Source organism: Pelecanus crispus, chromosome 25, assembly GCF_030463565.1.
Source record: "Pelecanus crispus isolate bPelCri1 chromosome 25, bPelCri1.pri, whole genome shotgun sequence".
Lineage (NCBI taxonomy): Eukaryota > Metazoa > Chordata > Aves > Pelecaniformes > Pelecanidae > Pelecanus > Pelecanus crispus.
Window position 1 is genome coordinate 1,778,120 of NC_134667.1, and position 70,086 is coordinate 1,848,205.

A 70,086-nucleotide genomic window follows, 5' to 3' on the forward strand; every position below is an offset into this window, starting at 1 on the left:
TTGCTGAGGGCAGCTGTGGAAAGCGGAGGCACAGTGCTGCCTGGGCTGCCGCGGGACGTGGGGAGAGTCCCGCTGAGGGGGGCAGGCGTCTGCCATCCTCCCTGCCACCGTCTCCCCTGAGGGGGACTGCTTCCCTTCCCGCACCCCTTCCCACTGCTGCTTTCTCTGCGCTACCCGAAGGGAAAGGAAAGCCCTTGCAAAGGTGGGGCAGCTGCCTCGGCCAGCAGAGCAAAGCCCCATTTGCCCTCCTCTTGCCGCCTTCCCCGCAGGGGCATGGAGCGTGGGAGAGCAGAGGCTGGCTGGGGTGATCCTCTGCACTCTTTCCTCCAAGGACTTGCAGACAAGCCTGCCTTCTTCCCGGGCATCCTGCCCACAGCTCTTGCGGTACCTGCACATGGAATGTCTGAGCGATCTCCTTGTGCACGTTGTAGGTGAATGTCCCCAGGAGAGTTTCTGCCGTTGCCTCATCCACTCCCTCAAAGACGAGAGAGAAAGGGAGCCGGTCAGGCCGAAGCAGGGTGTCAGAAAATGGGCACGGCGAGGCCAAACGCGGGAACCCTTGCCCACCTCCCTTGGCTCCCTTGGTGACTCAGCTTAGGGTGAGTGTGGGTCGGGATGCTTTCAGCATGTGCTCCAGGATCGTTGGCCATGAAGCAGAGAAGAAGCCCCCAAAGGCACAGAACCTGCACGTGCCCCCAGTGGCGCCCCAGGGGATGCGGTGCGCTGCAGCACCCAGCCCCAGACAGAGCTCTGAGAGAAGCCACCACGAGAAGCACGTCTCTGGTACAGCTTTTCCCTGGGGCCGCCCCCCACCCCCAACCCTCCCCGAGAAGTGCAAGGCCAGGACTTACGGAGACAGCAAAGTCTTTGGGGGCACTGCTGACTTCCCCGGAAGGAGAGACTGCCTCGGAGATATGCCAGATGGTGAAAGCCTTTGGCCAGATTTGCTCAGGCAGCCGGATGACCACGTGGCCCCGAGATCCTTGGAAAGCCCAGCAGTTGCCAGGGGCAATACGGGGCTGAAACCAGAAAGCCATGACCATCAGTTGCTACTGGCAGCCAAAGAGCCACCACAGCTGCCTGTTTGGCCAGAAGCAGAGACCTTGCCTTGCCTGTGGGCTGCAATCCTGTTTGTAAATGAGTACAAGTGCATGGGCAGCAGGGCAATATGGAAGTGTTTCTACAAACCCTCTGGGCTCCACCGCCTTTCCCAAGGCAGCTCTGCTTTCTCAGAGCCTGCAGAGAAAGGGCAGGTCTCCCTAGTGTACCTCACCCCATCGTCCTTCAAAGATTCCGCTGCAGCTACAAGGTCCAATGCAGACATGGACCCTGCTTCAGACGTGGTAGATCAGATCATGGCTGGGGGCCCAGAGGAGCACCTCTCGCTGCTGGCATGGCTCAGCAGCCCCCACCACTCCCACCCACTCTGGAAAGGGACCCTCAGAGATGCCGTATGGCAGTGGGACTCCCAAGGACAAAGTTCCTTGGCAAACTGCAGCCAAGGGTGGTGGGCAGGTCACAGCAGCTGGGTTCATCTCGGTCCCCTTCCTGATGGGACGCAGTGCTGCCAGGGATCGCAGGGGTCAGGAATGCAATGCAGGCTGCAGCAAAGTGCTGTGCACTTGGTCTGCCAATGGAAAGCAAGGAGGTGAAGCACACTGAAGCCAGGAGTTCCTTTGTGACACCTGCCTGCAAGATTGTCTCTGGAGGGTTTCCAGAAGAGAAGGCAAATGGAGAAAGCCACCAGGTCTTCTTGCCTTGCTCACCATAACTCTTGGATGTCCTCTCCTCATCAATGGTGGCACCTTACATGATGGTGGAGAGAGATTAGGAGTTGAAGCAGTGCATTAGGATGCATTTCTCAGGCTGGAAAGCAGAGCTTGGCAGAGTTTGGGGGAGTGCCATAGACAACGTGAGGGCAGTGAGACTTCCTGTCTTCCTACCTATGGCTTCCAGAGCCCAGTCAGGCATCTGGAGGTAGTTTACAAGCACCTTCTTAATTGCCGCCTGTGTCAACTGCAGAATTTCCTGGGGAAAAATTGGGAATGGAGAGATGGCAGTGAACACACACACATGTGCACAGGCCATTCTGCATGAACCCCGAGCCCTAGCACAGAGCCAAGGAGCGCCTGTGTGTCAGAAAACCCAAGGCAAGACCTGTCGGAAGAGGTGCCGACTCTGAGAGTGCCAAGAGGAAGCAGCAGGAGGGAGCCCGGATAGGTAGCGGGGTCTCTGATCTACCGCCAGCACCCTTACCTCTCTCTTCTCTGCTTGGACACCATGGTCTACGAGGACCTCTCTCACTGCCTGAAGTATGTTCCCCCTCGCAGCAGACACCTGAGCCACCGTCTCCTCGAGCTCCCGCATCTTCTGCTCCAGACAAGCCTGTGCGTTCCTGCAAGGCAGAGGGAAAGCAGGTCTTGTCCAGCAGCTGCCAAGCCTCTGCAGGCAGGCTCCAAACGCCGTGCAGAGAAGGGTCAGGTGAGCTTGGGTCAAGCCCCGTCCCCCAGCCCCTTTCCTTCCTCTGGTTTACAAATGGCTCCCTTCCAGCACCGTGGGTAGTAGATGGAAAGGCCGGGAGCCCTGGGTGCGAAGCAAGTGAGTGCAGGCAGCATGAAGCCAGCTGAGACGGCTCCACAGCATGTGTTGCTTGGCAAGAAAGCGCTCTTACCCCAGAGACTGCAGCTCCGCTTCAGGAAGGCCCGACACCTCCTGCAAGATAAAGAGGGTGTGGGATGGACTCCTTAAGTAGCTTGTTTACTGCCAAAATTGACTCTTTGGAGAGACACTCTATTGGAGCGAGCATGAGGAGCACTGCCAGGGCTTCCCAAAGGAGACTCCCCTACGGAGAGGTGGCAGAATTTCCTGCTGCTTTCAGTCACTTTGGAGAGACCCTGACCCAAACCTGGCCTCTTTAACCATCCACGTTCAGCAGAGCATCTTTCGGGTCTCCATCTGACCCCCCCCCGCCCCAGACTCTCCGATGGGTATGCAGGCAGCAAAGGCACCTTCTGCCAAAGTGCTCCCCACTTCAGCCTGCCACCCTCTGGAAGTCACTCGGGAAGATCCGTCTCCGTGTTAAACCCCAAGCAGGCGCTAAGGAGACTGAAGGATGACCAGAAGTGCTCCTCCCTCGCCTCTGCCTCAGCGGTGATGGGGAGTTTCGAGCAGGCACTGCGTGTTCCCAGGGGAGGCAGGACGGCAGAGCGACGGCTTTTGCAGGCATTGGCTTTCCCACAGCAAGGGACACTTACCTGCAACGCTCCCGTTCCCCACACCGTTGGGTGTCTCCAGCAGTAGACAAGAGCTGTGGGTCACATTGTCAAGAGATGGTTATTTTCCTCAGGAGCTGCTCCCTCTCCCCAGGACTGAGAGGCCCATTTTTGGTGAGGGGTACTCACCCGACAGGACGGGAAGCAGCAGGAGAAGGAGCCTCAGGACACTCCTGCCCTTCTGGTGGGTGTGGCGTTGTCTAAAAGAGCAGGACCACTGCTGTTAGCAAAGCACAAAATCTGGGACATGTATTTGCCAGGGATCTGCTTAGGAGCTCGCTTGCCACCAGGTTCCTGTGCTCAGCACAGCTGCAAGTCTGAAAGCCCAAGGGCCTTTGGGAAGGTCTGGCCCGTTGCACCCCTCCCCTGTGTCACAAATAGCTCTGGCCTGAGACAGGGGCAGCAGCCTGGCCCTGCTCGGCTCTCCCCGCAGAAGGGGCAGGGCCGTGCCCCCAGAATGGGGTTGCTGGGCTGCCCGGCTGGAGGGCAGTAGTGCAGACAGCCCCCATGCTGTGGGGCTGCCTGCTCCTGCCGGGAAGCCAGGCAGCACACAAGGCTTCTGGCCTGACCACCCTCTGCTTTCTGGGCCCCCTTGCACCCACCTGCCCAAAGTGGCTGGCATCTCCACAAGCCCAGCACACCGACCAGGCACAGGGCAAAGCCTGCTCTCCTCCCGAGACCCAAGCACCTCTTCTCTAGGCATGCGCTAGCTGCTGCCAGTGCTCTGCTTCGCACTGCTGCCCACCTCTGCAGCGCGGGGTTTTATGGAGGGCAGCAGGTTATGACATCACAAGAGCCGCCTGGTGATGCCCGTGATGAGCTGAGAGGGGCTACCAAGAAAGGGTTGCTATGCTGCCTGGAGGGAGCAACCCTGTGGGTGAGCCTCCGCCCGCAGCTGCAGCTCCCAGAGACAAGGGGCCCAGAAGCACCCGGGAGCACAGAGAGCAGCAGCTCCTTTGGCTCCTGGCATCAAGCAGCGTGGTGTGCAGGTCCCCTCAGGCTGGAGGGCCACCCAATGCAGACTGGCTCCTCTGCATACACGCAGGGCTGCTCAGATGCACGCATTTTCACACGGTGTTAACGGAGATGACGCTGTGCATGGTGGAAATGATCAGCAGCATGGCTGTCTCTCTCTCTCTCTCTCTCGAGTGGTGCTGCTGTCCTGGCCTCCCTCCCTGCCTCCCTCCTGCCAGTGCTGGGCCAGCTGCTGTCCCCAGACCAGGAAGAGCTGCTGCAGGCACCCAGGGTGCTCCCCGGAGAGCCCTGTGCCACCTCCTCTGCCTTCCTGGCTGCCCAGGGATGTTCCTGGGCCACAAAGAAGGCCACAAATGTGCCTTAATCCTGACATCACTAATAGTACTGCTGCTTACAATCAACCTACTAGGCCTATTACCATATACATTTACCCCAACCACCCAACTATCAATGAACATCGCACTAGCCTTCCCACTATGACTAGCCACCCTACTCACAGGCCTATGAAATCAACCCTCAGCCTCCCGAGGACACCTACTACCCAAAGGAACCCCAACACTACTAATTCCTGCCCTAATCATAATCGAAACCACCAGCCTCCTTGTCCGACCACTAGCGCTAGGAGTCTGCCTCACAGCAAACCTTACAGCAGGACATCTCCTTATTCAACTCATCTCCACAGCCACAACCGCCTTACTCCCCATCATCCCAGCAGTGTCAATCCTAACTGCATCAATCCGATTCCTCCTAACAATCCTAGAAGTAGCAGTAGCCATAATCCAAGCCTACGTCTTTGTTCTCCTACTAAGCCTATACTTACCAGAAAACATCTAATGGCTCACCAAGCACACTCCTACCACATAGTAGACCCAAGCCCCTGGCCCATCTTGGGAGCAGCTGCCGCCATACTTACTATGTCACGTTTAATCATGATTCCACCACAAGTCATCACAACTCCTGGCCCTAGCTCTGCTCTCCATAGTCCTAGTTGTAATCCAATGATGACAAGACGTTGTACAAGGAAGCACATTCCAAGGCCACCACACCCCTACTGTCCAAAAACGCCTGTGACACGGAATAATCCTCTTCATCATATCCGAAGCCGCCTTCTTCCTGGGTTTCTCCTGGGCATTCTTCCACTCCACAGCTGTCTGGGCACCAAGGGCATGTGCTGCTGCACCCAGCGAGCAGCTGGGTGGGGGCTGATCCAGGGCATAGAATCATAGAACGGGTTGGGTTGGAAGGGATCATCTAGTCCAACCCCCCTGCCATGGACAGGGACATCTTTCATTAGATCAGGTAGCTCAAAGCCCCACCCAACCTGACCTTGAACACTTCCAGTGATGGGGCAGCCACACTTCTCTGGGCGACCAGAGTCTCACAACTCTTACTGGAAAACATTTCTTCCTTACGCCCAAGCTAAACCAACCCTCTTTCAGTTTAAAATCATTGCCCCTTGTCCTGTCACTACAAGCCTTGATAAAAAGTCTGCCTCTGTCCTTCTTGCAAGCGCCCTTTATATATTGAAAGGCCGCAGGAAGCTCTGCCCACAGCCTGCACTTCTGCACTCTGAACAACCCCAACTCTCTCAGCCTTTCTTCATAGCAGACGTGTTCCAGCCCTCGGATCATTTTTGCGGCCCTCCTCTGGACCCGCTCCAACAGATCCATGTCTGCAGTGCAAGCTGTTGGAAGCCCCCTGGAAGAACGTTTGCGAGGAACAAGTCGAGCTGCCACACACCTTCTTTGTTTTATTATTCTTCCTAAAGGAGGTCTTGAGCCTGCGGGTGGTCATTGTGGCTCGCCACCTTCTCGTGAACCTGTACTCGGTACATAGCGGTGTACAGTCAGAGCCGTCGTAGGGAGCACAGCAGCCACCTCCCTCCGACCGGTCACCTGGCATTCACTGTTGTCAGTAAAAAAGGATTTGCTCGCATTTTGTTTTTTTCTCGTTCGTGCGCAGGTACTGGAAAGAAGGCAGCAGAAGTACACCCTAGCTAAAACCCCTTGTATTGCTGGCAGTAACGGTGCCTCTTGGCTGGGAGCATGAGAAGTACCCCTTTTCACGCTCTTGACCCTTTATATACAGTTTTGAGACTACTCACATACTCATTTTTGCAATGTACATAACCTATATGCTTTGGCCATGACATCCCTTGTTACCATACGCTTTTGAGGATTTGTTCACATCAACCCCCATGCAAGCATGCTTAATGCATATTTATAAGCTGAGTTTGCACTACTTTGTTGCAACTTTGGCGCTCTCAGCTGGTTTGGCCTGGTTTCTACTAACAACAAACCCTCTTATGCAAGTGCGGTCATTGTTGGTCAAGTTCCATTGCGCCTGTGTGAAAACAGGCAACCGTTTACACAGGACAGTGCACACACCCTCCTGCCTGCAAATCGGGCAAGAACCAGGTCTGAGGCAGAGCCATCGTGGGGCACGCACACGCAGAAGGGAAAGCAGCAGCCACCTCCCTCCGGCCCGTCAGCTGACATTCACTATTGGCACGGTCACGCACTTGTCCTACAATCACAGATGTCTGTCTTCTCTTTCTGGTTTTATTTCAAAAGAACCGGGACGTCACTGGGCGGCTCCCAAAGGCAGCCGCCAGCTTCGGTGGCAGGGCCCAGTTAAGGATGTCCCTGTTCAGCAGGACCAGGATGAGGACGACAATCTGCAGGAAGGCGAGGAACAGAAGAAATCTCCTGTGGGACAGGAGAGGGGTCAGGCAGAACAGGGGGCAAATGTGTCTCAGCTCTTTCCAACCACCCTCTTCGCACAGCACCGTGGCACCTTGAACCGTGCTGGGCACAACACTCCCCGCTCAGGACTGGGGTGAGGGGCCCGGCTACCTCTCTCGGCTCTACTGTACATCTCCCCGGTGGGCCCCAAAATCCCCCCCTACACGCCCCCCAAGCTACGAAGAAAAGAAATACTGAACCATTTCATCCCAGAGAAGTCCAAAGCTGCCTAGTGCCCTTGGACCACTGGCATGGACATGCCAGTGCCTATGGAAGAGCCCCAGCACCCTGACTGCCCCGGGCCACTCACCTCAGCCAAGAAGTGATGTTATGCCTCCTTGACGCCAGCTGCTCCTCCTAGAGGCCAAGGCACAGCAGGGACATGTGTTGGGGTGTGCGAGGCGGCAAGGTTTGGGGGCTCAGCCCCCCTCCCTCGTTCGCGCTGAGATCAGTGCCCCCATGTTCCCCGGGCACAGTGCAGACCCTTCCCTCCCCAAGGCCCACAGCGGGGTTGTCGGTCCTACCAGCCGCACAGCCACCATCTCCTGCAGCAGCGACTCGCCTGTCTTGTCCGCCTGCACCGCCTTCCCCCTGCTACGGACACCATGGGGTTCTGGGCTGTGAGAAGAGACCTCGGCCGGCATGGTGGCCCCCTGGGTGGCCAACAGGGAGCCAGGGTGCTGCCCAGGCTCTGCCGGGGCTGGCACCAGGCACCGCGGCATCCCAGCACTGCACAGACCCACCCCCTGCCCCTGTCCCGCCCCAGGCCTGGGGGGCATGGAGGAGAGCCTGGGAGCTGCTCAGAGTGGTGCAGAGCTGCTTGCAGGAGTCCTGAGTAGCACAGAGAGGTTTTGAGCTGCTTAGGAGAAGACAAAGGGCTCTCCAGAGCAGGCTGGAGCAGCGGACAGGAGCCACAAAGATGTCTGCAAGTGGCAGAGCTCTGCCCAAAGCTGCTGAGCATCCCCCACCACGCTGCATCAGGTTTCAGTCAGGGCCCCATCGCCACTCACAAAGTTGTTGGCTCTCGGAGGCATTCCTGTCTCTCCAGGAGGTGCTGGAGCTTGTTCCTGAGCAGCTGGAGAAGCAAAGGGCCCGGTCAGGAGTCCATGCCATGTCTGCTCTGAGGGGGCTTCCCCCCACAAACCTGTGGAGCCCCCGTCCCTCCAGTCCCCAGTACCTTCTTGACCTCAGCCTGCTCCTGAACAGCTTGTGCCAGCTCTGACCACTGCTCCCCCTGCAAAGCAAGCGGGACACATTGCAGGGAGCCATGGTGGGAAAGGGCATCCCCACTCAGTCCCCAGGGCACTGGGAGGTCAGGCCAGGGCCAGGGCGGCAGGCACACGGGTGTCCTGGGGCCAGCACCATTGCTCAGCAGCTCTGGCCACTCCTCGAGGCACTTCTGGGTGCGGGTCACAGACCTTGATCAGCTCCCGCACTTTTGTGCCTCCCTCTGCCTTTCCCTGACAGAGGTGTGCCTGAGAGAGAAGGGGGAATGGGAACGGCTCCAGGAGGGGCAGGGGTTGGAGGAGGACCCCCATGACGCTGGCCAGGGCACAACGCCAGACTCCCCATCACCTCCCCTCCAGCCCATGCCTGGGTTCCTGTCACACCCGGCGTCCCCGTACACCCAAGTGAGGGTCGCTCATCGCACCCCCTTCCCCAAAGCCATAGTGCTGTGCCTGCTGTGCCTGCTGTGCCTGCAGACCCATCAGGGTCCCCTCTGCAGCACAGCCACAGCCAAGAGCCTGGGGGATCTCCGGTGGCCCAATCCCTCCATCATGGATGCCATATCCCGGAGTAAATATCCTCCGCAGCCACACCACTGCCCGTGGCTGCTGGGCTGCACGGACCCAGCACTGGCACCCCCCTCCTGGACCCTGTCAGAACGGGCCTCCTTTTCCCCTGTACCTTCAGCACCTCTTCCAGGCTTGCAGCTGCCTCCTCCTTTGCCAGCTGAACGTGCTCCTGTGGGAGAGGAGGGGAAGAGAAGCAGCCATCAGGGCACCGGGACGCTCGCATGAGTGCACTCATGGCTCCCTTCAGGCACTGCCTTTGCCCTCACGTCCCCTCTCCTTCCCAGCCCTGCAGGCACTGCAGGCAGCCAGAGCGACCCCCAGGCCCAACTCTGGACACGGTCCACAGCTGGACATGGGGCTGAGCAAGTGGCTCTAGGTGACCCTGCTTGAGCAGGGGCATTGCACAAGACCAGATGATCTCCAGAGGTCCCTTCCAGCCTCAACCAGTCTGTGATTCTGTGAACTCACCTTTGCCTGGGCCACCAGCCCCTCCAGCTGCTGGAGCTCCCGGTGGTTGTTCTCAAAACACCGCGCCACAAGACGGTTCTGGGAAGAGGAGCCGGACACAGGCACTGAGCCCCTGACACAGCCCCAGGTGCCGCAGCTGGGGGACGTGGGCAGAGGAGGGGACACTGACCTCCATGCTGAGCTCCTCCATGGTTTGCCGCAGCTCCTGCTGCTGCTTGCCCTGCAGGGGGAAAGGAGGGCTCAGGGGCTCAGGTCTCGCAGCCCCAGCCCCCGGGCACAACGGGAACACTCCACACCTACCAGACACTGCAGCAGCTCCTTGTGCCTTTGTGAGTCGCCAGAACACTGCAGCAGGTGCTCCCGGAGCATGCGGAGGTCTTGCTTCAGCACCTCTGCCTGCATGGCTGCACCTGCGCGTCGGGAGCCAGCAGGGTGTGAGGGGCACGTCCGTAGGAACCATCAGGGATGGCCAGGGCTGGCACGGGAGCCTCCCCCAGAGAGGGGCTCCGTCAGCCGCCTGCACTCACGCACCTGCGTCCCACTCTGCCAGCGGTCCTGTGCTCGTGCATGCACTGGTTCCATGCGCGGCTTGGCCTGCACCAGCTGGGTGCTGAGCTTCTGGCCAGGTGTGGTGCGGGGCTGAGGAGAGAAGGAGTTTCTCCTGCCCTGCTTTGCCGGGCACCCGCGCGGCCCCTCTGCACAGTGGACGCCGGAGAGGTCGTTGGCGAGTACTCTCCATACTCCTGCCCCGCAGCACCCAGGTTCTCCTCCAGATGCTCCCCCGCCTCTGGGAGCAGCACCCTTTGTACCCACCAGGGCACCCGTGTCACAAGCCCACAGTGACATCACGGTGACACGGCCACCACTGCCCACTGTGACACGACAATCACCTCCCCGGGGCTGGTGCCAAGAGCTGACGTGGGAAACAAGGCATCACTCTCAGCACCCACTCTCAGCGCACGGCCGGAGCAACCACGGTCACCGCGTGTCGGCCTCTCCCCGCGGGGTTTGCCTGTCCCGCGGAAGTCCAGCTGCGGCAGCTCCCCACACCAGGTCCACGCGGGAGCCGGGCTGCACATGGACTCCCAGCAGGCACACGCAGACACTCACAGAGAGGCGCGTGCAGCACGGGTGTGCACGGACGCACACACCGCTTGGGCTCCAAGACAGGGCTGAAACACCCAGCCCCCACCAGGATCCAGCACCCAGCTCTGGGGGGGAAGTGCAGCCCAGGAAGGGGGAACAAAAAGACTAGCCCTGTGCTCTAGTCTGTGCTTGCAGGCTGCCAAGAGGAGTGGAGTGTCTCTCCTGCTCAGAGAGCCGTGGCTGCTGGCACGCAGGGGAGCACCAGGAGGAAGGGGTGGGGGCACCCGGCAGGCAGGCAGTGACTGAGGGTATCAGGGCTGTCTGGGGGGAGGCAGAGACATCTGTGAGGCTGATGTCTTTAACAACGCCCGGTGAGCAGCATTGCTGCGGAAAGCCGCCTGCCACGCAGGAGCATGGAGCGTGCCGAGCTTGAGCCTCTGGATATGAGGCAGGGTGTGAAATTCACTGTCTGTCATCACAGCACCTCTCTTTCGCTCAACCTAGTTTTCGCTTCCTAGTTCAGCTAGAGAGGGAATTACATGTGCGCATACAGAAACCATTCCAAGTACATGTGCAGGTCCAGATACCATTAGCAATGCAGATACAGTTACGGGTACAATTACGGGTACAGGCACAGATACCATTAGAGACACAGATACTGGCACCATCAAATACACTGCTGCCAGCATCATCACAGAGACCAATATCATTACAGGCACAGACTCACACTGAATTGCCAATACAACTGCAGGGACAGGCACAAACCAGACACAATTCCAGATACAGGTGCAATTGCACATACAATTGAGGATACAAGTGCAGTCACTGATCCAAGTGCACTTTCAATTACACCAAAAGCAGCAGGTACAGCAAGTGACACCATTACCGACTGAGGGCCCGTGACAGACAGAGGAACCATCAGACACCTCTGCACCGCAAGTTCCCATTGCAGATGCTATTGATGATGCATAGAGTGTTGCGGATGCCAGAGCAGATGCGGATGCCATTACAGACAGAGACAGCATTGCAAATGGCATGGCAGATCAGATACCATTGCAGAACCCATTGCACAGACCTTTGCAGATGCACAGATGCCACAGGTGCAGGCACCAAAGCCAATAGCGCTGCAGATGCAGACGCCATGCCAGATGCAGATTCTGCTGCAGCTGCAGATAGCACTGCAGAAACCACCGCAGAGACCATTGCTGATGCAAAGTCAGGTGCAGGTACACTAGGAGATGCAGAGGCCACAGCAGACACTCAGAGCATTACAAATGCCTTTGCCGATGCAGAGGCCATCGCACATTCTGATCCCACGGCAGATAGCAATAGCATTACACATACCGATGCAGATACAAGTGCCATGACAGATGCCATCACCAATACCATTACAGATCCCGATACCACTACAGATCGAGACAGCAATAGCGTTACAGTGACACACACGTATCGAGACCAATAATGGTACCTGGCATTAGGGATATCATTGCAGGTAGAGGCAGAATTACTCGTGCACGTACAGAAACCAAATACACCATTTGCCATGGACTGATCCAGACAGCACTGGAACAGGGTGAAGCTCCAGAACATCTGCAGTACATTGATGACATCATTGTGTGGGGCAATACAGCAGAAGAAGTTTTTGAGAAGGGAAGGAAAACAGTCCAAATCCTTCTGAAGGCCGATTTTGCCATCAAACAAAGAAAGGTCAAGGGACCTGCACAGGAGATGCAATTTTTAGAAATAAAATGGCAAGACGGACGTCATCAGCTCCCAATAGATGTGATCAACAAAATAACAGCTATGTCCCCACCAGCTAGCAAGAGGGAAACACAATCATAGAATCATAGAATTGTTTAGGTTGGAAAAGACCTTTAAGATCATCCAGTCCAACCATTCACCTAACATTACCAAATCTACACTAAACCAACCAAGGGTAGACTAGACTAAACCATGTCCCCAAGTGCCACATCTGCCTGTTTTTGAACGCTTCCAGGGATGGTGAGTGCACCACCTCTCTGGGCAGCCTGTTCCAATGCTTGACCACCCTTTCCGTGAAGAAATTTTTCCTAATATCCAACCTAAACCTCCCCTGGTGCAGCTTGAGCCCATTTCCTCTTGTCCTATTGCTAATTACGTGGGAGAAGAGGCCAACACCCACCTCAATACACCCTCCTTTCAGGGAGCTGTAGAGAGCGATAAGGTCTGCCCTCAGCCTCCTCTTCTGCAGACAGAGTGCCCTCAGCCGCTCCGCATAAGGCCTGTGCTCCAGTCCCTTCACCAGCTTCGTTGCCCTTCTCTGGTGTCCTGGTTTCGGCTGGGATAGAGTTAATTTTCTTCCTAGTAGCAGGCACAGTGCTGTGTTTTGGATTTAGTACGAGAAGAATGCTGATAACACGCTGATGTCTTTAGTTGTTGCTAAATACTGCTTATGCTAGTCAAGGACTTTTCAGCTTCCCATGCTCTGCCAGGGGCACAAGAAACTGGGAGGGGGCACAGCCAGAATAGTTGATCCAAACTGCCCCAAGGGCTATTCCATACCATATGACGTCATGCTCAGTATAGAAACTGGGGGGGGGTTGGCCGACTGGGTATCGATCGGCAGGTGTTGAGCAATTGCATTGTGCATCACTTGCTTTGTATATTCTTATTATTATCATCATTATTATCATTATTTTATTGTTACTATTAGCATTACTATTTTACTTTACTTCAATTATTAAACTGTTCTTATCTCAACCCAGGAGTGTTTCTCACTCTTACTCCTCCGATTCTCTCCCCCATCCCATCGGGGTAGGGGGAGTGAGCGAGCGGCTGCGTGGTGCTGAGCTGCTGGCTGGGGCTGAACTACGACAGCTATAAATTGGAGAATGCTGCTGTCACCTCTTCTCTGTATAGAAACTGGGGGGAGTTGAGCAGGGGGCAGCGATTGCTGCTTGGGGACTGGCTGGGGATCGGGTCAGTGGGTGGTGAGCAATTGCATCATAGAATCATAGAATCATAGAACGCTTTGGGTTGGAAGGGACCTTTAGAGCTCACCCAGCCCAACCCCCCTGCAGGAGGCAGGGACAGCTTTAACCAGATCTGGTTGCTCACAGACCCGTCCAACCTGACCTTGAAGGTTTCCAGGGATGAGGCCTCCACCACCTCTCTGGGCAACCTGTTCCAGTGCTTCACCACCCTCAGTGTGAAAAATTTCTTCCTTATACCCTGTCTAAATGTATTCTTTTTTAGTTTAAATCCATTATTCCTTGTTCTGTCACAACAGGCCTTGCTAAAAAGATTCTCCCCATCCTTCCTGTAGGCCCCCTTTCAGTACTGGAAGGTTGCAATAAGGTCTCCTCGCACCCTTCTCTTCTCCAGGCTGAACAACCCCAACTCTCTCAGCCTGGCCTCGTAGGAGAGGGGCTCCAGCCCTCGGATCATTTTGGTGGCCTCCTCTGGACCCGCTCCAGCAGGTCCATGTCCTTCTTGTGCTGAGGGCCCCAGAGCTGGACGCAGTGCTCCAGGTGAGGTCTCACCAGAGCAGAGCAGAGGGGCAGAATCCCCTCCCTCGACCTGCTGGCCACGCTGCTTTTGATGCAGCCCAGGATTCGGTTGGCCTTCTGGGCTGCAAGCACACATTGCTGGCTCATGTCCAGCTTTTCATCCCCCAGTAGCCCCAAGTCCTTCTCCGCAGGGCTGCTCTCCATCCCTCCATCCCCCAGCCTGCATTGATATTGGGGGTTGCCCCGTCCCAGGTGCAGGACCTTGCACTTGGCCTTGTTGTACCTCATGAGGTTCACAGAGACCCACCTCTCCAGCTTCTCCAGGTCCCTTTGGATGACATCTCGTCCTTCTGGTGTGTCAACCGCACCACTCAGCTTGGTGTTGTCTGCAAACTTGCTGAGGGTGCACTCGATCCCACTGTCTGTGTCATGGATGAAGATATTAAACAGCACTGGTCCCAGTACGGACCCCTGAGGAACACCACCTGTCTCCATTTGGACATTGAGCCGTTGACCATTACCTTCTGGATGCAACCATGCAACCAATTCCTTATCCACCAAACAATCCACCCATCAAATCCATATCTCCCCAGTTTAGAGAAAAGGATGTTGTGGGGGACCGTGTTGAACGCTTTACAGAAATCCAAGTAGATGACATCCATTGCTTTTCCCTTGTCCACTGATGCAGTCACTCCTTCACAGAAAGCCACGAGGTTGGTCAGGCAGGACTTGCCCTTGGTGAAGCCGTGCTGGCTCTCTCGAATCACCTCCCTGTCCTCCATGTGCTCGAGTATAGCTTCTAGGAGGATCTGCTCCATGATCTTCCCAGGCACAGGGGTGAGGCTGACAGGTGGGTAGTTCCCAGGGTCCTCCTTTCTTCCCTTTTTAAAAATGGGCACAACATTCCCCTTCTTGCAGTCCCCAGGGCCTTCACCCGACTGCCAGGACTTTTCAAATATCATGGAGAGTGGCTTGGCAACTACAACAGCCATCTATGCCAAGGATCTGGGCCAGTCACAATGGGGTGCTTCTGCCACTCATTCCCGGTTAGGGTCACTTCAGCCTCCAGTACAGTGAGCTGTTGGGATCCCCCTGTCACTCCAGAAATACAGATGGGTTCTTCCCCTCTGTAGTTTGATGGCATTAGGGTACACTGTGCACCGGTGTCCACTAGAGCCTTCTACTCCTGTGGGTCTGACGTTCCAGGCCATCGAATGCACACAGTCCAGTAAACCCGATTGTCTTTTTCCTCCACCTGGCTGGAGGCAGGGCCCCTCTAACACTGGTCATAGTATTCATATGCATTATTCACTTCTTGTAAATGTGAATCAAGAGTCCCTTCATTAAGGTCGGAAGTAAAATCAGCCCTCTTCCTCTGTCTGGGGAGCTGCTCACTGGAAACTGGAGCTGCAATTTTCCTGGGAGAACCGCCTTTTGTACTAGTTTTTCCTTGCAACTCACACACCCGTGCCTCTAGAGTCGAGGTGGATTTTCCATCCCACTTCCTCACGTCCTCTCCGTGATCACGCAGGTAAAACCACAGGGTGCCCCGTGGTGTGTATCCTCTGTATCCTCTCTCTTGAGCATAGGGACGTTGACTCCTAAAGGCTGAGATACTGGTCCGTACAGGTGGGGAGTAGGACAGATCCTCTCTGAGTTGTTCGAACTCTCGGCATATTTTTTCAGACAGTTTTTCCACAGCCGAGACACAGGCCTGTAGGGAGGAAGAGAGACTTTCTTCGTATTCCCGGAGTCGTCTAGCCACTTCATCCACCGTTGGTGCCTCGTCGTCTTTCCAGGCTATTATTGCCAACGAGTTGGCATATGATGCTGGTGCGCTCTGTACCACCTTCCGCCACATGGGTTGTGTGCACCTGACTTCATCTGGGTCTTTGGGTAACTGCTCATCGTTCAGGTCACTATAAATCACCTCCAGCATGCCTAATTCCCTCAGGTACTGGATACCTCTCTCCATGGTGCTCCATTTGCCTGGGAGGTATATAACATCTTCCTTGAAGGGATACCTTTCCTTCATGCTTGACAGAAGTCACCTCCAAAGGCTAGGCTTTTTTGCCCCTTTTCCAATTGCTTTGTCATTTTCCAATTGCTTTGTCAATGCCCCCTTCCCTAGAAAGGGATCCCAGCTGCTTGGCTTCCCTACCCTCTAAATGCAGGCTACTGGCCCCGTTATCCCAGCATTGGAGCAGCCAGGTGATGATGTGCTCGCCTGGATGACGACTGAAATCTTTTTGCATATCTCGCAGCTCACTCAGGGATAGGGATCAGGTGGTTACCATCTCATTTATGGGTTCTTCCTCCTCTGGTTCTCGTGATAGCCCTGGTTCATCTTCATCCCTTACTAAATGAACTGATTTCCTCGTGTATTTTTTCTTCTGTATAGGGGCAACTGATGCTGGTGCGGGTTGTTTCTCTGGTTTAGCCGCAGTGCCTGTCAGTGGGGTTGGAGTAGCCGCAGTACCCGTGGCTGTGGTTTGAGTAGCCGCAGTGCTCATGGCTGTGGTTGGAGTAGCCACAGTGCCTGGGGCAGGGGTTTGAGTAGCTGCAGTGCCTGTAGTGGGAGGTGGAGTAGCCACCGTGCTTGTTGTTTTGTCATCAGATCCAGAGACCTTCTCTTTCTTTTGAGGGAATTGATGAGTGTTGACCACGGCTCAATAGGCATGGGCAGTCCCCAGCATGTTGCAATGATTTGTGTCTCTCTGGAGTTGCCACGGTGACAACATACTTTTTCCAAATACTTTACTAATTCTTCAGGATTCTGCACTTGCTCAGGGGTGAAGTTCCAAAACACTGCAGGTGCCCACTCTCCTAGGTACTTGCCCATACTACCCCACACACCCTGCCACTCATAACTATCCAGCCTTGGGGCAGATCTCTGGATGGTATTCTTAAATTGCTTACTGACCTTTATCAAAACTGAAACAATATTCCCAAGAAGTATCAATAGAAGGATCTTAACTGCCTAGGGGTGTTCAAGATACTGAAAAGTTGTTGTAATGAAGGAGGAAACATCACAGAAGAAGGTAGCGAAGGTGCCATTCTGTATTTCCTTCACAACCAGCCTTTCAGAGTAAGAAGTATAATTGCTAACTCTCTCCATGAGGTAGTACCCGAACTACAGTAATGACTTCTGTATGAAACCCAATCACCAAAGAATGCGCACGGTCAGGTTTTTGATAAGGAGCCTCCCAAGCAAAAGATCATGAGTCACTGCAGAGCATAGCACACTGCACAGACCAACACCAAGCTTTAACATGTACTGCAAAAAAAAGAACATGGTGCAGATCAGATGAACTAATATCGTGACCAGCAACTGTTAACAGACTCCTTAATACACTCTGGTTAATCTGTTAACACTGGAACAGGTGTGGATGCCCCATCACTGGAAGTGTTCAAGGTCAGGTTGGATGGGATTTTGAGCAACCTGATCTAATGACAGATGTCCCTGTCCATGGCAGGGGGGGTGGACTAGATGATCCCTTCCAACCCAACCCATTCTGTGATTCTATGACCTGGATCAGCCCCCTCCCAGCTGCTTGCCAGGAGCAGCACATGCGCTTGGTACCCAGGCGGCCGTGGGCTAAGGAACACCCCTGGGCAGCCAGGAAGGCAGAGGAGGTGGCACAGGGTTCTCTGGGGAGCACCCTGGGTGCCTGCAGCAGCTCTTCCTGGTCTGGGGACAGCAGCTGGCCCAGCACTGGCAGGAGGGAGGCAGGGAGGGAGGCCAGGACAGCAGCACCACTTGAGAGAGAGAGACAGCCATGCTGCTGATCATTTCCACCATGCACAGCGTCATCTCCGTTAACACCATATGAAAATGCGTGCATCTGAGCAGCCCTGGGTGCATGCAGAGGTGCCAGTCTGCATTGGGCGGCCCTCCAGCCTGAAGGGACCTGCACACCACGCTGCTTGATGCCACCCCTGGGAACATGCTGGTGTAATGTCAAGGCCTTCTCTGTGTCTCATTCCATCCCCACAGCGAGGAGGCAGGGGGTGAACAAGAGGCTGGGAGGGAAAAAGGTCAGGGCAGCCCACCTGAACTGACCAAAGAGATATTCCATGCTGTCCTGGTTTCGGCTGGAATAATTTTCTTCCTAGTAGCAGGCACAGTGCTGTGTTTTGGATTTAGGATGAGAACAATGCTGATAACACACTGATGGTTTAGTTGCTGCTAAGTAGGGCTCACACTGGTCAAGGACTTTTCAGCTTCCCGTGCTCTGCCAGGGGCACAAGAAACTGGGAGGGGGCACAGCCAGAATAGTTGATCCAAACTGACCAGAGGGCTATTCCATACCATATGACGTCATGCTCAGTATAGAAACTGGGGGGGGTTGGCTGGGGAGCAGCAATCGCTGCTCGAGAACTGTCTGGGTATGGGTCGGTGGGTGGTAAGCAATTGCATTGTGCATCACTTGCTTTGTATATTATTATTAGTATCATCATTATTACATTGTTATTATTATCATTACTTATCTTACTTTATTTCAATTATTAAACTGTTCTTATCTCAACCCAGGAGTGTTTCTCACTCTTATTCCTCCGATTCTCTCCCCCATCCCATCGGGGTAGGGGGAGTGAGCGAGCGGGTGCATGCTGCTTAGTTGCTGGCTGGGGCTAAACCTCAACAGGGACCTTCTACAATGGAGTTATTGGAGGGTTTGACTTCTAATTGTGATGTGATGACATCGGTACAATACTACTACTACTAATGATGATTGTAAGCATTTGTTTGCAATGTAATAGCCACCTGAGAAAGTCTTTGGAAAAGCATTTAGAAACGCAAACAACGCCCTCTCCTCCTCCAGCATAGCTGCAGAACAGGACTCTTAATCTACCTGTTGCTGTAATGCTAATAGGAAGCATTTATTTTACTCACATCCATGAAAATTACTCACCTGTGGTAAGTGGCAGTGAGTGGTCCCCTGGCTGAAGAGTCCTCTTCTGTGCCCACCAGGCACTGGCAGCTGCTGTGGAGCTCCACAGCTTAACAAACCTGCCAGTGAAGCTTCAGGGTGGACAGCCATATCTTTGCTGAGGACATCAGGCCACAGTTTGTAGTTGCAGAGAGCATTCATCCACAGGTGCATCTGCTTTGCCAGGCTCGAACACTGGCCCAGCATCACCAACAGCTCAGAAGAAGAAATCTAGGAAAAAAAAGGGGAAGGAGACCTGTGATTCCAGACCATCCCTCTGGGAGAACTGCAGTATGGCCACCCAGAAGGGAAGTGAAGCTGAGAGGAAAGTACAGAAAGGCAGAGGAGCCTTTCAGTCAAATGGGCTCAAGTACCCCAGCTGGGCAAGGGAGCCGGGGGCTCTGTAAGGGACTTGTAAAATAGAGTTAGACTTGACATTAGGAAGCATTTCTTTACAGAGAGGGTGGTTAAACCCTGGAACAGGCTTCCTAGAGAGGTGGTCGATGCCCATGCCTGTGGGCGTTTAAGAAGCATTGGGACAATGCCCTTGATAACATGCTTTAGCGTTTGGTCAGCCCCAAAGTCGCCAGGCACTTGGACTAGATGATCGTTGCATGTCCCTTCCAACTGAACTATCCTTCCCTTCCCTTCCCTTCCCTTCCCTTCCCTTCCCTTCCCTTCCCTTCCCTTCCCTTCCCTTCCCTTCCCTTCCCTTCCCTTCCCTTCCCTTCCCTTCCCTTCCCTTCCCTTCCCTTCCCTTCCCTTCCCTTCCCTTCCCTTCCCTTCCCTTCCCTTCCCTTCCCTTCCCTTCCTCTTCCCTATGTCAGCTGTTAAAATTGACACCAGCTATTGAAACGTTAGCTTGTTTTCTCCAGTGAAATCTCGTCATTGGGAGAGTACAATAAAACCAGACTAGCAAAGGTAAATGTTTTTGTCTTACAGCACTTTCTACCACTTCTCTGCAGCTGTTGTTGTTTTATAAGGCTCCTTCATTTCAATCTGGAAGACTTTGTCCATACTGCAAAACCTTTGCTGTACTGGGCATAACAGGGTTCTTAAGCTTTAGTTTGTGCTTATTGCTAGTTGGTCTTTCCCCCCCTCCCCCCCCTTTTTTAGGGCAAACACTGATAGAAGAAATAGACTGTAGAAACACAACATTTTTAAAGAGAAGTGTGTGGTGGGAGCTAAAACTACATCTTGACTACAATACTCAGATATATCTTAAAGGAAGAGCTCCTCTTTCTCCCAGTTCTGGAACTGGCTGTAAACAGAAACATTTGGTCATTGTAGGTTTTTCCCAAAGCCTTTAACTGTGTGCCAACGAGCCCGTGGTTTGGGGGCTCTGGACCACACAATAACTTCCTTCTGCTCTGACAGCATCTAGGTGCCTGATGGAAACTCAAGACTGGTGCTGGAGACAAAGCTGCTCCGTCACAGACATTGCTGTTCTTGAAAGTGCCATCTCTCTCTGTGCAGGTGACAGGAGGGGCTGGACTCCAGCACAGATGCGGTTTGTTGGTGCTGCTGCTGCTGGAAAGAGCAGAGTGTCGGGGCGTCCCTGCCACGCTGGGTCTCCCAGTCCATCATCTCCTCTCCCTGCCGAAGCACCAGCCACTGTTTGCCGGCAGAGCAGAGGTTTCCCAAGGACCCAAGGGAACGGCGTGGGCTTGGTGCCAGAGCAGGCAGCTGCTGGTCGGGGTGGTGAGGATTTCCTCTCTGCTGCTGAGAATTTGATGTCCTCCCTTCTCCCAGCCCTTCCAGAGGCGGCCGTGGAGTGTCTGGCACATGATGGCCGCACTGCCTGGCTGATGGCACTGGGCACAGCTGGAGCTGCCCGGCTGCCCACAGGGCTGGGAGCCTGATCCCAGTGCCCCAGAGTAGATGGGGCAGGCCACAGAGGCACAGCTCCTTTCTTTCCACAGGGAAACTTCTCCCCTGGCTCCCAAGCAAGGACGTGCAAACCCAGAGTGTGCCAAAGGTGGCCACCTCTGAAGACCAGGATGAACGACGACTCCCAAGCTTGGCAGAGAGCGGGCATCTTTTCTTGCCCTGGTATGTCTCTGGAGGGGCAGGATGGGCTAAAGGTCCTCTCCCTTCCCCCTCTCCCTCCCCTGAGCTGCTGGGGCTTTGGTACAAGGACACCCTGTGTCAGTGGGTGCTGTGCTGCCATGAGCTGCTGGAAGGTGTGGGCGTCAGGCAGCTCTCTGGGCAATGCTGATTCCTTCGGGGGCTGCCATTTCCCCTTTGCCCTCTGCCTCCCTAAAGAAAAGACTTCCCGCGGGGTGAACAAATGTGGCTTCTCTAGGGAAAGCCTCACCGAGGGGTAAACTTGTAAAAGAAGCCTGGGGCCAGGGTGTGCTGAGGGGCGAGCTGTCCTGCAGGCAGCGGGAGAGGCCAAGAATGACGCTGTCTGCTGAGCAGCCTCAGGGCGCTACGTATCTGAAGGACACCATGGGTTTGGGCTTCTTGTTCCAGCTTTATTCAAATACAGCCCTTCTCCTGAGGAAAGTTGCACCTCTGCCTGGCTTGGCATCAACAGCAGCAGCACAGTGCTTGCAGGGTGCTTCCTGATGTCTGCTGCACCCTTGGAGGGCCCAGGATGAGGAGAATCTGAGTTACCAGGAAACAGATCGAAGCGTTGCTGTCTTTTTTCATGGGCTGAAGGGCTGTGACAGAAAGAAACAGAGCCGAGATGAACCACTGTGACTGCAGAGACCCCCAGGCATCCCCTCCAGACCATGCCAGCCCCAGACCCCTGCTCCCCAGCACGCTCCCAGCAGCACAGCCCCCGGCCCTGCCGGCTGGGCTGCACGCCCTCCTCCCCCTCAGCAGGGCTGACCCCAGGGAAGAGCAGTAGCCGAGGGCAGTGGGACTGAGCGAGATGGCCACCAAGGCCACCTGTGTGGGCAGTGCTGGGAGAGGGAGGCCAAGGCCCCGCGCGGGGCAGCCGGGACTCTTGCAGCCACGGGGCTGCTCCTTGCTGCCGGTGCAGCGGTGGGGACTGGGGCCAGGCTGCCGAAAGAGTGAGCCTCCGGGGGCTGTGGCTCACCGATGAACCTCACAGCTGCCTCTCGCAAGGTGTCCTGAGCATCCTTCAGGTATGGCAGGCTCTGATTCAAGTATTCTTCAGTGCTGCTCCTGTCCTGCACCAGCTGGAGAGAGCACAAGGGTCTGGGCATGTCACAGTCCCTGCCCAGTTGGCTGGACCACTCCCTCCTCCCAGAACCTTCTGTTCCCCTTCTTTGCCAGCCCATTCCTGTCTGCCAGGCAGGAGCCCTGTGGGACTGAGGTTCAGAGAGAGCCACAGGCAGAGGGGTCCCAGGGGTGCCGAGACCCCTCCATCCCACTGCAAGGCTCAGATGGGCCAGAGTGTCCAGGCCTGGGCTTGTCCTCACCAAGCACTCCCCAGTCCTCCATGTCTGCACATGGAGGACAGGGAGGTGATTCGAGACAGCCAGCACGGCTTCACCAAGGGCAAGTCCTGCCTGACCAACCTCGTGGCTTTCTGTGAAGGAGTGACTGCATCAGTGGACAAGGGAAAAGCAACAGATGTCATCTACTTGGATTTCTGTAAAGCGTTCAACACGGTCCCCCACAACATCCTTCTCTCTAAATTGGGGAGATATGGATTTGATGGGTGGATTGTTTGGTGGATAAGGAATTGGTTGCATGGTTGCATCCAGAAGGTAATGGTCAACGGCTCAATGTCCAAATGGAGACAGGTGGTGTTCCTCAGGGGTCCGTACTGGGACCAGTGCTGTTTAATATCTTCATCCATGACACAGACAGTGGGATCGAGTGCACCCTCAGCAAGTTTGCAGACAACACCAAGCTGAGTGGTGCGGTTGACACACCAGAAGGACGAGATGTCATCCAAAGGGACCTGGAGAAGCTGGAGAGGTGGGTCTCTGTGAACCTCATGAGGTACAACAAGGCCAAGTGCAAGGTCCTGCACCTGGGACGGGGCAACCCCCAATATCAATGCAGGCTGGGGGATGAAGGGATGGAGAGCAGCCCTGCGGAGAAGGACTTGGGGCTACTGGGGGATGAAAAGCTGGACATGAGCCAGCAATGTGCGCTTGCAGCCCAGAAGGCCAACCGAATCCTGGGCTGCATCAAAAGCAGCGTGGCCAGCAGGTCGAGGGAGGGGATTCTGCCCCTCTGCTCTGCTCTGGTGAGACCTCACCTGGAGCACTGCGTCCAGCTCTGGGGCCCTCAGCACAAGAAGGACATGGACCTGCTGGAGCGGGTCCAGAGGAGGCCACCAAAATGATCCGAGGGCTGGAGCCCCTCTCCTACGAGGCCAGGCTGAGAGAGTTGGGGTTGTTCAGCCTGGAGAAGAGAAGGCTGCGAGGAGACCTTATTGCGACCTTCCAGTACTGAAAGGGGGCCTACAGGAAGGATGGGGAGAATCTTTTTAGCAAGGCCTGTTGTGACAGAACAAGGAATAATGGATTTAAACTAAAGAAGAATAGATTTAGACTGGGTATAAGGAAGAAATTTTTCACACTGAGGGTGGTGAAGCACTGGAACAGGTTGCCCAGAGAGGTGGTGGAGGCCTCATCCCTGGAAACCTTCAAGGTCAGGTTGGACGGGTCTGTGAGCAACCAGATCTGGTTAAAGCTGTCCCTGCCTCCTGCAGGGGGGTTGGGCTGGGTGAGCTCTAAAGGTCCCTTCCAACCCAAAGCGTTCTATGATTCTATGATTCTATGATTCTATGATGCAATTGCTCACCACCCACTGACCCGATCCCCAGCCAGTCCCCAAGCAGCAATCGCTGCCCCCTGCTCAACTCCCCCCAGTTTCTATACAGAGAAGAGGTGACAGCAGCATTCTCCAATTTATAGTTGTCGTGGTTTAGCCCCAGCCAGCAGCTCAGCACCATGCAGCCACTTGCTCACTCGCCCTACCCCAATGGGATCGGGGAGAGAATCGGAGGAGTAAGAGTGAGAAACACTCCTGGGTTGAGATAAGAACAGTTTAATAATTGAAGTAAAGTAAAATAGTAATGATAATGATAACAATATAATAATGACAATAATGATGATATTAATAATAATATAGAAAGCAAGTGATGCACAATGCAATTGCTCAACACCCGCCAATTGATACCCAGTCGGCCAACCACCCCCCAGTTGCTATACTGAGCATGACGTCATATGGTATGGAATAGCCCTTGGGGCAGTTTGGGTCAGCTGTCCTGGCTGTGCCCCCTCCCAGTTTCTTGTGCCCCCGGCAGAGCATGGGAAGCTGAAAAGTCCTTGACTGGCATAAGCAGTACCCAGCAACAACTAAAGACATGAGCGTGTTATCAACATTCTTCTCCTACTAAATCCAAAACACAGCACTGTGCCTGCTGCTAGGAAGAAAATTAACCCAGCCGAAACCAGGACACCAGAGAAGGGCAACGAAGCTGGTGAAGGGACTGGAGCACAGGCCTTATGAGGAGCGGCTGAGGGCACTCTGTCTGCAGAAGAGGAGGCTGAGGGCAGACCTTATCGCTCTCTACAGCTCCCTGAAAGGAGGGTGTATTGAGGTGGGTGTTGGTCTCTTCTCCCACGTAATTAGCAATAGGGCAAGAGGAAATGGGCTCAAGCTGCACCAGGGGAGGTTTAGGTTGGATAGTAGGAAAAATTTCTTCACGGAAAGGGTGGTCAAGCATTGGAACAGGCTGCCCAGAGAGGTGGTGCACTCACCATCCCTGGAAGCGTTCAAAAACGGGCAGATGTGGCACTTGGGGACATGGTTTAGTCTAGTCTACCCTTGTTTGGTTTAGTGTAGACTTGGTAATGTTAGGTGAATGGTTGGACTGGATGATCTTAAAGGTCTTTTCCAACCTAAACAATTCTATGATTCTATGATTGTGTTTCCTTCTTGCTAGCTGGTGGGGACAGAGCTGTTATTTTGTTGATCACATCCATTGGGAGCTGACGACGTCCATCTTGCCATTTTATTTCTAAAAATTGCATCTCCTGTGCAGGTCCCTTGACCTTTCTTTGTTTGATGGCAAAACCGGCCTTCAGAAGGATTTGGACTATTTTCTTTCCCTTCTCAAAAACTTCTTCTGCTGTATTGCCCCACACAATGATGTCATCAATGTACTGCAGATGTTCTGGAGCTTCACCCTGTTCCAGTGCCGTCTGGATCACTCCATGGCAAATGGTGTATTTGGTTTCTGTACGTGCACGAGTAATTCTGCCTCTACCTGCAATGATATCCCTAACGCCACGTACCATTATTGGTCTCGGTACGTGTGTGTCACTGTAACGCTATTGCTGTCTCGATCTGTAGTGGTATCGGGATCTGTAATGGTATTGGTGATGGCATCTGTCATGGCACTTGTATCTGCATCGGTATGTGTAATGCTATTGCTATCTGCCGTGGGATCAGAATGTGCGATGGCCTCTGCATCGGCAAAGGCATTTGTAATGCTCTGAGTGTCTGCTGTGGCCTCTGCATCTCCTAGTGTACCTGCACCTGACTTTGCATCAGCAATGGTCTCTGCGGTGGTTTCTGCAGTGCTATCTGCAGCTGCAGCAGAATCTGCATCTGGCATGGCGTCTGCATCTGCAGCGCTATTGGCTTTGGTGCCTGCACCTGTGGCATCTGTGCATCTGCAAAGGTCTGTGCAATGGGTTCTGCAATGGTATCTGATCTGCCATGCCATTTGCAATGCTGTCTCTGTCTGTAATGGCATCCGCATCTGCTCTGGCATCCGCAACACTCTATGCATCATCAATAGCATCTGCAATGGGAACTTGCGGTGCAGAGGTGTCTGATGGTTCCTCTGTCTGTCACGGGCCCTCAGTCGGTAATGGTGTCACTTGCTGTACCTGCTGCTTTTGGTGTAATTGAAAGTGCACTTGGATCAGTGACTGCACTTGTATCCTCAATTGTATGTGCAATTGCACCTGTATCTGGAATTGTGTCTGGTTTGTGCCTGTCCCTGCAGTTGTATTGGCAATTCAGTGTGAGTCTGTGCCTGTAATGATATTGGTCTCTGTGATGATGCTGGCAGCAGTGTATTTGATGGTGCCAGTATCTGTGTCTCTAATGGTATCTGTGCCTGTACCCGTAATTGTACCCGTAACTGTATCTGCATTGCTAACGGTATCTGGACCTGCACATGTACTTGGAATGGTTTCTGTATGTGCACATGTAATTCCCTCTCTAGCTGAACTAGGAAGCAAAAACTAGGTTGAGCGAAAGAGAGGTGCTGCAATGACAGACAGTGAATTTCACACCCTGCCTCATATCCAGAGGCTCAAGCTCGGCACGCTCCATGCTCCTGCGTGGCAGGCGGCTTTCCGCAGCAATGCTGCTCACCGGGCGTTGTTAAAGACATCAGCCTCACAGATGTCTCTGCCTCCCCCCAGACAGCCCTGATACCCTCAGTCACTGCCTGCCTGCCGGGTGCCCCCACCCCTTCCTCCTGGTGCTCCCCTGCGTGCCAGCAGCCACGGCTCTCTGAGCAGGAGAGACACTCCACTCCTCTTGGCAGCCTGCAAGCACAGACTAGAGCACAGGGCTAATCTTTTTGTTCCCTCTTCCTGGGCTGCACTTCCCCCCCGGAGCTGGGTGCTGGATCCTGGTGGGGGCTGGGTGTTTCAGCCCTGTCTTGGAGCCCAAGCGGTGTGTGCGTCCGTGCACACCCATGCTGCACGCACCTCTCTGTGAGTGCCTGCGTGTGCCTGCTGGGAGTCCATGTGCAGCCCGGCTCCCGTGTGGACCTGGTGTGGGGAGCTGCCGCAGCTGGACTTCCGCGGGACAGGCAAACCCCGTGGGGAGAGGCCGACACGCGGTGACCGTGGTTGCTCCGGCCGTGCGCTGAGAGTGGGTGCTGAGAGTGATGCCTTGTTTCCCACGTCAGCTCTTGGCACCAGCCCCGGGGAGGTGATTGTCGTGTCACAGTGGGCAATGGTGGCTGTGTCACCATGATGTCACTGTGGGCTTGTGACACGAGCGCCCTGGAGGGTACAAAGGGTGCTGCTCCCAGAGGCGGGGGAGCATCTGGAGGAGAACCTGGGTGCTGCTGGGCAGGAGTATGGAGAGTACTCGCCAACGACCTCTCCGGCGTCCACTGTGCAGAGGGGCCGCGCGGGTGCCCGGCAAAGCAGGGCAGGAGAAACTCCTTCTCTCCTCAGCCCCGCACCACACCTGGCCAGAAGCTCAGCACCCAGCTGGTGCAGGCCAAGCCGCGCATGGAACCAGTGCGTGCACGAGCACAGGACCGCTGGCAGAGTGGGACACAGGTGCGTGAGTGCAGGCGGCTGACGGAGCCCCTCTCTGGGGGAGGCTCCCGTGCCAGCCCTGGCCAGCCCTGACGGTGCATGTGTGTGGCCTTTGCATGAGAGAGCACGGGTGCACCTGTGCTTGGGCAGCACAAGGCGCTGTGTGGCTGTGCCCGTGGGCGTACGGCTGTACCTGTGCCAGTGCCTGCAGTGCTGGGCACAGCTACAGGCGAGCAGGGTGGTGTGCCTGTGCACAGCCGTGCAGGGCTGCGTTCTCCTGAGCGCACCCGCGTGTCCACGTGCGATTGTGAGTCAGGGCAGGGCAACGTCCCTGTGAGTGTCCGTGCCTGATAGTTCCCATGGCCGTGCCCCTCACACCCCGCTGGCTCCTGACGCGCAGGTGCAGCCATGCAGGCAGAGGTGCTGAAGCAAGACCTCCGCATGCTCCGGGAGTGCCTGCTGCAGTGTTCTGGCGACTCACAAAGGCACAAAGAGCTGCTGCATTGTCTGGTAGGTGTGGAGTGTTCCCCTTGTGCCCGGGGGCTGGGGCTGCGAGACCTGAGCCCCTGAGCCCTCCTTTCCCCCTGCAGGGCAAGCAGCAGCAGGAGCTGCGGCAAACCATGGAGGAGCTCAGCATGGAGGTCAGTGTCCCCTCCTCTGCCCACGTCCCCCAGCTGCGGCACCTGGGGCTGTGTCAGGGGCTCAGTGCCTGTGTCCGGCTCCTCTTCCCAGAACCGTCTTGTGGCGCGGTGTTTTGAGAACAACCGCCGGGAGCTCCAGCAGCTGGAAGGGCTGGTGGCCCAGGCAAAGGTGAGTTCACAGAATCACAGACTGGTTGAGGCTGGAAGGGACCTCTGGAGATCATCTGGTCTTGTGCAATGCCCCTGCTCAAGCAGGGTCACCTAGAGCCACTTGCTCAGCCCCATGTCCAGCTGTGGACCGTGTCCAGAGTTGGGCCTGGGGGTCGCTCTGGCTGCCTGCAGTGCCTGCAGGGCTGGGAAGGAGAGGGGACATGAGGGCAAAGGCAGTGCCTGAAGGGAGCCATGAGGGCACTCGTGGGAGCGTCCCGGTGCCCTGATGGCTGCTCCTCTTCCCCTCCTCTCCCACAGGAGCACGTTCAGCTGGCAAAGGAGGAGGCAGCTGCAAGCCTGGAAGAGGTGCTGAAGGTACAGGGGAAAAGGAGGCCCGTTCTGACAGGGTCCGGGAGGGGGGTGCCAGTGCTGGGTCCGTGCAGCCCAGCAGCCACGGGCAGTGGTGTGGCTGCGGAGGATATTTACTCCGGGATATGGCATCCATGATGGAGGGATTGGGCCACCGGAGATCCCCCAGGCTCTTGGCTGTGGCTGTGCTGCAGAGGGGACCCTGATGGGTCTGCAGGCACAGCAGGCACAGCAGGCACAGCACTATGGCTTTGGGGAAGGGGGTGCGATGAGCGACCCTCACTTGGGTGTACGGGGACGCCGGGTGTGACAGGAACCCAGGCATGGGCTGGAGGGGAGTCTGGCGTTGCGCCCTGGCCAGCGTCATGGGGGTCCTCCTCCAACCCCTGCCCCTCCTGGAGCCGTTCTCTCTTCTCTCCCAGGCACACCTCTGTCAGGGAAAGGCAGAGGGAGGCACAAAAGTGCGGGAGCTGATCAAGGTCTGTGACCCGCACCCAGAAGTGCCTTGGGGAGTGGCCAGAGCCGCTGAGCAATGGTGCTGGCCCCAGGACAGCCGTGTGCCTGCCGCCCTGGCCCTGGCCTGACCTCCCAGTGCCCTGGGGACTGAGTGGGGATGCCCTTTCCCACCATGGCTCCCTGCAATGTGTCCCGCTTGCTTTGCAGGGGGAGCAGTGGTCAGAGCTGGCACAAGCTGTTCAGGAGCAGGCTGAGGTCAAGAAGGTACTGGGGACTGGAGGGACGGGGGCTCCACAGGTTTGTGGGGGGAAGCCCCCTCAGAGCAGACATGGCATGGACTCCTGACCGGGCCCTTTGCTTCTCCAGCTGCTCAGGAACAAGCTCCAGCACCTCCTGGAGAGACAGGAATGCCTCCGAGAGCCAACAGCTTTGTGAGTGGCGATGGGGCCCTGACTGAAACCTGGGGCAGCGTGGTGGGGGATGCTCAGCAGCTTTGGGCAGAGCTCTGCCACTTGCAGACATCTTTGTGGCTCCTGTCCGCTGCTCCAGCCTGCTCTGGAGAGCCCTTTGTCTTCTCCTAAGCAGCTCAAAACCCCTCTGTGCCACTCAGGACTCCTGCAAGCAGCTCTGCACCACTCTGAGCAGCTCCCAGGCTCTCCTCCATGCCCCCCAGGCCTGGGGTGGGACAGGGGCAGGGGGTGGGTCTGTGCAGTGCTGGGATGCCGTGGTGCCTGGTGCCAGCCCCGGCAGAGCCTGGGCAGCACCCTGGCTCCCTGTTGGCCACCCAGGGGGCCACCATGCCGGCCGAGGTCTCTTCTCACAGCCCAGAACCCCATGGTGTCCGTAGCAGGGGGAAGGCGGTGCAGGCGGACAAGACAGGCGAGTCGCTGCTGCAGGAGATGGTGGCTGTGCGGCTGGTAGGACAGACAACCCCGCTGTGGGCCTTGGGGAGGGAAGGGTCTGCACTGTGCCCGGGGAACATGGGGGCACTGATCTCAGCGCGAACGAGGGAGGGGGGCTGAGCCCCCAAACCTTGCCGCCTCGCACACCCCAACACATGTCCCTGCTGTGCCTTGGCCTCTAGGAGGAGCAGCTGGCGTCAAGGAGGCATAACATCACTTCTTGGCTGAGGTGAGTGGCCCGGGGCAGTCAGGGTGCTGGGGCTCTTCCATAGGCACTGGCATGTCCATGCCAGTGGTCCAAGGGCACTAGGCAGCTTTGGACTTCTCTGGGATGAAATGGTTCAGTATTTCTTTTCTTCGTAGCTTGGGGGGCGTGTAGGGGGGGATTTTGGGGCCCACCGGGGAGATGTACAGTAGAGCCGAGAGAGGTAGCCGGGCCCCTCACCCCAGTCCTGAGCGGGGAGTGTTGTGCCCAGCACGGTTCAAGGTGCCACGGTGCTGTGCGAAGAGGGTGGTTGGAAAGAGCTGAGACACATTTGCCCCCTGTTCTGCCTGACCCCTCTCCTGTCCCACAGGAGATTTCTTCTGTTCCTCGCCTTCCTGCAGATTGTCGTCCTCATCCTGGTCCTGCTGAACAGGGACATCCTTAACTGGGCCCTGCCACCGAAGCTGGCGGCTGCCTTTGGGAGCCGCCCAGTGACGTCCCGGTTCTTTTGAAATAAAACCAGAAAGAGAAGACAGACATCTGTGATTGTAGGACAAGTGCGTGACCGTGCCAATAGTGAATGTCAGCTGACGGGCCGGAGGGAGGTGGCTGCTGCTTTCCCTTCTGCGTGTGCGTGCCCCACGATGGCTCTGCCTCAGACCTGGTTCTTGCCCGATTTGCAGGCAGGAGGGTGTGTGCACTGTCCTGTGTAAACGGTTGCCTGTTTTCACACAGGCGCAATGGAACTTGACCAACAATGACCGCACTTGCATAAGAGGGTTTGTTGTTAGTAGAAACCAGGCCAAACCAGCTGAGAGCGCCAAAGTTGCAACAAAGTAGTGCAAACTCAGCTTATAAATATGCATTAAGCATGCTTGCATGGGGGTTGATGTGAACAAATCCTCAAAAGCGTATGGTAACAAGGGATGTCATGGCCAAAGCATATAGGTTATGTACATTGCAAAAATGAGTATGTGAGTAGTCTCAAAACTGTATATAAAGGGTCAAGAGCGTGAAAAGGGGTACTTCTCATGCTCCCAGCCAAGAGGCACCGTTACTGCCAGCAATACAAGGGGTTTTAGCTAGGGTGTACTTCTGCTGCCTTCTTTCCAGTACCTGCGCACGAACGAGAAAAAAACAAAATGCGAGCAAATCCTTTTTTACTGACAACAGTGAATGCCAGGTGACCGGTCGGAGGGAGGTGGCTGCTGTGCTCCCTACGACGGCTCTGACTGTACACCGCTATGTACTGAGTACAGGTTCACGAGAAGGTGGCAAGGCACAATGACCACCCACAGGCCCAAGACCTCCTTTAGGAAGAATAATAAAACAAAGAGGATGTGTGGCTGCTTGACTTGTGTGTGTCCCTTGCAAATGTTCTTCCAGGGAGCTTCCTACAGCTGGTGCTGCTAGTGGGGAAGGGAGCTTTGTCCCTCAGGAGAAGGATGCTTGTGGTCCGGGCTGCAAGGGACAGCGCAGGGGAATGGGGCTTGAAGGAGAAGCCCCCGTGGTCCAGCTCCGGCTTCCACAGCCCAGGGTCGCTCACCAAAGCTCCAGTGTCACTGAGAGAGCAGAATCGCAGCCCCGGGAAAGCTCTCCTGCTGGCAGAGAAGAGGAGCAAAGCAGGCCTGTCTAGGCACCATGTTTAGTGTTTCATTTAAAGGCACATAAAACAGGATATCCTTGGAGAATAATTCCCCCCTTTTGTCCGTTTACTCTTTCTGTGGTCACCTCTTAGCTGCCTTGTGAGATGGCACTGACTGTGGGGGCTTGGGCAGATCATTTATGAGCAGACACCCCCGAGCTCCTCGGTTGCCCTCAGACTCCCCCGACCCCCTCAGTTCCCAGCCAGACACCACCGATTACCTCAGCTCTCCCACACACACCCTGGAGCCCCTCAGCTCCCCCCACAAACACCCCTCATGCCCTCACTTCCCCCGCAGACACGCCCATCCCCTTCCCTTCTCCCACACCCCTCCAACCCCCTCAGCCACCCATGTACCCGCTCCCCCCGCTCCCCCTCTGGACACCCTGGCCCTGCCTGCTCCCCGCTTCAGCCCCACACTCGCGATGCCGGGCAGGTCAGCGTACTTGGGGTCAGCCATGGCTGGGGGGCATTGACAGGGGGGACGTTTTCCGGGGGATGCCCCTGGGTGGCCTTGGTGTTAGCAACTTACTCATAATTGCTTTTAAACGTGATGAGGATAAATGAGGAGCATTTAGGAAAACCCCTACAAGAGCTGATGTGGGTGCAAATGTTCATAAAAAGGACATGGGTTAAGAAATGGAAGAAGAAAGGGTCTTTTAGTCTACCTGTGCCAAGACTAAATGGGAAAGGTCTCTCTCTGCTGCCTGTCTTTAATGTCCTGCCAAGCACCATGGACAAAACATCTACATGGGATTAATAACTGGATGTTGTGGCTGACAACAGTCAACCACTCTTTAACAAATCTACCTTTTAGAGATGAATTTAATAGTGAGAGGGGAATTCATCACGGTGGGTACATTTACTTTAATCTTCCTTTTCTGGCCAACACAACTGTAAAAGCCCTTCTATTATTCTTTGCATCTTTTGCCAAATTCAGCCACAGCTCTTCCTTAGCTTTCCTGATTCCGTGCCTACACATCCAGGCAGCGTCCCTATATTCTTCCCACGACACAGGGCCCTGCTGCCACTGCCTCTGCATTTCCTTCTGACGCTGCACTTGGACCAGGAGCTCCTTACTGAGCCATGCGGGCCTCCTGCCTTCCTTGCACAATGTCTTGCACATGGCAATCAAGAGCTCTTGCACGCTAAGAAAAATGTTCTGACAGAGCTGCCAGCTCTCTTCAGCTCCTTTAGCCCTGAGGGCAGTGTCCCAGCACGTCCCATCCACTAATTCCTTAAACCGCTCAAACTTCACTCACCTGAAATTCAGGGTCCTGACCCTACTCCTTACCTGGCCCATATCGCCATATCCCTCAGGATCGAGAATTCCACCAGGGCATGATCACTGCAGCCAAGGCTGCAACCAGCCTTGACCTCTCTATTTACTTCTTCCATGCCTGCAAGCAACAGGTCTGGTAATGCTTCCCCTCTGGCTGGGCTCTCTATCACCTGCATTAAGAAATTATGCTCAACGCACTCCAAGAGTCTCCTGGACTGCTTACAGCTCACTCTGCTGCTTTTCCAGCAGACGCAGGGGGACTGAAGTCCCCCAGTAGGATCTCAGCCTCCCAGTGGGATGCTTCCTGCCGCTGAAGTAAGAACGCTTCCTCAAAAGGCTCCTCGTGCTCAGGTGGCCTGGAGGGAACACCAGCCATAAGGTTTCTAGCTGCACAGTGGTGCTTAGCTCCTCCTCTCTGTTACCCAGGCTGCGTGCATTGGTGCAGAGCCATTGGTACACACCCTAATTCCTGTGAAGCTTTTCACAGGTGTTTCCCTGTTTCTTCCTAATACATCACCAGCCCATGGCTCCTCCCTCTTACTCAAAACTCCATCCCCTTCCCCACTAAGTTGAGTTTTACACGCACCTGGCTTCTTTTATACCATTTTCTGCCTAACCCCACTTTGTTCCTCCCGGCTTCCCCTTCCTCTGCACGTCCCTCATGGCTTTGCATAGCTCTCCTGATTCCCGCATCCCTCCCAGTCCATGGTCCCTCTGATTCACAATCATGTCACTTGACAAGTCCGGTTGGTCCTCTGGGAAGTGGCACCTGTAGTTTCTTGATGGCACAACAACTAGTGTGACTGGCAAAGTTCCTTTCTTGTCATTCACTCCATCTTTCGTCAAGTCTCTGTCTCAGCACACTTTGCTTCTGGTTTCCCCTTTTGTCTCTTAGCTTCCCAATTCACAAGGTCCCCAAGCAGATAACCTTGCTGGAATAAACACTCTCCCCCTCTCACACGCCTCCATCCATCAGCATGACTGGCCAGCTTTGGTTCCCAGCACTGCCTCCCTCAGCATCTGCCCGTCAGGTTTGTGTCCCTGTCTCTTCTTGCCTGTGGCTTCCTCCTTTCCTCATTATTGTATTATCCCTTGTGGCAGCCAAACAGGGCCTTGACCCAATACTCTCAGGGGATCAGACGTGCTCCCTCCACACCCCCATACACAGGTGAGAGCAAGCTATGCTGTGGCTGGCTGTCACGAGCAAGATGAAAATAGAGACCATGCCAGCGCATGCGTAGACAGCCCCCACACAGAGCGAGGGCTCCTTTTGTGCCGCTGTCAGACGGTGACCGCAGGCGGTGCTGGGGCAGCTGCAGGCTCCCCGGGAGGAGAAGCGCAGATAAACTGCCCCGAGGGCTCAGCCAGGGCCGCTGTTCCATGTCACTTCCATGGCCCGTATGTTTTGCGGGACAGTCGCTGCCGGGGCCTGGAGCTCGGAGGAAAGTGGAGGCTCGGGCAGCTGCGCAGGCCCAGCTCTGGCTGGGGTGTTTGTAGCTCCCCAGGGCCCTTCCTGCTGCCTGTTGGGATCCCTGCCCTGGGACACGCCAGCAGCACAGGCCCCGCTGCTCCGCCAGCCCTGGCGGGACAGGTGCCGCGCCCAGCGGCTGCCGGGGGAAGTCCCGGCCCCTGCCAGCAGCCCCGGCGCCATTTGCCCTGGCAGCCCCTCTCCTCTCCCGCCACGTGCTCTGCTCTGATTGGCTGCCAGCACCGGCCACCCCTTCCGCTGTGCCCAGCGAGACATCAGGCGCGGAAGGCCCTGCCCCTGCCTGCACAGGGGCCGCCACTTTGGTTTGGCCGCCAGGCTGGGACAGGGTGCCGCCATGCCATGGCCGTCAGCTGCCATTGGGTGACACCTCATGCTGCTCTCTGATTGCCTGATGGCCATTTCCTGACACCGTCACACCCGCCTGCTCTCAGGCAGCCCCTGGGATTGGCTGGCAGGACTGGCCACGCGTCCCGGTGTCCCCAGGGCCACGGCACAAAGGAAGCCCCTGGCTTCCCACAGGCCTCCCACAGGGAGGCTGCCACTTCCCACAGCCTCCTTGCCCACCTCTTTTCATCCGGCACTGGGATTGGCTGGCAGCCATTTCTTCACCCCTTCATACCCACGTCTTCTCAGGCAGCCCTGGGATTGGCTGCCCACTGCCTTTGGGCCAGGAAGGGCTCACATGTACATATATGGACATTTATCTAAAATATATCTATTTATAGATAAGTTTGCAAATACTTCTAAACACATATTTATTTAGAGATAGTTGCACTATATATATGTATACTGAACCGGCCTAGAAAGCAACACAGTCGCCATCACCCTTCTCATCTCAAAATCCCACCACCCACGGGCTATCGAAGCAGCGATCAAATATTTCCTAGTCCAAGCAACCACCTCGACACTAATCCTTTTCTCAAGTCTAACCAGTGCTTGATGCACAGGACAGTGAGACAGCACCCAGCTAAGTCACCCAATATCCTGCCCCCTACTAACATCAGCCATTGCAGTAAAACTAGCCCTAGTTCCAATCCACTTCTGATTCCCACAAGTCCTTCAAGGATCATCCCTAACTACTGCCCTACTACTATCAGCAATAATGAAATCCCCCCCAGTCACCATTCTCTTCCTAACATCCCACTCACTCAGCCCGACACTCCTAACCAGCATAGCTATTGCCTCTGCAGCCCTAGGGGGTTGGATAGGACTAAACCAAGCCCAAATTCCAAAAATCCTAGCCTTCTCATCCATCTCACACTTGGGCTGAATCGCCATCATCATCATCATCTACAACCCCAGCCTTACACTACTTACCTTCTACCTGTACTCGCTAATAACCACCGCCGTATTTCTCACCTTCAACACAACCATAACCTTAAAACTAGCAACAATCATAACCACATGGACAAAGACCCCGATGCTAAACGCAGCCCTACTAATAACCCTACTCTCCCTAGCAGGCCTTCCACCACTAACAGGCTTCTTGCCCAAATGACTCATCACCCAGGAACTAACTAAACAAGAAATAACAACAGCAGCCACTACCATCACTATACTGTCACTACTAGGACTATTCTTTTACCTCTGCCATGCGTATTACTCAACAATCACACTCCCACCAAACTCCACAAACCACATAAAACAGTGGCACGTCAGCAAATCAACAAGCACCCTGATTGCCATCCTCACCTCCCTATCGGCCCTACTACTACCGATCTCCCCCATAATTTTGACCATCATTTAGAAATTTAGCATAGCCAAAACCAAAGGCCTTCAAAGCCTTAAACAAGAGTTAAACCCTCTTAGTTTCTGCTAAGACCCGCAGGACACTAACCTGCATCTCCTGAATGCAACGCAGACACTTTAATTAAGCTAGGGCCTTGGTCTAGACAGGTGGGCCTTGGTCCCACAAAATTCTAGTTAACAGCTAGATGCCCAAACGGACAGGTGGAATCCAGTCCTATTCCAGCACCTATTCTGATTCTTGTGGATGTATACATATGTATTCATGTATAGATTTATATACACATGTAAACATTTATGAAGGTAGAGAAAGTAAATATATGTAGCCATAAACACATAGGTATGAAACGGATAAAACCTTTTTTGTAATAAGAGCTAGTGGAGTGAGCAATTAATGTTCAAATGTGAATAGAAACAAAAGGAGAAGGCCAGGTCGGGGTCCCCCACTTTACCAGGCTGCAGAACAAGCCCTGGCAGGGCTGGGCAGGGGGCACTTCGGGAGGGCAGAGGGGTGCCTGAAAAGTGGTGGGGCGTGGGCAAGCTGGAACATGCCCAAGGGCTACGGCCCGCGTCTAGGAGGCCTCCAAGGGGCCCCCACAGCAAATCCTGTCACCTGCAAAGAAGAGCCCAGTGCTGTGAGCCAGAGTGGGAATCCCCCCCAGCCCAGCCCAGCCCAGCCCAGCCCAGCCCAGCCCAGCCCAGCCCTGCAGGGCGGCCATGCAGGCTTACTGGGGCAGGCTCTGGGCTTTGACCAGTGCTGCAAGACACAGGCCATGCTCTCCGTGAAAATGGAAAACCAGGACAAAATGCCAGCTTCAGAAGACCACGTGCATGGGGACAAAGAGGAAAAGACCCCAAGGGAATCCCCCAGAAGAACCACATGAATGAGAAAAAGCAGCCAATGGGCCCGTGTACTGCACACTGCACTTTGAGGTGTCACACTAAGAAGATTGATGGTGGAGGTGAGCTCCCTTCCCCCATGGATGGGGCATCTCACAGCTCCCTGTAAGACCATTGTGGGGGGCAGGTTGGTGCTACATGTTTTGCGTTGTCCTTAGCTTGATGACCTGATTGAATGTTGCAAAAAACTCCAGATGACTGAGTGAGGGGAGACGTCAGGAGTGGGCTGGGACTTGTCCAGGTCCACCTGAGCCACACCAGCCAAACCCAGTACCCTGTGTGTATGTCATGTCAAAGGACAGGGAAGCAGGGGGTGGTGGTTGATGGAAATGCATTGAATCCTGCAGGCCTTGAGCAGGATGCAAACGGTTTGTAGAAAGGGGTGGAGATTGTCCTGGGTCTGGCTGGCATGGAGTTCATTTTCTTGACAGCAGCACGTATGGTGCTGTGCTGTGCGCTGGTGGCTAAAACAGTGCTGAAAACACGGTGACGCTGTGGCTATTGCTGATCAGTGCTGGCGTAATGTCAAGGCCTTCTCTGTGTCTCATTGCGTCCCCACGGCGAGGAGGCAGGGGGTGGGCAAGAGGCTGGGAGGGGACAAGGTCAGGGCAGCCCACCCGAACTGACCAAAGAGATAGTCCATGCCATCTGGCATCTTGTTAAGAAATACAGCTGGGAGGGGAGTTTCTCCAAAGGAGCCACTGCTCGGAGACTGGCTGGGCATCGGTCTGCTGGGGTGAGTGAGTGCTTCTCCATCCCTTCTTTCCTTTTCTCTTGTTCCCTCCACTTCTTCAACTGTGTTTATCGTCACCCATGAGTTTTGCTCTCGCTGTTGCCCTTCCAGTTGTCTCCCCCATCCTGCTGGGAGGGAGGCAGTGAGTGCCTGGGTGGGGGTTTAGCTGCCGTCTGGGGTCACTGCACCACACGAGCACATAGCACCTAGGCTGGTATGTGCTTGTGAGGTCACTGCTGCCTGAGTAGCTGATAGGCCAAGAGGAGGCTCATGGCTTGTGTAGGAGCTTGTGAGGTCACTCTTGGCAGAGTAGCTGATAGGCCCGGACCAGGTGCAAGGCTTGTAGAGGAGCTTGTGAGGTCACTGGAGACTGAATACCTCAACAAGGAGTACATGGCAAACAGGGGGAGATGTGCTTGTGAGGTCACTCTTGGCAGAGTAGCTGATAGGCCCAGAGCAGGCCCCTGGACTCTGTAGGTTCTTGTGAGGTCATTGCTTCCTTGAAGAGCTGACAGGGCAAGAGCAGGAACATGGTTTGTGGGGGTGGTTGTGAGGTCACCGGTTCCCAAGTAGCTGATAGGCCAGGTGAAGGCGCAAAGCTTGTGTAGGGGTTTGTGAGATCATTGGTGCCTGAATACTTCACAAGCCAGGAGAAGGCCCATGGGTTGTGCAGGTTCTTATGAGGTCACTCAGGCCTGAGGAGCTAATAGGCCAGGAGCAGGCTTATGGATTGTGCAGGTGCTTGTGAGGCTGCTGGTGCCTGAGTGGATGATGGGCCAGGAGCTGGCACATGGCTTGTGAATGTCCTTGTGATGTCAGTAGTGCCGGCATAGCTGGTAAGCCAGGAACAGGTCCATGGCAGGTGGAGGCTGTGACATCACGTGTAGCTGCGTGGCGGATAGGCCAGCAGTATGCACATGGCTTGTGTACGAGCCTGTGATTTCCCTGCTGCTGGAATAGCTTTTAGGCCAAGAGCAGGCATGTGGCTTGTGTGGGTGCTTCTGATGTCATGCAGATCATATGGAGCCCCTACCCAAATGTGGCTTTTTGGAAGAAGCATCATCATCAGGAGCCCATGCACCACAGGCAGAGGTGTGACAGTGTAAGCCATGAGCACAGAGCAGTGGCAGCAGGAGGGGGTGAGGTCACGTCACCGATGGCACCCGTGGCCGTGGGGCTGGGTGCAGAGCGGCCGTGTGCATGAGAGGGGCACGACGGGGGACGGGAGCTGCCTGGCCCCGTGGCTGCCAGGCCGAAGGAGCAGCCCCTGCAGCCCTGGCTGGAGCAGTGGGGCTGGGGGTGGCTCGGGGGCACGGCAGGGATGTGCCTGGGCATGGTGCCAGGAGGAAACCACAGACTTCCTGCACGGGCGCTGCCAGGGGAGCGCGGCGAGCGCTGCGAGGCCACGTGGGCTGTGGTTTGTGCACCTGCAGGCTCCAGGTCCCGATCCACCCGCGGGGAATAACGGCACCGCAGTGACACGCTGAGAGCCAGGGACATGTCTGAGCCTCGGGGCTGCGTGTCTGCTGCCAGGGCAGGGCCATGTCCCAGCTCCGGCTCCTGCGAGGGACCCACCGTGGGTCTCTCCAGGGAGGGAGGCGTGAGCCAGCACTGCTGGCATGGAGCTCTTCCCCTGGCCAAGGCTTTTTCCCAGCTGCTGCTGCCAGCACAGCAGGGGCTGTGGCAGGGGAAGGGGCTGTTCCCTTCCCATCCTGACACAGGTCGCGCGGCAGTCCCAGCCCTGTGCTTCCCATGTCTCAGGGGCGTCGGGACACTCACGCCTTGGGCTCTTGGATGAGCCCAGTGCAGGAGATGCTCAGTGCTCCCTGTCCCCACAGCAGGCTGCAAGGGGTGACAGACTCCTTTCCCCTCCACGCTCAGCTCGTCCTGTGACGATCCCCCACCGCAGTGACCCTGACGCCCGCAGTGGGACAGAGATGTCCCTCATATATGGTCATGAACGGCGCTGGAGAAGTTCATTGGAGGACTGGTCTGTGTCGGAGGGGAGATAGCTGCCGCTCATGTCTAAAAAGGTGCTGCTGCTTCGCTTGGCTCCTCCTGCAGCTGGGTCGGCATCTGCAGAGATATATCAGCCTGCCATCGTCGTTGTCCCCATGAGTTGCCCGGAGCCGTGGCAGGGAGCGGGGCGCAGCAGGGCTGTGCCAGCGGGGCAGCAGGCTCAGGATGGGGATGGAGGGACTCCTGTCCCCTCGGGTGCTGTGCCTGCTCCTCTGGGTGCAGCTGTGCAGGGGTAAGTGCTGGCTCCCTTGTCTCACCGCCCAGGGCCAGTGGGTAGCGGCAGGGTATCAGGATCCCTTTGGGGCTGGGGTTGCTTTCCCGGCAACACTGGGACAAGGGTCAGAAGGTGCTCAGGTCCATGGACCTTCTGCCTTTCCCTGTGCCTCTCTGTGTTTAAGGCAGCCCGTGCCTGGCTGCATTTAGAGACATCCCCCATCCTGGGGTACCCTTTTGGGCTCCTTCCGACCCCAGGAAGGCAGTTTGTGTCCCCCAGAGAGAAGGGGAGCGGGCTGTCTGCACTCACAGGCTGCAGAGGATTTTCCTTCCAGGGGGCCTCGGCCAAGCACAGGGGCTGGGCTGATGGCAGGGGCGAGGAGGGGACGTGGGTTGGGGGGATCCTTGGGATTGTGTCGGTGCTCCCTGAGGACACAGAAAGCCCTGGGGGTGGTGTGGGTTTGGGTGGTGCCAGGGAAGGTGGTGCCGGGGAAGCTGCGGGTGTGGGGGCATGGGGCTGTGCAGGGTGTGCTTGACTGGGGAGGAGACGGTGCCCTGTGCAGGGCCTGGGGGCACGGTGTGCGGGTGGGTCCCTGAGGAAAGAGCAATGGGAGCCCACCCTGTGTGTCCAGCCACTGCCAGGCCCCAAGGTTGCTCAGCCCACCCTCAGGGGGGGCCTGGGGCTGGGAGATTAATCCCTCTCCCTGCCCCGGGATGGCTGCTGGTTCCCATCTTTCTCCTCCCATTCAGCCAGGACCTGTCTGGCATTGCCGAGGGCCAGGTCCCCCCATGCCAGAGGCACCGGGAGCTGCTCACGTGGCCACCCAGAGCCCCGGGGAAGGGCATGAGATGGCAAGGGACTTTTGGGTTGTGCCTGCTGGCAGAGAGGAGTCCCTCAGCCTCAGCCAAGGGATGTTCAGAGGGGAGGAGCGCTGGCCTTGGGCAGAGGAGCAGGGTGGTCCGTGGCACCTCATTCCTCTCCCAGGGTCCCCCCATGAGTTCCAGCCCATGGGGATACGGCCCCAGGCAGGCAGGGCCAAGCTGCTGCCCAGCCTTTCCTGCCTGCCCCAGCCCGCGGCTGCCCTGTGCCACAGGGGCTTTGCCAGCACTTGCACTGTCCTCAGTGCCTGTGCTTGCACCGGGAGCTCGTGTCAGCCCAGGGCTGCTCCTCTGCCCGCTCCCCTGCCCTCTGCCTGGCCCTTGGTGGGGATGTGCGTGCCTGGCACTGCACTCTGGCCCTGGCTGAGGACCCCCTCCCTGGGCAGGTGCCAGCGTGGGGAGCTGGCACAGACAGCGGCTGCGGATACAGCCGTGCCATACCTCTGCCCTGTCCCATGTCCCACCTAACAGCCTGAGACGGCCCGGAAAGAAAGGCTGTGTTTCTGGCAGCTCCAAGGGGCTCCTCATCCTGGCCCTGAGCTCAGTGCACAGATGAGGCTGCAGCCGCCAGCAGGGCCTGGGCCAGTCCCCTGGGGCCCCAAGTGCTCTGGGTACTGCAGTGCCTGTGGCTGGTGCCAGGAAGCCCAGGGTCTCCAGGACAGCAGCAGTGTGCCTGAGCAGTGCCTATGGCTGGGGCTTTGGGACAGCAGCAAGCCCACAAGTGCTGTGATGATGCCTGAGGAGCGGCAGGGGGGCCCTGGTGTGTTTGTGCCATCGGCACCCACTGGCAGCGGTGGGGTGGTTGCGGTCTCTCTGCCTGTGGCCACCTTGCAGAGCAGCTGGGATGTAGGCACGTAACTGCCAGAGGGCTCTGGGAGAGCTTGAGGGGTCTTTGGTTGCTCCAGGATTTGTCCAGCTGGTCGGAGGGGACAGCCCCTGCTCAGGACGTGTGGAGGTCCATAACGGGAAAACTGTCTGTGACTCCGACTTTGGTCCCAAGGCTGCCGAGGTGGTCTGCAGGGAGCTCCAGTGTGGCACAGCCCTGTCCGTGCCTGGGGCAGCTCGCTTTGGAGAAGGTGTGGGTCCCATGTGGGACAGAGAGCTGCAGTGTGCCGGGAATGAATCCCTTCTCATCTCCTGCCCCAGGGGATCCCCCAGGGACCAGCCTTGCACCCATGCCAATGCTGTCGGTGTCACCTGCGCACGTAAGGACTCAGGGTGGGGTGTTACATATCCGGGGGTGTGCTGGGGACAGGGGAGCAGGGCAGGGACCGTGCCGTGCTGGGTGCGCACTCTCTCATTGTTCTCTGTCCCCAGAGTACACAGGGTTCCGGCTGGTGAACGGCAGCACGGCGTGTGAGGGGAGAGTGGAGGTGCAGGTGCTGGGCACCTGGGGCACCCTCTGTGCCTCCCGCTGGGATCTCTTGGATGCCCACGTTCTCTGTCGTCACCTCGACTGCGGGTTTGCTGAGTCCATTCCCAGAGGAGGGCATTTTGGGAGTGGAACCGGACCTGTGTGGAGAGACTCATTCCACTGTGAGGGGACTGAAGCCCACCTGGGACAGTGCCCAGTGACTGCCCTGGGGGCCTCACCGTGCTCCCCCGAGAACCACGCTGCTGTCATTTGCTCAGGTGGGTGCTGGGAAAAGATGCCATGGCCACCCAAAGCAGGGGAGGCCGTGGCAGCACCAGCTGCATTTGTCCCTTGAGAAACCCTGCCTGCACCAGGAGCAACCTGGAGGGCTTTGCCTGCTCTCACCGACGGCTCCGATGTGGGAGAGCTGAAGAGTGAACGAGGTCAGGCATCTCTGCCCCCCAGGGCAGTGGCTCAGGCCCTGCGGCCAGCGCCAGGCGCGGGGTTCTCTGCTCTGCTGCTGCAGGACAGGCCCAGGATAGGGCTGTGGGGCTCAGCTCCATCCCTCTGGCTGCAGACAGCCCTGTCCCAGCCCCACAGAGACCCCCCCAGAGCCCAGTCCCACGCCCGTGGGGGCTGCCCAGGTGCCCCCAGCAGCAGACCTGGGGGGTGAGGTGCAGAGTGGGGCTGGGCCTTGCCCTTGCTCCTGGTGCTTCTGGTCAGCACAAGACCCAACCTTGTGCTGTTTGCTCAGAAAGGCCCCCCGTGCTCTGCTCCCTGCCAGGGACACAGGCGCCCAGACCCCGATGCCCAGGGATGCAGAGGGGCACAGACGTGAGGGCTCTGCCTGCTGTCTCAGCAGCGCCGGTGTCAGCGCTGAGGTTGGGCAAGGCTTGGCCAGCACTGCCTGTGCCCGGGTCCCTGCACCGGCTGCTGCTCCCTCCTGCGGGAGCTGCCCCATCGCCCTCAGCAGAGACGTGTTGGGTGGCTCTGCCCCACCAAGAGCAAAGACAGCGTCTTGCTCAGGGCCTGGGAAAGCAATCCTGTGGAAACGTGCTCCTGAAGCTGAGCGCAGAGGGCTGGGGCAGGCGGGTGAGCTGCAGGGTGCTGTGCGGGTTGCAGAGCCTGGGGAGGTGCTGCAGGTTTGTGGGCTCTGTGGTGCTGCCGAGGGCTGGGGCACGGCTGCTGTCCCCAGGCTCCGCTGGCTCCACGGCCCTGCGGCTGGTGGGTGGAGGGAGCCGGTGCGACGGACGAGTGGAGATCTTGCAGCGCGGGACGTGGGGCCGAGTCCTGGATGACGAGTGGGACGTGCGGGAGGCCAGCGTGGTGTGCCATCAGCTGAGGTGCAGAGAGGCAGAAAAAGCCTACAACCCCGCGAAGCCTCAGAGAGGGACGGGTCCCGTGGGGCTGCGAGGGGTGCGGTGCGCAGGGCACGAGGCCGAGCTGAGCCTCTGCAACACCTCCCTGCCCGAGAGCGCAGCGGCGGCAGGGATTGCGGAGGACGTGGGGGTCGTGTGCGCGGGTGAGTGGCACTGCACGGGCCCCCCGGGCTCTGGGCTGGGTGGGCAGCAGCCCCTGAGGGCAGCTGGGGTTTCTTCCTGCTGCAGGGAGCCGGCAGGTGCGGCTGGTGAAGGGGCCCGGGTGCTACGCTGGGAGAGTGGAGATCTACTACCAGGGCAGCTGGGGGACCGTCTGCGACGATGGCTGGGACCTGTCTGATGCCGCCATCGTTTGCCAGCAGCTGGGCTGCGGCGGGGCGGTGGAGGCGGTCGGCTCCGCTCGCTTCGGGGAAGGCTCCGGTCAGCTCTGGCTGGATGGCGTGAACTGCTCCGGGACCGAAGCTGCTCTCTGGGACTGCCCGGCAGGGTCCTGGGGGCAGCACGACTGCGCGCACAAAGAGGACGCAGGAGTCGTCTGCTCAGGTCTGTGCCGGGAGCTGTGGTGGGAGCCCAGCGCCCGGGGAGGCCGGAACGAGGGGAGAGCCGGCAATGGCCCAGGCTGTGCCTGGCTGCCTCGGAGCCCCTGCCCGAGCTTGTCCTGGGGACACCCCTGCACGAAGCCCCTCGGTCCCACGGGGGGTCCCTTGTCAGCTGAGCTGTGCCCAGGGCTTAGCGGGGAGGGCATGGGTGTCTCTCCGTCAGGGACTTCTCTCGGCCCCTGGCAAAAAGGGTGACTTGCTGGCCGTGCCCCTGCCTGGCCAGGGCCTGCGGGGGGAAGAGGCTTCTCTGCTCCCACAGCCCCACACCAGCCTGTGCCCCTCTGGGGCCTTTCCTCCCAGATTTCATGGCCCTGAGGCTGGGGAACGGCAGCAACTGCTCCGGGCGCCTGCAGGTTTTCTACAATGGCACATGGGGGAGCGTTTGCTCCAACTCAATGACTCTCCAAACGGTGTCGCTGGCATGCAAGGAGCTGGGCTGTGGGGACGCAGGGACCCTGGAAACACGCCTGCCCTCTGGTAGGGTGTCTGGCCACACCTGGCTGGATCGCGTGGAGTGTGGGGAGAGAAACAGCTCCTTCTGGCAGTGTCCCTCTGCTCCCTGGGACCCACGGTCGTGCGATGACCTGCGAGAGGAGACCCACATCACCTGCAGTGGTAATTCTGAGCTTCCTGGGCACCAGCATCGCCCCAGCTCCTGCTCCCTGCCGGGCACAGTCAAGCGCAGAGACAGGGCCCACGGGGGCTTTTACTGTACGTGCCAGACCCTGCTGCTTCTGGTGGCACAAATGGCACTTCAGCTCTCAGAGCCCCACACGTTCGTTCGCCAGCAGTTGCCAGCCGGCTGCCAGCAGCGCCCGGGGGAGGCAGCGGTGTCTCCAGGCAAGGTCTCAGAAGAGACCAGCCAGGGCTGCGAGGCGTGTCCCCTCCACGGACACCCTCCTGCTTCTCTGTGAGCCGGGGTCCCTTTGGGGCTGAGCAGCCAGGGTCCCCCACAGTGCCGTGCATGTCCCCTGAAGGAGCGGCGTTCAGCTGCTGCCGTGAGCGAGGCGGCACGGGGAGGCGTGAGCAGAGCTCAGCCCCACTCTCTGCTGCACGACCCCCTTCAGCAGCCCCTTCACGGCAGCATTGCCTTCTGCAGGGAGACGGCCAGAAACAGCCCTGGCCGTGGGGACCGTGTGCCCAAACTCCACGAGCTGCACAGGTAGCTGCTCCTCTGCATGCCCCTCTCTCCTGGCAGGGCTCTGCCTGCTGCCCGGTGCCCTGGGAGGTCTCTGCCTTCTCCAGACAGGGAGAAGATTCGTGCCGTGGGAGGCGAGAGCGGGTGCTCGGGCAGGGTGGAGGTCTGGCAGCGCGGCTCCTGGGGGACGGTGTGCGACGACTCCTGGGACATGCAGGATGCCGAGGTGGCGTGCAGGCAGCTGGGCTGTGGCCCCGCAGTGTCTGCCCTGGACGAGGCTGCGTTTGGGGAGGGGACGGGCCCCATCTGGCTGGAGCAGGTGGAGTGCCGGGGGTCTGAGCCATCTCTGCAGGCCTGCTGGGCTCGGCCTGGGGACAGCGGGGCCTGCCGGCATAAGGAGGACGCTGCCGTGCAGTGCTCAGGTGAGCGGCGGGGCTGGCAGCCCTCGCTGGGGTATTGGCAGGGAGCCGGGGCAGGCGTTTTCCCCACTGGGTCCCCTCATGGCTGCAGAGCTGCTGAGAGCAAGGCTGTGCCTGTGGAGCATGGGAGCCTGGTGCCAAGTGGGCAGCAGCCTCTGTGGGGCTGGATGTCCTCCGGCTCCTGCCTGCAGGGCCCTGCAGCCCCCAGGGGCATCTCCTGGGCTGCCTGCGCCATCCTGCCCGATAGCCAGAGCAGGGCCCTGGGCTCTGTCCCAGCCCCCCTGACCAGCCTCGCAGGAGGGGCAGTGTGGGTGGGGGGTGGCAGGAATATACGCACGCGTGCACACACACACGCACGGCTCCCTGGTACCCTCGCACGAGGTGACGAGGCCTCTGAGCATCACTGAGAGCATCACCACGCTTGGACGCCTCAGAAACCTGCAGACTTTGCACATGTCAGCAAACTCCTCTGCATCCATGTTAATGTGGGCCAGCAGCTGAAAGGTGCATGGGCCTGGTACAAACGTGTGTGACGGCTGCGCTCGACCCCTGACCAGACCGGCGCCGCTTTGGTGCAGGCTCCGGAAGAGGTAAAGGCCCAACCGTAGCCGGGCTGTGAACTCCTCTCGTTTCAATCTGTTCTCTGAAAACCCACAAAGGAGCAGAGTGACACAGTGAGCATCAATGCGTTTCAGCTTGGAACATGCCACTGACACATGAACAGCACGTGGTTCCTCCAGGACTCCTTTATCAAGGAACAAAGTATGTTGTGGGTACAAGGAGTCTAATGCTTACCTTTTCCATCGCATGTAGTTTGACTATGATCCAACCACTTTACTCCATAAATACGACAGCCTACGTGAGCCTTCTTTGAGCTCTCCCTGCTCGGCAGCCTGGCTGCACGGCGGTCACCTCCCCTTGAGCTGGGACACCTCTCAGGGTTGCTCCTGGAGGCTGAGAGACCTCTTAGCAACTGCAGATCTTTGTTAAGTGACCAATATCACGCATAAACTTGTACTGTAGTGCACTAAGATTTTGTCTTGGTAGCTTTGAATCATTGTTATATCCTTTGTGCAGTGAGGAATAGAGGGAACCTTGCCATCGAAGTGGTTGTTACAGTAAAACCACTTTTCCTGACACCTTTGGCGGTGGTTCTTTATGTGATCTAAATCACCCATTCGTGACAAATTGGTGTAGTCGGCAGGGTTCTACGTCTGGATCCGTGACAGGAGACTTTGTTGCAGCCATACAGTGTATAAAGGAGGCTTATGAGAAGATGGAGAGAGACTTTTTACCAGGGCCTGTAGTGGTAGGACAGGAGGCAACAGTTTTAAAGTAAAAGAGGGTAGATTTAGATTGGACCTAAGAAACAACTTTTGATGGTGAGGGTGGTGAGACACTGGAACAGGTTGCCCAGAGAAGCTGTGGATGCCCCAAGGCACATTCAGGACACATTCCCAGGACAGCTGACAAAGCCGTGCTGAGGATCAGCCACTGCAGTACACGGGCGTCAGTGCTGTTTAGTCACACGCTGGCACTAGGAATCCTCCCTGGCTGCACTCAGAGATGTGGTGTGAGGGTGCTGCTCCAGCCCAGGTGCCCTTTGGGACCAGAGCCACACTGCCCTCGAGGCTGTCCAGGGCTAAGGGGCTGAGATTGTCCTGGCTCCAGCTGGAGATCCCAAACCACCTGGGAAGCACCCAGCTGTGCCAGCACATAGGGGTGTCTGAGCTGGACGAGCCTGGACAGGTCTGTGGGACTCCCCGCTGGACAAATGACATTTCTTACCCCGACCCTGTCTCCAGGTCTTTTTGCCTCCACTGTCACCCCTGGCTTGAGCAGAGCTTCAGCTCAGGGAACGCAGAGCTGCTGAGGTCAGGCACAGCCCTGCGGAGGTGGGCCTGGTGGGGCCAGCACCCACCTCTTGTTCCTGGGGGATTTGGTTCCTCCATCCACCCCGTGCCAGTGGGAAGAGGGAAGCACAAGCCTGTGGACAGGCATGGAGGGACAGGAGATGGTGCCTCAGCCACTCCCCCAGCAAAAACATCTGAAACCAAACTGGGTTGTGAGACAGGGCCTTTCACAGCAGGGTGCCCAGCCCCTGGGAACACTGAGCCCAAATTCTGAGAAATAGGTATAAAAGTGAAACAGAGAAGAAGGGGGGTGGGGATAGGTTTGGAACACAGGACACTGGGCACTGGTGTGGACATTGACCTGTGGACTCCAGCCACCCCAGGCAGGGACCAGGGAGAAGAGCCCAGCGTCTGTCCCATGCCACCTCCCCACCAGCTCTGCCCTCCCCACCTGTAATAGTTCTCTCTTGCTCTGGCACCTGGCAGAGCTTTGCCTCCTCCTCCTCCTCCTCCTTCTCCTTCTCCTCCTCCTCCGCCTCCTCCTCCTCAGGGAGATGAGGCACAGACCCTGGGGGTGTGTGAAGGGGCAGCACACCTGTGTTTTGGATTTAGGATGAGAACAATGCTGGTAACACACTGATGGTTTAGTTGTTGCTCAGTAGTGCTCACACTGGTCAAGGGCTTTTCAGCTTGCCATGCCCTGCCAGCAAGAAGCTGGGAGGGGGCACAGCCAGGACAGCTGACCCAAGGTGGCCAGAGGGACATTCCATACCATGTGATGTCATGCTCAGTATAGAAACTGGGGGGAATTGGCCGGGGGGCAGCAATCGCTGTTTGGGGAGTGGCTGGGCAGTGGTTGGTTGGTGGTGAACTATTGCATTGTGCATCACTTGCTTTGTATATTATTATTATTATTATTATTATCATCATCATTATTATTGTTATCATTATTATTATCATTATTATTATTACTATTGTTATTGTTGTTGTTGTTATTATTATTGTTATTATTATTACTACTACTATTTTACTTTATTTTATTTCAATTATTAAACTGTTCTTGAAGAAGAACAGGAGCAAGGAAACAATTCCTAGGGAATGAGGTAGCTTCAGAAGGCGGCCAGCCCAGCGACATCACAAGACATTGTGACATCACAAGAAGCTGCAGAAGCCAGGTGCATGCTCCTGCCCTAAGAGCTACAGAGCCACCTGTGACATCACAAGCACCTGCACGAGCCAGCTCCTGCTCCTGCCCTATCACTCCTCAGCCCCCTGTGACATCACAAGCACCTGCACAGCCCAGGAGCTTGCTCCTGCCACACCATCTACTCAGGCACTCCTGACACCATGAGCAGCTGCGCAGAGAAGCTTCCTGCTCCAGCTTTGTCACCTACTCAGGCACACGTGACATCACAAGCACATGAACAAGCCAAGTGCCCCCTTCTACCCTTTCACCTCCTCAACCACCTATGACCTCACAAGGGTCTGCAAGAGCCAGGAGCTTACTCCTGACCTAATAACGACACCCGCCATTGACATCACAAGCGTCTGCCCTAGCCAGGTGCCTCCTCCTGCCCTATCACACCTGCAGGGACAAATGACAACACAAGCTCCTCCACAAGCCAGGTGTCCTTTCATTCCCAAGCAGATACTCAGACAACAGTGACCTCAAAAGCCGCTTTGCAAGCCAGGGGTCTGCTTCTGCCCTCCCATCTAATCAGTCATCAGTGACATCACAAGCACCTGCACAAGCCAGCTGCCTTCTCTTGCTCTCTCAACTACTCAGGCACCTCTGACATCATAATGAGCTGCACAAGGAATGGTCCTGCTCCAGCCCTATCAGCTACACAGGTACAGGTGACATCACAAGCACCTGCACAAGCCAGCTGCATGCTCCTGTCCTATCAGTCACTCATCTACCTATGACATCACAAGCACCTGCACAAGCCAGGGACCTGCTCCTGCCCTGTCAGCTACTCAGCCATCAGTGACAACAGCAGCAGCTGCACAGGCCAGGGACCTGCTCCTGCCTTACACCTACCCAGGTGCCTATCACCTCACAAGAAGCTGCACAAGCCCTGGCCCTGCTCCTGCCCTATCACTTACTCAGGCCCAGCTGACATCACAAGCACCAGCACAAGCTAGGGGCTTGCTCCTGCACTATAACTACTCAGACACATTTGAGATCAAAAGGACCTTCACAGGCCAGCTGCATGCTCATGCCCTGCTAGCTCCTCAGCCACCACTGACATCACAAGCAGCTGATAAGCCAGGTTTCCCTCCATACCCAATCAGCTACTTGGACACCACTGACATCACAAGCAGCTGAACAAGCCAGGTTCCTGCTCCTGCTCTCTCAACTACTCAGGCACCTGTGACGCCATAAGCAGCTGCACATGCAAGGTTCCTGCTCCTGCTCTATCACCTCCTTGGCATCATGCGACATCACGAGCACCTGCACAAACCAGGTGCATGCTCCTGCCCAAACACCTACAGAGCCAGAAGTGACATCACAAGCAGCTTCACAAGCCAAGGGCCCGCTCCTGCCCTATCACCTCTTCAGGCACACGTGACACCACAAGCACATGAACAAGCCAGGTGCCTCCCACCCTATCATCGACTCATCCACCTATGACATCACAAGCACCAGCACAACTCAGGGGCCTGTTCCTAACCTACCACCTACTCTGGTTTCGGCTGGGTAGAGTTAAATTTCTTCCTAGTAGCAGGCATAGTGCTGTGTTTTGGATTTAGTAGGAGAAGAATGTTGATAACACGCTGATGGTTTAGTTGTTGCTCAGTACTGCTTATGCTAGTCAAGGACTTCTCAGCTTCCCATGCTCTGCCAGGGGCACAAGAAACTGGGTGGGGGCACAGCCAGAATAGTTGCTCCAAACTGACCAAAGGGCTATTCCATACCATATGACGTCATGCTCAGTATATAAACTGGGGGGGGGGGGTGTCCAGGGAGCAGTGATCGCTGCTCGGGAACTGTCTGGGTATCAGTCGGCGGGTGGTGAGCAAATGCATTGTGCATCACTTGCTTTGTATATTACTATTATTATCATTATTATATCGTTATTATTATCATTACTATTTTACTTGCTTTCAGTTATTAAACTGTTCTTATCTCAACCCAGGAGTGTTTCTCACTCTTACTCCTCCGATTCTCTCCCCCATCCCATCGGGGTAGGGGGAGTGAGCGAGCGGCTGCGTGGTGCTTAGTTGCTGGCTGGGGCTAAACCACGACAGTCCTTTTTGGCGCCCAACGTGGGGCTCGAAGGGTTTGAGATAACAACAGCTTAACCAGAGTGTATCAAGGATTCTGTTAACAGTTGCTGGTCACGATATTAGTTCATCTGATCTGCACCATGTTCTTTTTTTTGCAGTACATGTTAAAGCCTGGTGTTGGTCTGTGCAGTGCGCTATGCTCTGCAGTGATTCATGACCTTTTGCTTCAGAGGCTCCTTATCAAAAACCTGACCATGCGCATTCTTTGGTGATTGGGTTTCATACAGAAGTCATTACTGTAGTTCGGGTACTACCTCATGGAGAGAGTTAGCAATTATACTTCTTACTCTGAGAGGCTTGTTGTGGAGGAAATACAGAATGGCACCTTCGCTACCTTCTTCTATGATGTTTCCTCCTTCAGTACAACAACTTTTCAGTATCTTGAACACCCCTGGGCAGTTAAGATCCTTCTATTGATACCTCTTGGGAATATTGTTTCAGTTTTGATAAAGGTCAGTAAGCAATTTAAGAATACCATCCAGAGATCTACCCCAAGGCTGGGGAGTTATGAGTGGCAGGGTGTGTGGGATAGTATGGGCAAGTACGTAGGGCAGTGGGCACCTCCAGTGTTTTGGAACTTCACCCCTGAACAAGTGCAGAATCCTGAAGAATTAGTAAAGTATCTGGAAAAAGTATGTTGTCACCGTGGCAACTCCAGAGAGACACAAATCATTGCAACATGCTGGGGACTGGCCCATGCCTATCAAGCCGTGGTCAACACTCATCAGTACCCTCAAAAGAAAGAGAAGGTCTCTGGATCTGATGACAAAACAGCAAGCACTGCGGCTACTCCAACTCGCACTACAGGCACTGCAGCTGCTCCAACCCCCACTACAGGCACTGCAGCTACTCCACCTCCCACTACAGGCACTGCAGCTACTCAAACCCCTGCCCCAGGCACTGTGGCTACTCAAACCACAGCCACGGGGACTGCGGCTACTCCAACCCCACTGACAGGCACTGCGGCTAAACCAGAGAAACAACCCGCACCAGTATCAGTTGCCCCTATACAGAAGAAAAAAATACACAAGCAAATAAGCTCATTTAGTAAGGGATGAAGATGAACCAGGGCCATCACGAGAACCAGAGGAGGAAGAACCCATAAATGAGATGGTAACCACCCGATCCCTATCCCTGAGTGAGCTGCGAGATATGCGAAAAGATTTCGGTCGTCATCCAGGCGAGCACATCATCACCTGGCTGCTCCGATGCTGGGATAACAGGGCCAGTAGCCTGGATTTAGAGGGTAGGGAAGCCAAGCAGCTGGGATCCCTTTCTAGGGAAGGGGGCATTGACAAAGCAATTGGAAAAGGGGCAAAACCGCTCAGCCTCTGGAGGTGACTTCTGTCAAGCGTGAAGGAAAGGTATCCCTTCAAGGAGGATGTTTTATACCGCCCAAGCAAATGGACCACCGTAGAGAAAGGTATCCAGTACCTGAGGGAATTAGGCGTGCTGGAGGTGATTTACAGTGACCTGAACGATGAGCAGTTAACCAAAGACCCAGATGAAGTCAGGTGCACACAATCCATGTGGCAGAAGGTGGTACGGAGCGCACAAGCATCGTATTCCAACTCGTTGGCAATACTAGCCTGGAAAGACGACGAGGCACCAACGGTGGATGAAGTAGCTAGACAACTCCGGGAATACGAAGAAAAGCTCTCTTCCTCCCTACGGGCCTGTGTCTCGGCTGTGGAAAAACTGTCTGAAAAAATGTGCCAAGAGTTCCAAAAACTCAGAGAGGATCTGTCCTACTCCCCACCTGTACGGACCAGTATCTCAGCCTTTAGGAGTCAACGTCCCTATGCTCAAGAGAGAGGATACAGAGGATACACACCACGGGGCACCCTGTGGTTTTACCTGCGTGATCACGGAGAGGACATGAGGAAGTGGGATGGAAAATCCACCTCAACCTTAGAGGCACGGGTGTGGGAGTTGCAAGGAAAAACTAGTACAAAAGGCGGTTCTCCCAGGAAAATTGCAGCTCCAGTTTCCAGTGAGCAGCTCCCCAGACAGAGGAAGAGGGCTGATTTCACTTCCAACCTTAATCAAGGGACTTTTGATTCACATTTACAGGAAGTGAACAGCAAATACTATGACCAGAGTTAGAGGGGCCCTGCCTCCAGCCAGGTGGAGGAAAAAGACAACCGGGTTTACTGGACTGTGTGGATTCGATGGCCTGGCACATTGCACCCACAGGATTAGAAGGCTCTAGTGGACACCGGTGCACAGTGTACCCTAATGCCATCAAACTACAGAGGGGCAGAACCCACCTGTATTTCTGGAGTGACAGGGGGATCCCAACAGCTCACTGTACTGGCGGCTGAAGTGACCCTAACCGGGAATGAGTGGCAGAAGCACGCTATTGTGACTGGCCCAGATGCTCTGTGCATCCTTGGCATAGATCACCTCAGGAGAGGGTATTTCAAGGACCCAAAAGCGTACCGGTGGGCTTTTGGGATAGCTGCCTTGGAGACGGAGGAAATTAAACAGCTGTCCACCTTGCCCGGTCTCTCAGAGGACCCTTCTATTGTGGGGTTGCTGAGGGTCGAAGAACAACAGGTGCCGATCGCCGTGCCAGACATGCGAGAACTTCAATACGAACTGGAGTCAAAGGCAGCCAAGTGGTGTGCCACAACTGACATCGCTAATGCATTTTTCTCCATCCCTTTGGCAGCAGAGTGCAGGCCCAGCTTGCTTTTACCTGGAGCGGTGTTCAGTACAGCTGGAACCGACTGCCCCAGGGGTGGAAGCACAGCCCCACCATTTGCCATGGACCGATCCAGACAGCACTGGAACAGGGTGAAGCTCCAGAACATCTGCAGTACATTGATGACATCATTGTGTGGGGCAATACAGCAGAAGAAGTTTTTGAGAAGGGAAAGAAAATAGTCCAAATCCTTCTGAAGGCCGATTTTGCCATAAAACAGAGTAAGGTCAAGGGACCTGCACAGGAGATCCAGTTCTTAGGAATAAAATGGCAAGATGGACGTCGTCAGCTCCCAATGGATGTGATCAAACAAAATAACAGCTATGTCCCCGCCAACTAGCAAAAGGACACACAAGCTTTCGTAGGCGTTGTGGGTTTTTGGAGAATGCATATTCCAAATTACAGCCAGATCGTAAGCCCTCTCTACCAAGTGACCCGGAAGAAGAACGATTTCCAATGGGGCCCTGAGCAACAACAAGCCTTTGAACAAATTAAACGGGAGATAGTTCATGCAGTAGCCCTTGGGCCAGTCCGGGCAGGGCAGGATATTAAAAATGTGCTCTACACTGCAGCCGGGGAGAATGGCCCTGCCTGGAGCCTCTGGCAGAAAGCACCAGGGGAGACTCGAGGTCGACCCCGAGGGTTTTGGAGTCGGGGATACAGAGGATCCGAAGCCCGCTGTGCTCCAACTGAGAAAGAGATACTGGCAGCATATGAAGGGGTTCGAGCTGCTTCGGAAGTGGTTGGTACTGAAGCGCAGCTCCTGCTGGCACCCCGACTGCCGGTGCTGGGCTGGATGTTCAAAGGGAGGGTCCCCTCTACACATCATGCAACTGATGCTGCGTGGAGTAAGTGGGTTGCACTGATCACACAACAGGCTCGAATAGGAAACCCCAGTCACCCAGGAATCTTGGAAGTGATCATGGACTGGCCAGAAGGAAAAAACCTTATAATATCACCAGAGGAGGAGGTGACATGTGCTGAAGAGGCCCCACTGTATAACAAATTGCCAGAAAATGAAAAGCAATATGCCCTGTTCACTGATGGGTCCTGTCGTCTTGTGGGAAAGCATCGGAGGTGGAAAGCTGCTGTATGGAGTCCTATACGACAAGTCGCAGAAACTGCTAAAGGAGAAGGGGAGTCGAGTCAGTTTGCAGAGGTGAAAGCCACCCAGCTGGCTTTAGATCTTGCTGAACGAGAAAAGTGGCCAGGCCTTTATCTCTATACTGACTCATGGATGGTGGCAAATGCCCTGTGGGGGTGGCTGCAGCAATGGAAGCAGAGCAACTGGCAGCACAGAGGCAAACCCATCTGCGCCGCCGCATTATGGCAAGATATTGCTGCCCAGGTAGAGAACCTGGTTGTAAAAGTACGTCACGTAGGTGCTCATGTACCCAAGAGTCGGGCCACTGAAGACCATCAAAACAACCAGCAAGTAGATCAGGCTGCTAAGATTGAAGTGGCTCAGGTGGATTTGGACTGGCAACATAAGGGTGAATTATTTATAGCTGGGTGGGCCCATGATGCCTCAGGCCATCAAGGAAGGGATGCAACATATAGATGTGCTCATGATCGAGGGGTGGACTTGACTATGGACAGTATTGCACAGGTTATTCATGAGTGTGAAACATGCGCTGCAATCAAGCAAGCTAACTGGTTCAAGCCCCTCGGGTATAGTGAACGATGGCTGAAATATAAATATGGGGAGGCCTGGCAGATTGATTATATCACACTCCCACAGACCCACCAAGGCAAGCGCTATGTGCTCACCATGGTGGAAGCAACCACCGGATGGCTGCAAACATATCCCGTGCCCCATGCCACCGCCTGGAACACACCCTGGGCCTTGAAAAGCAAGTCCTGTGGTGACATGGCACCCCAGAAAGAATCGAGTCAGACAACGGGACTCATTTCCGAAACAACCTCATAGACACCTGGGCCAAAGAGCACGGCACTGAGTGGTTGTATCACATCCCTTACCATGCACCAGCCTCCGGGAAAATCGAGCGATACAATGGACTGTTAAAGACTCCCCTGAGAGCAATGGGTGGTGGGACATTCAAACATTGGGATACGCATTTAGCAAAAGCCACCTGGTTAGTCAACACCAGGGGATCTGCCAATCGAGCTGGCCCTGCCCAATCAAAACTCTTATGTACTTTAGGGGGGATAAAGTCCCTGTAGTGCACATGAAAAATATGCTGGGGAAGACAGTCTGGGTGACCTCCCCCTCTGGCAAAGGCAAACCCATTCGTGGGATTGCTTTTGCTCAAGGACCTGGGTGCACTTGGTGGGTGATGCGAAAGGATGGGGAAGCCCAATGTGTACCTCAAGGGAATTTGATTTTGGGTGAAAATAGTCAATGAACTGAACTGTATGGTGTTAATTGCTATATAATACTGTATGTTCTCTCTTAACTGTTATCTCTTAACTACATGTTAATGTAATAATATAGTATGTTAAGGTTAAGTATATAGTAATGTATGTTATGGTTACTATATGCCACGTCAATGGAATTACAGTAAGAACTGCCCAGCTTAATGAAAATGAACTTTGATGAAACCGTGTTGGAATGAGAACTGGCTTCAGCATGCAACAATCCAACACCACACACCACCTCTCCTGCTCTGAAAGACAGATGGAACCCAAAGTCACGGGCTAAATGAACTCAATGGACATTTTAGAGGGATGGCCCATAGACGAAGGGAATGATATCTGTGTGATATCAAGATAGGGAAAGTGGTGGTGATTAATTAGAACACATTGGAGAGGGGAGGGGTGTGCATGACGTAGATGGTATAGAATAAGGGGTGGATACTGTCCTGGTTTCAGCTGGGATAGAGTAAATTTTCTTCCTAGTAGCAGGCACAGTGCTGTGTTTTGGATTTAGTAGGAGAAGAATGTTGATAACACACTGATGTTTTTAGTTGTTGCTGGGTACTGCTTATGCTAGTCAAGGACTTTTCAGCTTCCCATGCTCTGCCAGGGGCACAAGAAACTGGGAGGGAGCACAGTCAGGACAGCTGATCCAAACTGCCCAAAGGGCTATTCCATACCATATGATGTCATGCTCAGTACATAAACTGGGCGGGGGGGTGGCCAGGGAGCAGTGATCACTGCTCGGGGACTGTCTGGATCTGCAACAGGACACCTTATTGCAGCCATACAGTATATAAAGGAGGCTTAAGAGAAGATGGAGAGAGGCTTTTTACCAGGGCCTGTAGTGATAGGACAGGAGGCAACAGTTTTAAAATAAAAGAAGGTAGATTTAGATTGGACCTAAGAAGCAATTTTTGATGGGGAGGGGTGGTGAGACACTGGAACAGGTTGCCCAGAGAAGCTGTGGATGCCCCATCCCTGGAAGTGTTCAAGGTCAGGTCGATGGGGATTTGAGCAACCTGGTCCGGTGAAAGATGTCCCTGCCCACGGCAGGGGGGGTTGGACGAGATGATCTTTGAAGGTTCCTTTCCAACCAAAACCATTCTATGATTCTATAAGTCTGTCAGTCTATGACTGTATTATTACCAGCGTCCCTCTTGGCCTCAGGCAGGAGAGTAGAGGTAGAGAAAGGAGGACAGTCAAGGGCTGAGAACACAGGTACAGGGCAGGGCACCGTGGTGTGGACCTTGCGTCAGTGCCATGGTGTTGTCATTCAGGTGGTAGCACACAGGCACTGGACCCCTTTGGGAGGCCCTGGGGTGTCTGTCCCACAGCAGCTCTAACAGGGCACGGCTCTCCTGGAGGTTTGGTGCTGTGTTTGCCTACTGAGGGGAGCTGTGTTTGGCACCCAGGTGCCTGGCATGTCTCTAGAAGCTTTTTTTTCGGGGGGGGTGGGGGGTTAATGCTGTTAAACTGAGAGCCGTGCAAGAAAAGTGTTCAGAGCAGGGATGTGGATGTGTCTTAGCTTTAGAGTGAGTGGAGCTTTATTGAGTACATTGGGGAGAGAGAGGCCTGGGTCTCCTTCTGGGGCACTCCTCCCTCAGCTCAGGGAGGTACTTTACAAGGCACATTCAGGTGCCCTAAACGTCTGGTGTCACTGTGGGTGGCCAAGGACATCCCCATTGCCCCTCTGGCCCCCAGCTGAGGCTCAGGAAGGAGGTGGGTATTCTCAGAGCTGTTCCACCAGAGCTCGCAAAGTCTTGCCCATGTCTTGGACCACCTCTGGCACCTCAGTCATCAGAAAGTATCTGTATGGGAGCACCTGAGTCCCCGCTGCAGAAAGGTAAGGGGCTGAGAGCAGGGGCTCCCATGCTGGCCACAATGTTGTGCACACCCAAACTGAACCAGGAGGATTCCCAGCTCCTCTGGGTCTGTGGGGTCAAAGCGGGGAGCTGAATCCCGCTTCAAGCCGAGGGCTTCCTGGTCAGGGTGAGATGCCTGCATCGCCTCAGCTGAGTCCCTGCCCTGCACAAGGGAAGCCAGCCCCCTCCCTGTCCCTGTCTGTGTGTCCTTTTTGTTCTGGGTCAGGAATATTGGTGTCCAGAGGGGAACATTGACACCTGTCACAGAGAAGCACCCTGCGGCAGGACAAACCACGCTGCTGGAATCAGTCTCTCTCCACTGCTGGTGGTTACTTCAGGCGCTGTTGCAGCGTGTTCCTCAGGGGTGACCCTGCTGCCTTTCAGGAGCTGTCAGCCGCAGAGCCGCAGGGACATCTGCAGTGAGCCCAGAGCAGGAAGAAGAAGTGACGCCTTGGGCTGCTCCTCTGCTGCTGAGCTGGGCTGGGCTCCTGGGACGGAGGGAGCTCCTGGCGAGCGGGCAGCGCTGCAGAGAGACAGCTCTGCCCAGGAGCAGCTCCTCTGCAGAGCTCAGCAGGGGCTGAGGGCAGTGCCTGCAGGTGCCAAGTGGGGCAGAGAGAGCTTAAAGGCAGTCTGGGGTGGGAGGATGCCGAGAGCTCACAGACACATCATAGAATCATAGAATCATAGAATCATAGAATGCTTTAGGTTGGAAGGGACCTTTAGAGGTCATCTAACCCAACCCCCCTGCAGGAGGCAGGGACAGCTTTAACCAGATCTGGTTGCTCACAGACCCGTCCAACCTGACCTTGAAGGTTTCCAGGGATGGGGCCTCCACCACCTCTCTGGGCAACCTGTTCCAGTGCTTCACCACCCTCAGTGTGAAAAATTTCTTCCTTCTACCCAGTCTAAATCTATTCTTCTTTGTTTAAATCCATTATTCCTTGTCCTGTCACAACAGGCCTTTCTAAAAAGATTCTCCCCCTCTTTCCTACAGGCCCCCTTTAAGCACTGAAAGGCCGCACGCATTAAGGTCTCCTCGCAGCCTTCTCTTCTCCAGGCTGAACAACCCCAACTCTCTCAGCCTGGCCTCATAGGAGAGGTGCTCCAGCCCTCGGATCATTTTGGTGGCCTCCTCTGGACCCGCTCCAGCAGGTCCATGTCCTTCTTGTGCGGAGGGCCCCAGAGCTGGACGCAGTGCTCCAGGTGAGGTCTCACCAGAGCAGAGCAGAGGGGCAGAATCCCCTCCCTCGACCTGCTGGCCACGCTGCTTTTGATGCAGCCCAGGATTCGGTTGGCTTTCTGGGCTGCAAGCGCACATTGCTGGCTCATGTCCAGCTTTTCATCCCCCAGTAGCCCCAAGTCCTTCTCCGCAGGGCTGCTCTCCATCCCTCCATCCCCCAGCCTGCATTGATATTGGGGGTTGCCCCGTCCCAGGTGCAGGACCTTGCACTTGGCCTTGTTGAACCTCATGAGGCCCACCTCTCCAGCTTCTCCAGGTCCCTTTGGATGACATCTCGTCCTTCTGGTGTGTCAACTGCACCACTCAGCTTGGTGTCGTCTGCAAACTTGCTGAGGGTGCACTCGATCCCACTGTCTGTGTCATGGATGAAGATATTAAACAGCACTGGTCCCAGTACGGACCCCTGAGGAACACCATCTGTCTCCATTTGGACATCGAGCCGTTGACCATTACCTTCTGGATGCAACCATGCAACCAGTTCCTTATCCACCAAAGAGTGCACCCATCAAATCCATATCTCCCCAGTTTAGAGAGAAGGATGTTGTGGGGGACTGTGTTGAACGCTTTACAGAAATCCAAGTAGATGACATCCATTGCTTTTCCCTTGTCCACTGATGCAGTCACTCCTTCATAGAAAGCCCCGAGGTTGGTCAGGCAGGACTTGCCCTTGGTGAAGCCGTGCTGGCTGTCTCGAATCACCTCCCTGTCCTCCATGTGTTCGAGCATAGCTTCTAGGAGGATCTGCTCCATGATCTTCCCAGGCACAGAGGTGAGGCTGACAGGTCGGTAGTTCCCAGGGTCCTCCTTTCTTCCCTTTTTAAAAATGGGCACAACATTCCCCTTCTTGCAGTCCCCAGGGCCTTCACCTGACTGCCAGGACTTTTCAAATATCATGGAGAGTGGCTTGGCAACTACAACAGCCATTTCCCTCAGGACTCTGGGATGCATCTCATCAGGTCCCATAGACTCATGTACATTGAGGTTCCTCAAGCGGTCTCGAACCTGATCTTCCCTTACAGTGTGGGAGGGGCTTTACCCCCCTGTTCCCCATCTTGTGGTCCATCTATTCGGGAGGGGTGAGGAGAGAGGTTGCCAGTGAAGACTGAGGCAAAGAAGTTGTTGAGTACCTCAGGCTTCTCCTCGTCTGTTGATCCTAGGTCACCATTCTTGTTCACTGGCAGGGGGTGGCGTGGGTATGCTTTCTTTAATCTTCACAGCTGTGGACATGTTACATCCCTGGCTGCAGGGCAATGTGCAAGAATGTCCTGAAGGGATCTCCCAGAGCTGGCACGTCCCATGGTTGGTGCAGAGGAGAAGGACATGCTCTGGAGCAGGGATTTCCTGCTTCACTGTTAGAGGGACAAGGCATGACCGCTGCCTTCTGCTGGGGATGGCTGCAGGGGTGTGAAGCCGGGAGTACCCCCAGGGCTGTCCAGGGCTGTCCTGCCAAGCAGTTTTGCTGCGCCTCAGGGGGCTGTGTGCCGGGGCAGGGACTCTGCCGCCTGCCAGGGTCAGCACTCAGCCTGCCCGGGGAGCTCGCAACCGCGCTGCGGGGAGAGGCTGTGGGTGGAAGGAGCGATCCCCAGGAGGGCAGGGTCTTTGCTGCTGAGAGGGTGCTTGTTGCATCAAGAGAGGCTTTGGAAGGTACCCAATTTATTGCTGTAAGTCTGGTCACGTTCAGTACACTGAACTATCACGATTATGGATTCACAAATAACGTAGGCACCTTTCATCTAGTCGTGATGCATGAACTATCACGGCCACACTTAAAGCGTCTGGTCGCGTTCAATGACTGCTATCACAGCTAGACCCATAAATCAAAGCAATTTATTAAAGCAACAGACACACAGGTTCTTTGGATTACCAGTGATAAATTCACTGACTGCAAGGCACATGCAAATACCAAAGCTTAGAGTAACACAGATGCATCAAAAGACATAAAAGCGACTCTATAGCGGTTTCTAATTTTTCTGGGGAGGCACTTGGTACGACCAAGTGTTAGATTCTTACCCAAAGGTGTCCCGATGGAGGGGAAGAGAGGCTCAGCCCGTCGACTGATCCCAGAGGTCAGAGTAGTACACGATGGTATCTTCCCTAACATCCCCTCTCTCTTGGGCTAATTTATAGTATTTTTACACATCAGGTGGAGCTTGAGGGACTCTAGTCATACATACTTGTGTTACGATTGGTGTAAAGCTTTCTCACTTCATTTTAAAGGTACAGGCTCGGAAAAATTCAGAGCGCAGGCTCAGCGAGGAGTGGTCTCGCCTTAGAGGAAGGTAGGTTTTTGGATGGAGGTGTGTTTTGGTATTATAATGACATTATAATGAGCAAAGTGTACCAAAAGGACAGCATTTTGTCAAAATCAGGACAGCTTGTTGGCTCAGGGCATCAATTATGCAGCTTATCAGTGCCATGGTGCTCTTCTGAGTCCCTTATCTCAGAGCTGGGCCGTGGTGTCTCCACACCACTCCTCCCTCTGGGCAACTCTCCTTAGAGCCAGCGCACCAGGCTCTCCTGATGTTGCTGACATCCAAGGTTGCAGGCTTAGGGAACTTCCTGTGGGATAGATTCCTTGCATCCAGCTGCATTCCACCTGGAAAGCTTCTTCAATGCTGTGCCTTTCTTGAAATTGTAAATCTAAGTCTGATGTCTAAGTTACCTCCAACAATTACTCCACAGTGCTGCATGGGTCAGAGCTGTTCACAGCTCCAGAGCACCCCAGGACATTGGGTGATGCTTCAAGGGGAAGGACACGGCAGCGATTCATATAAAGACAAGGAGATTTCCCAAGTCTGGCTTTTCAATTTCCTACACTTGGGTGATGGGAGAGGGGAAATGGAAAAGGAGCTCTCAAGTTTGAACAAGTCACTGAGACTCCTGAACTGTGAATTTGAGTGATCAGTGGGCCTGCTAGGAGCCTCCTAAAGCACCTTCAGCCACTTCTCTTCCTATGGACCACACCCACATCACCTTTGCTGGATTCATCAGGGTTGTTCTGGCCTGCCCTTTTCCACCTGCAAACAAGAACATGCACCCAGGCAGTGCCCTGCCAACAGGCAGGTTGCTGCAGGGCCAAGGTGAGTGCACAGAGGCTGGGATGGGGCCTGTGAGTGCTGATGGGAAAAAGCCATGGGACAGGGAAACACCCCCTAGGAGGAAAATCTCCAGGCAGCAAGGATGTGACCAGGGAATGGGAAGAAAGTAAATCCAGAAATCTTGTGGGAGGGAGGAATCAGAGCTGTGTATCTCCCCTCCCAGTAGAGATGCCTTCCTCTGAGCAAGCCCCCTTGCCTCCTGTCCCAGCCAGCAAAGCCTCTGCCCTCAGGGCCGTGGGCTCCAAGGCATGAACCACCTCCTCAGCAGGCAGAGCTCCAGCAGAGCCGTGGGGCAGCTCTCCAGCCACGCGTCCACTTCCCTCTGCAGAGCACAGGGGCTGAGAGCAGCTGCCCAGCAATGTCAGGGAGGTGGCCCAGCTGGGTAAAGGTGACGCTTTCCTGGGTGCGCAGCTGCCTCTCTGCTTGCCTCTCTCAGCCAGCACCCCAGGGTACTTTTCCTTTTTCTCCACCTACCTGTGCTATTGTTCCTGCTATCTTGCTCTTGCTGTCAGGCTCTCTGGGGATGGGAATTTCAGCTGCACAGTCACTGATCATGTGGGTGCTCCCATGCAGGTGTGTCCATGGAAATGAAGTGCCCCAGCTTTCACCTGTGGGGCTGTGGGGAAGGCAGCCTGTGGAGCTGGGGAATGAGCTGGCTTTTTGTTAATCAGATGCCATTGCTAGGACACTTGGCTGTCTCCTTGAGGTGTCCTTCCAAGCTGTGAGCTGCCCTCCAAAATGCAAACCTGTCCCATAGCACCTTTGTGTTTTCTGAAAGTCCCACAGAGAAGCGCAGAGATGCTACGACCAAGGAAATGCTGTGGGGTTGGTGACATGAGCCATGCATGTCCGTGCCTAGAAGCGGGGTGAGGAGACCTTGAGAAAGGGAGAGATATTGAGTGATCTGTGGTTGATCCATCTGCCCCCAGCCTTGTCTGGTGACTTTTCAGGGTAACACGGGAGTGTGATCACCCTCCATCTGAGAATGGTGTCATTCCAGAGTAGATGGGAACAAGACGGAGGGACAGATCAACTCCCCTCACTCTGCTCTAAGCCACAGGCAATCCTCTTGCTTTGCAGGACTCACTCTGTTCTCCCTGAGAGCAGCAGCAATGCTGAGGGTTTCTGACATCCAAGAGCACTCCCCAGGTGAGATGAGGGGAGCTGTCAAGAGCCCCAAACCCCTCAAACTGCTGTTGCCATCCCCATGCCTTAGCACTGTGAGTGCAGATGCTGACAAGCCCTTCTGCGTCAGGACCATTTTCACCCGAGCAAGTCAAACAGCAGGACTGCCCCTGCCCCCACGGTGCCCATGAACCCACTGCTGCAGAGCAGGGCTGACTCCTCGGCATGCTGTGGGCAGGGGCCCTGTCCTCACGGCACACTTAGCCAGCGTCAACCAGGGCTCCAGCCACGGAGCTGAGGAGAGTCTCCTGGAGGAAGACAATGGGGTGTGCTTGGCAGGGGGAGTATCTATGGGAAATGGCTTTGATTGTGCTCAGAGAAGTCTCCGCTAACTTACTGTGTTTTCCTCCTTGAACAGTGCCCCATGCCCGGAGCAGCAGATGTCCAACGGCAGCTCCATCACTGACTTCCTCCTCCCGGCGCTGGCAGACACGTGGAGCTGCAGCTCTTGCACTTCTGGCTCTTCCTGGGCATCTGCCTGGCTGCCCACCTGGGCAACGGCCTCACCATCACTGCCATGGCCTGCCACCACCGCCTCCACATCCCCTTGTACTTCTTCCTCCTCACCCTCTCCCTCCACGACCTGGGCTCCATCTCCACCACTCTCCCAAAATCCATTGCCAGTTCCCTCTGGAACAACAGGGTCATCTCCCACTTGGGATGTCCTGCACAGATCTTTTTTTTTTTTTTTTCTCTTCTTGATCTCAGCAGAGTGTTCTCTCCTCCCTCTCATGGCCTATGACCGCTACGTGACCATCGGCAAACCCCTGCACTACAGGAGCCTCCTGGGCAGCAGAGCTTGTGTCCACATGGCAGCAGCTGCCTGGGGCAGTGGCTGTCTCTGTGCTCTGATGCACACAGCTTGCACAGCTTTTCAGCACCACTCTGCCAAGGCAATGCCCTGGATCAGCTCTGCTGTGAAATCCCTCAGACCCTCAAGCTCTCCTGCTCAGACGCCTACCTCAGGGAAGTCGGCCTTACTGTAGTTAGTGCCTGTTTATTCTTTTTGTGTTTATTTTAATTCCGGTGTCCTATGTTCAGATCTTCAGGGCTGTGCTGAGGATCCCCTCTGAGCAGGGACACTACAAAGCCTTTTCCACGTGCCTCCCTCACCTGGCTGTGCTCTCCCTGCTTGTCAGCACCGCCACGTTTGCCTACTTGAAGCCCCCCTCCATCTCCTTCCCATCCCTTGACCTGGGGGTGACTCTTCTGTACTCGGTGGTGCCTCCTGCAGTGAACGCCCTCACCTGCAGCATGAGGAACCAGGAGCTCAAAGATGCACTGAAGAAGCTGAAGAAAGTGTGGAGCTGCTGCTTGGCGCTTCAGGGAGTTAAAAACTCTCCCATCTTCCAGTTAGTCTGCCTCAAGGTCTCTTTAGCCAACTCCTTCATTGCTTTTGTATCTGTCCTTTGCTATCTCTGGGTCTCAAAGAGTTCTTGTATGGATGGTCCTTGTGGAAGGCAGAGCTCAGCAGGTCCTGCTTCCACACAGCAGCCAGCTGAGGTGTGTGGTTTATGGTTTCCTGAATGGAATCATCTTTTACTTTTGTTGCTTGGTAATGAAGAGAAACCTTTCTGTGCCTGTGAGCAGCCAGTTCTCTGAGGCAAGCAGGTGGGAGTTGGTGCAAAGGAGCTGTAATAGCCAGCTGCAGGCTTCAGTGGAGAAGTCTGATGTCAGCAAAAGTGAGGCAAGTCCCAGGTGGCTGATGAGAGAAATGGTGGGGTTGGGCAGGGGAGGAGAAAGGCTGTCCATACAGTGTGACCATCTGAATCACTATGAACTGGACAATGCTGCTATCACCTCTTCTCTGTAAACCAGAAATTAATAAAAGATACCTTTAATGAGCAAAAATCCTCCTCCATTAAATACTCATTGAAAACTCTGTCTTTAACGACCGATCAGCTTAACAGGTTGTGGAATCTTGAAGAAAACTACAGGAAGAGACAAAGCACATGAGGGCTCTCTGCATTGTAATGAGCCTAAAGTGGATTTGGTGCCGAGTCCCTGCACCTTTGATTCTGACAGGAGACTGCAAAAACTCCTCAAGAAGCAGCCTTGATGTGTTTCATCAGGGCAAACACCAAGCCCTGACCCCCAGCCCCTCGCAAGAGAGATCCTGTCCCTCAAGCGTGGCTCCGGGCTCTTCCTGGGGTGGTGGGATGTGGGGTGTGCAATGTCAGCTGAAGGACGGTGGTACAACACCTCCTGGCATCTCTGGGGTGTGCAAGGAGGCAGCAAGGCTCCAGTGTCATGAGGACAAGGTGTGTCCTCATAGGCCTCGGTGACAGAGACAAGTGCCATAGCCAAGGGGACCGAGATCTCCGTCCTGCTAAGCTTTTCTGCCTGGCCAGTGTCCTCGGCCATCTCCACCTCAGGCTGTCCTACGCTGCCCCATGCCTCATTGGTTTCCCTGCAGGCTGCAGACACCCATCTCATTTCCCACCTTGCCCTCATCCTGTCATGTCCCTCCCTGTACTGATGTCTCTCCCTGAAACACAAAGCCATGTGATGGTCACAGACGCCCACTGGGTGACCTCTTGCACCACAGCACCACCCTTTGCGTGACATTCATTTCTCCTTGTGTCCAGGACAGACATCCCAAGCTGAACTTTGTCGTTTTGTCCTGCTTTATTCCACTACAGGGAAACTCTCCATCATCTTTGAAACCACTCTGAAAGCAGTCACAGGCTGTTGCTACAGTGCCCTTAGCCCCCACGCCATGAGACTAAAGGAGCCAAGGGCCCTCCATCTCTGCACACGGGTCATGTGCTTCAGGCCCTGAACCCCATCTTGGCAGACCTCCTCTGGACCCTCTCCAGTTCCTCTCCACTCTTCCAGAGAAAGGAGCCCCACACCAGGACGCACTATTCCAGACTTGGTCCCAACTGTGCTGAATCAAGGGAGGGAGGTAACTGCCCTTGTCTGGGTGGCCACGCTCCTCCTAATACAGCCCTGCATGCAGCTGGTCTTATTCGTGGTGAGCATGCTGCACTGGCTCCCAGGGCATCTCTGGTCCCAGAGAATAGTCAGGTCCCAGCCTGCCCTGATGCACGGGGTTATTCTGGCCCTGATGCAGGACTGGGCACTTCTCCTTGAAGAACTTAGTGAGGTTTTTGTTGGCCAAATCTCAGAGTTTCTCAAGGTCCCCATGGACTGAAGCTTCATTGTGCCAGCTGTTAATACGTGTATGTAGGTGGCTCACCCTGCCCAGTGATGCCTCTAACAAGATGACAGCACAAGGAACTGGAGGACATGAGAGACAATAAAAGGAGGTCCTAGTTCAATGGACTTGCTGAGCAAGGTAGGCATTCCCATGGCAGCCATCCCAGAAACACCCAAAGAGGTCACTAGGCAAGCAAAGCCAGGGCCCGTGGGCAGAAGGAAAAGAGGTGGGCTGTTTGTGTGGGAGGATATGAGGAAGACCAAAGGGAAGAACTTGTGAGGGGGAAAAGAGGGAAGGGAAAAATAGGAGCTAAAGCAAAGGATGGGATGAGGACCATTTTAGGGGCACCTGTCAAGCAGCCCTGAATCTGAGCAGGGAAATCAGCCTGGCTGGGTACCCTTCCGATGTGCCTGTACAGTAGTGCACACCGTCTGGGGAGCAAACCAAAGGAGTCAGGGGTCTGTGGGGAGGTCCTGAGCTGCAGTCTCATGGGGATAACAGAGACGCGGTCACATAGCTCACACCACTGGGGTGTGGCCATGGATGGAAGCAGCCTCTAGGAAGGATGGGGCAGGTCAGTGAGGAGGAGAAGTTGCCCAGTGTGTGAACAAGCAGCAGGACTGCATGGAGCTCTGCCTAGTGACAGGTGATGAGCCAGCTGAGAGCTGATGGGTCGGGATTAGTGGACAGACCTGCACGGGTGACGTGCAGTCGATGTCTGCTACAGACCAACCATATTAGGAAGAAGGAACAGATGAGACTTCTTCAGCCAACTGGAAGAAGCTTCACATTCTCGGGCCCTGGTCCTCATTTTGGACTTTAGGCACTCAGACATCTGCCTGAGGGGCAGCACAGTAGAGCAGGAAACATGCAGGAGGTTTCTGGAGGGCACCAATAACCTCCTGAACATTCAGAGAAGGGGTTAGGAATGCCAAGGCCCACCTCAAGTTCAATCTGGAAATTCAGTCTGGATGTGAAGAAAGGATTTGACAAGGATTCCAGCAGCAAGAGGAAGGCTAGGGAAAATGTGCGCCTGCTGCTAGATGTGTCAGGGACCCTGGTGACAGAGAACAGAGGACGGGCCAGGGTACTCAATGCCTTCTTCAATCTCTGTCTTTACTGGTGAGACCAGCCTTCAGGAATCTCAGGCCCCAAGAGGGAAAGTCTGGAGCAAGGAAGACTTACCCTTGGTGTAGGAGTCACAGGTTAGGCAGCACGTTAGAAGAAATGGACATACGTAAGTCCATGGGACCTGAGGGGATGCACTCATGAGCGTTGAGGGAGCTGGCTGATGTCGTTGTAAGGCTGCTTGAAATCACCTTTGAAAGGTCATGGTGATAGGGAGAAGTTCCTGAGGGCTGGGAAAAAAGCAAAAGGCAAGTGTCCCTTGTGTCTTGAAGACGGGCACAAAGGTGGATCTGGAGAGCTTTACCCTGTTCTCCTGTAGGAGAGGCAGTAGACAAGCTGAGCAAGTCTGGACTAGATAATTGGAAAATGAGGTAGATTGAAAATGGACTGAATGGTCAAAACAGCACAAAGTCCAGCTGCAGGACAGTCACCAGTGGTGGAGCCCAGAGCTGATACTGGGTGCCATTGTATTCAAGCTTTCCTTAATGTCCTGGAGGATGGGACCAAGGGCATCGTGAGCAACTTTGTGGGTGACAGAAAGCTGAGATGAGTGCCTGATGCGCAGGATGGTTTCACTGCCATTCAAGAAGACCTGGGCAGGCTGGAGAACTGTGCAGAGAGGAACTGCATGAAGTTCAGCAAAGGAAACACCAAGTTCTTCACCATAGGCAAGAGTAACCCCATGGAGCAGCTCAGGCTGTGGGGGGCGACTGGCTGGAAAGCAGCTTTGAAGAGTAGGACTTGGGGGTCCTTGTGGACAAGCAGCTGAGCATGAGGCACCAGTGTGGCTGTGTGGCAAAGCAGGTCTACAGCATCCTGGGCTGTGTTTGGAAGAGGACTGCCAGCAGGTCAAGAGAGGTGAACCTTCCCCTCTAGTCTGGCCTGGTGAGGCCACATCTGGAGTGCTGTGTTCAGTGGTGGGCTCCTTACTACGAGAGAGACATGGGCATACTGGAGTGAGTTCACCATGGTGGAAGCAACCACCGGATGGCTGCAAACATATCCCGTGCCCCATGCCCCCACCTGAACACTATCTTGGGTATTGAAAAGCAAGTGCTATGATGACATAGCACCCTAGAAAGAACTGAGTCAGACAATGGGACTCATTTCTGAAACAACTGCATAGACACCTGGGCCAAAGAGCACGGCATTGAGTGGGTGTATCACATCCGCTATCACGCACCATCCTCCGGGAAAATAGAATGATACAATGGACTGTTAAAGACTCCCCTGAGAGCAATGGGTGGTGGGACATTCAAACATTGGCATACACATTTAGCAAAAGCCACCTGGTTAGTCAACACCAGGGGATCTGCCAATCAAGCTGGCCCTGCCCAATCAAAACTCTTATGTACTGTAGAGCGGGATAAAGTCCCTGTAGTGCACATAAAAAATATGCTGGGGAAGTCCCTCTGGGTTACTCCCTCCTCGGGCAAGGGCAAACCCATCCATGGGATTTCTTTTGCTCAAGGACCTGATGTGTACCTCAAGGGAATTTGATTTGGGGTGAAAATAGCCAAAGAATTGAATTGTATGATGTTAAGTGTTATATACTACTGTATATCATCACTTCTCTGGTCGCTATATGCCATATCAGCGGTCTTACAGTAACAATCACCCAGATTAATGAAGAATGAACTTTGAGAAAACTGAGCAAAGTGCAGCAGTGATGGAAACAGATCTGGCAATTCAACACCGCACAGCTGGGCATGACGTAGGTGGTGTAGAATAAGGGGCGGATGCTGTCCTGGTTTTGGCTGGGTAGAGTGAATTTTTTTCCTGGGGGCTGGCATGGTGCTGTGTTTTGATTAAGTTTGAGAATAATGTTGATAACACACTGATGGTTTAGTTGTTGCTAAGTAGTGCTTGACCACACTGGTCAAGGGCTTTTCAACTTCTCATGCCCTGCCAGCAAGAAGCAGGGAGGGGGCACAGCCAGGAGAGTTGACCCCAACTGGCCAGAGGGCTATTCCGTACCATATGACGTCATGCTCAGTATAGAAACTGGGGGGAGTTGGGCAGGAGGCAGCGATCGCTGCTCGGGGACTGGCTGGGATCGGTCAGTGGGTGGTGAACAATTGCATCGTGTATCATTTCCTTTGTATATTATTATTATTATTATTATTATTATTATTATTATTATTATTACTACTACTACTACTATTTTACTTTATTTTCTTTCAGTTACTACAGTGTTCTTAACCCACAAGTTTACTCAGTTTTAGTCTTCCGCTTCTCTCCCAAATCCCACCAGGGCAGGGGATGAGGGTGAGCGAGCGGCTGTGTGGTGCTTAGTTGCTGGCTGGGGTGACAGCACGACAGGGAGGGACACAAAATACCCTCTGCCATGGAAATGTGCCCACGTTAGCACCCTGCCAGCCAGGCCCTTCTCCAGGCCAGGGGTGGATGACGGCTCTGGCTTCCAGTCCACGTCTCATGGGGATCCCTTCTCCCTCCCCCTGGCCTCTCCCTCCTCTGCCTCCCCCAGCGCTGAGGGAAAGGTCCCCCCACACCCCCTGCTCCCACCCCTCCTGCACCTGCACACAGGCACTGCCCCAGCACAAACCCACACTGAGCCCCGTGGCCAGGCAGCAGGAGGGCAGGGGTTGGGGCTGAGGCGCAGCAGGAGGAGGGGCTGCCAGGGCTGCCATGGGGCCTTCCAGCCCCTGCC

General features: G+C 55.3%; 1 protein-coding gene and 1 pseudogene across 1 annotated transcript; both read left to right on the top strand.

The window, feature by feature from the left end:
- Positions 1-24,912: 24,912 nt before the first annotated feature.
- Positions 24,913-35,877, top strand: LOC142595940 (NADH-ubiquinone oxidoreductase chain 2-like; annotated as a pseudogene).
- A 3,816-nt stretch (positions 35,878-39,693) lies between these two features.
- LOC142595941 (scavenger receptor cysteine-rich type 1 protein M130-like) lies at positions 39,694-46,848 on the top strand. The gene is made up of 9 exons (XM_075724812.1): positions 39,694-39,760; positions 41,526-41,825; positions 41,938-42,252; positions 43,404-43,496; positions 43,582-43,896; positions 44,253-44,567; positions 45,052-45,114; positions 45,198-45,512; positions 46,739-46,848. The coding sequence occupies exons 1-9, from the start codon at positions 39,694-39,696 to the stop codon at positions 46,846-46,848; spliced, it is 1,893 nt and encodes a 630-aa protein (XP_075580927.1).
- The last annotated feature ends 23,238 nt before the right edge of the window (positions 46,849-70,086 follow it).

Bases quoted from the DNA above. Each gene is read 5' to 3' on its own strand.
- LOC142595941 (XM_075724812.1), top strand. From the start codon at position 39,694: ATGGGGATGGAGGGACTCCTGTCCCCTCGGGTGCTGTGCCTGCTCCTC. The intron at 43,497-43,581 runs GTGAGTGGCACT...TTCCTGCTGCAG, and splicing joins CGTGGGGGTCGTGTGCGCGG to GGAGCCGGCAGGTGCGGCTG. The intron at 45,513-46,738 runs GTGAGCGGCGGG...GATCCGTGACAG, and splicing joins CGCTGCCGTGCAGTGCTCAG to GAGACTTTGTTGCAGCCATA.